The sequence below is a fragment of the Pseudorca crassidens genome, chromosome 19 (assembly GCF_039906515.1).
Source record: "Pseudorca crassidens isolate mPseCra1 chromosome 19, mPseCra1.hap1, whole genome shotgun sequence".
Taxonomy (NCBI): domain Eukaryota; kingdom Metazoa; phylum Chordata; class Mammalia; order Artiodactyla; family Delphinidae; genus Pseudorca; species Pseudorca crassidens.
Window position 1 is genome coordinate 25855748 of NC_090314.1, and position 70722 is coordinate 25926469.

Here is a 70722-nt window from a genome sequence, read left to right on the forward strand (position 1 = left end):
CTCCTCTGGGCCTGTGGCTATTCAAAAGCCTGCAGTGCCACGGGAAGAACAGGACTCAAACTGCCGTCAGAACGCAAGCCGACTTCCTCTAGGAGGCACGTTGATTTCAGGCAGGAGGTCCTGGATGGAATGCGAAGCCGAGGGTTACTCTGAGTGCTGCTCAGACTAGGGCAACGCCTAAGACTTCTACGCCATGTGGGACGTGCCAGAACGGTGTTCGTGAACGTGCGCGAGTGCTGAAGAAACTAAGACGCTTCAAAGGAGAGTGCAGTGCGTTTCCCTACGCTCGGCATGCACAGAGGGGGCTCTAAAGGGCTACGGGACTGGATGTTGCTTAGCAGACCCAGGTGCGCCTGGGGGTACTCAGTGTTCCTGCCGGCAACAGGGTGCCCACGCTAGCCTCCTAGGTGTCCAGAAAACTGTGCTGCCGTTAAAGGTACGCAGAGCACAGGCCACCGGCTCATGGAAACTGCTGCACGCCTCCGCTTCTGCACGGCAAATCAGGGCCTTACTTCCAGGCATGTGTTTCTGCTGGGTGTGCCGTCAGCGACACCGCATGGCAAGATGCTGACTTTCTCCTCGAGCAGAGTGACTCCAGGTACGAGGGCCTCGGAGCATTCAAAACAGAGTGTTATCACATGGCAGCTCACACAAGGGCCATGACAAAGTCTTCCTGGGCACTTGGGACTCAGCAGCAATGTTGTCCTGAGGCCGTTCGAGGTCTCTGGAAATGGAGCTCTCCTCAAGGAACGTACAGTGTGTTGCCCGTCTCTAGGCACGCACAGAGGGCCTCCGAGGGAATCGACAAATGGGACTCGAAGTTTCTCGCAGCCGGCCCACAGGGCTCTGGAGGGACTCAGTGAACTTGGAGGGGAAATGATGCATAGCCGAGAGGCCTAGGAGTCCTCAGAAGTGTACTTCCTTTATAGTAAAGCATAGAAGCGACTAAGAACTCATGGAAAGAGCTGCATGCCTCCGTATCTACATGGGTACTAAGGGCCTAAACTGGAGGCAAGTTCACACGTTGAGTTTCCTTTTAGCGCTAGAGCTTGTCAGGGTGACCACACCGCAGGCGCAGAAGCACCTAGTGTAGATAGCAAATTCATTTGCTCCCCAGAAGCATTCTTACAGGGTTTACAGGCCTGTCAAGAGCAGGGAATGTCAGGCAGCTTCAAGGCAGCATGAATGCAGCCTTCAAAATGGCAAAGCAAGGCTAGTTCCAGCAGGCCCCCGTTTCCATGGGCACACTCAGCATACCCCACTGTGGTTTCTAACAAGTCCAAAGAGACACAGGTTACCCTGTGTTTCCTTCCCTGAATCAGCTTCTCGAATTCGAGTGTTCTGCATCAAGCGAACTGCCTCAACCAAGGAACGCCGTAGCTGCTCCTCTGGGCCTGTGGCTATTCAAAAGCCTGCAGTGCCACGGGAAGAACAGGACTCAAACTGCCGTCAGAACGCAAGCCGACTTCCTCTAGGAGGCACGTTGATTTCAGGCAGGAGGTCCTGGATGGAATGCGAAGCCGAGGGTTACTCTGAGTGCTGCTCAGACTAGGGCAACGCCTAAGACTTCTACGCCATGTGGGACGTGCCAGAACGGTGTTCGTGAACGTGCGCGAGTGCTGAAGAAACTAAGACGCTTCAAAGGAGAGTGCAGTGCGTTTCCCTACGCTCGGCATGCACAGAGGGGGCTCTAAAGGGCTACGGGACTGGATGTTGCTTAGCAGACCCAGGTGCGCCTGGGGGTACTCAGTGTTCCTGCCGGCAACAGGGTGCCCACGCTAGCCTCCTAGGTGTCCAGAAAACTGTGCTGCCGTTAAAGGTACGCAGAGCACAGGCCACCGGCTCATGGAAACTGCTGCACGCCTCCGCTTCTGCACGGCAAATCAGGGCCTTACTTCCAGGCATGTGTTTCTGCTGGGTGTGCCGTCAGCGACACCGCATGGCAAGATGCTGACTTTCTCCTCGAGCAGAGTGACTCCAGGTACGAGGGCCTCGGAGCATTCAAAACAGAGTGTTATCACATGGCAGCTCACACAAGGGCCATGACAAAGTCTTCCTGGGCACTTGGGACTCAGCAGCAATGTTGTCCTGAGGCCGTTCGAGGTCTCTGGAAATGGAGCTCTCCTCAAGGAACGTACAGTGTGTTGCCCGTCTCTAGGCACGCACAGAGGGCCTCCGAGGGAATCGACAAATGGGACTCGAAGTTTCTCGCAGCCGGCCCACAGGGCTCTGGAGGGACTCAGTGAACTTGGAGGGGAAATGATGCATACCCGAGAGGCCTAGGAGTCCTCAGAAGTGTACTTCCTTTATAGTAAAGCATAGAAGCGACTAAGAACTCATGGAAAGAGCTGCATGCCTCCGTATCTACATGGGTACTAAGGGCCTAAACTGGAGGCAAGTTCACACGTTGAGTTTCCTTTTAGCGCTAGAGCTTGTCAGGGTGACCACACCGCAGGCGCAGAAGCACCTAGTGTAGATAGCAAATTCATTTGCTCCCCAGAAGCATTCTTACAGGGTTTACAGGCCTGTCAAGAGCAGGGAATGTCAGGCAGCTTCAAGGCAGCATGAATGCAGCCTTCAAAATGGGAAAGCAAGGCTAGTTCCAGCAGGCCCCCGTTTCCATGGGCACACTCAGCATACCCCACTGTGGTTTCTAACAAGTCCAAGGAGACACAGGTTACCCTGTGTTTCCTTCCCTGAATCAGCTTCTCGAATTCGAGTGTTCTGCATCAAGCGAACTGCCTCAACCAAGGAACGCCGTAGCTGCTCCTCTGGGCCTGTGGCTATTCAAAAGCCTGCAGTGCCACGGGAAGAACAGGACTCAAACTGCCGTCAGAACGCAAGCCGACTTCCTCTAGGAGGCACGTTGATTTCAGGCAGGAGGTCCTGGATGGAATGCGAAGCCGAGGGTTACTCTGAGTGCTGCTCAGACTAGGGCAACGCCTAAGACTTCTACGCCATGTGGGACGTGCCAGAACGGTGTTCGTGAACGTGCGCGAGTGCTGAAGAAACTAAGACGCTTCAAAGGAGAGTGCAGTGCGTTTCCCTACGCTCGGCATGCACAGAGGGGGCTCTAAAGGGCTACGGGACTGGATGTTGCTTAGCAGACCCAGGTGCGCCTGGGGGTACTCAGTGTTCCTGCCGGCAACAGGGTGCCCACGCTAGCCTCCTAGGTGTCCAGAAAACTGTGCTGCCGTTAAAGGTACGCAGAGCACAGGCCACCGGCTCATGGAAACTGCTGCACGCCTCCGCTTCTGCACGGCAAATCAGGGCCTTACTTCCAGGCATGTGTTTCTGCTGGGTGTGCCGTCAGCGACACCGCATGGCAAGATGCTGACTTTCTCCTCGAGCAGAGTGACTCCAGGTACGAGGGCCTCGGAGCATTCAAAACAGAGTGTTATCACATGGCAGCTCACACAAGGGCCATGACAAAGTCTTCCTGGGCACTTGGGACTCAGCAGCAATGTTGTCCTGAGGCCGTTCGAGGTCTCTGGAAATGGAGCTCTCCTCAAGGAACGTACAGTGTGTTGCCCGTCTCTAGGCACGCACAGAGGGCCTCCGAGGGAATCGACAAATGGGACTCGAAGTTTCTCGCAGCCGGCCCACAGGGCTCTGGAGGGACTCAGTGAACTTGGAGGGGAAATGATGCATAGCCGAGAGGCCTAGGAGTCCTCAGAAGTGTACTTCCTTTATAGTAAAGCATAGAAGCGACTAAGAACTCATGGAAAGAGCTGCATGCCTCCGTATCTACATGGGTACTAAGGGCCTAAACTGGAGGCAAGTTCACACGTTGAGTTTCCTTTTAGCGCTAGAGCTTGTCAGGGTGACCACACCGCAGGCGCAGAAGCACCTAGTGTAGATAGCAAATTCATTTGCTCCCCAGAAGCATTCTTACAGGGTTTACAGGCCTGTCAAGAGCAGGGAATGTCAGGCAGCTTCAAGGCAGCATGAATGCAGCCTTCAAAATGGCAAAGCAAGGCTAGTTCCAGCAGGCCCCCGTTTCCATGGGCACACTCAGCATACCCCACTGTGGTTTCTAACAAGTCCAAAGAGACACAGGTTACCCTGTGTTTCCTTCCCTGAATCAGCTTCTCGAATTCGAGTGTTCTGCATCAAGCGAACTGCCTCAACCAAGGAACGCCGTAGCTGCTCCTCTGGGCCTGTGGCTATTCAAAAGCCTGCAGTGCCACGGGAAGAACAGGACTCAAACTGCCGTCAGAACGCAAGCCGACTTCCTCTAGGAGGCACGTTGATTTCAGGCAGGAGGTCCTGGATGGAATGCGAAGCCGAGGGTTACTCTGAGTGCTGCTCAGACTAGGGCAACGCCTAAGACTTCTACGCCATGTGGGACGTGCCAGAACGGTGTTCGTGAACGTGCGCGAGTGCTGAAGAAACTAAGACGCTTCAAAGGAGAGTGCAGTGCGTTTCCCTACGCTCGGCATGCACAGAGGGGGCTCTAAAGGGCTACGGGACTGGATGTTGCTTAGCAGACCCAGGTGCGCCTGGGGGTACTCAGTGTTCCTGCCGGCAACAGGGTGCCCACGCTAGCCTCCTAGGTGTCCAGAAAACTGTGCTGCCGTTAAAGGTACGCAGAGCACAGGCCACCGGCTCATGGAAACTGCTGCACGCCTCCGCTTCTGCACGGCAAATCAGGGCCTTACTTCCAGGCATGTGTTTCTGCTGGGTGTGCCGTCAGCGACACCGCATGGCAAGATGCTGACTTTCTCCTCGAGCAGAGTGACTCCAGGTACGAGGGCCTCGGAGCATTCAAAACAGAGTGTTATCACATGGCAGCTCACACAAGGGCCATGACAAAGTCTTCCTGGGCACTTGGGACTCAGCAGCAATGTTGTCCTGAGGCCGTTCGAGGTCTCTGGAAATGGAGCTCTCCTCAAGGAACGTACAGTGTGTTGCCCGTCTCTAGGCACGCACAGAGGGCCTCCGAGGGAATCGACAAATGGGACTCGAAGTTTCTCGCAGCCGGCCCACAGGGCTCTGGAGGGACTCAGTGAACTTGGAGGGGAAATGATGCATACCCGAGAGGCCTAGGAGTCCTCAGAAGTGTACTTCCTTTATAGTAAAGCATAGAAGCGACTAAGAACTCATGGAAAGAGCTGCATGCCTCCGTATCTACATGGGTACTAAGGGCCTAAACTGGAGGCAAGTTCACACGTTGAGTTTCCTTTTAGCGCTAGAGCTTGTCAGGGTGACCACACCGCAGGCGCAGAAGCACCTAGTGTAGATAGCAAATTCATTTGCTCCCCAGAAGCATTCTTACAGGGTTTACAGGCCTGTCAAGAGCAGGGAATGTCAGGCAGCTTCAAGGCAGCATGAATGCAGCCTTCAAAATGGCAAAGCAAGGCTAGTTCCAGCAGGCCCCCGTTTCCATGGGCACACTCAGCATACCCCACTGTGGTTTCTAACAAGTCCAAAGAGACACAGGTTACCCTGTGTTTCCTTCCCTGAATCAGCTTCTCGAATTCGAGTGTTCTGCATCAAGCGAACTGCCTCAACCAAGGAACGCCGTAGCTGCTCCTCTGGGCCTGTGGCTATTCAAAAGCCTGCAGTGCCACGGGAAGAACAGGACTCAAACTGCCGTCAGAACGCAAGCCGACTTCCTCTAGGAGGCACGTTGATTTCAGGCAGGAGGTCCTGGATGGAATGCGAAGCCGAGGGTTACTCTGAGTGCTGCTCAGACTAGGGCAACGCCTAAGACTTCTACGCCATGTGGGACGTGCCAGAACGGTGTTCGTGAACGTGCGCGAGTGCTGAAGAAACTAAGACGCTTCAAAGGAGAGTGCAGTGCGTTTCCCTACGCTCGGCATGCACAGAGGGGGCTCTAAAGGGCTACGGGACTGGATGTTGCTTAGCAGACCCAGGTGCGCCTGGGGGTACTCAGTGTTCCTGCCGGCAACAGGGTGCCCACGCTAGCCTCCTAGGTGTCCAGAAAACTGTGCTGCCGTTAAAGGTACGCAGAGCACAGGCCACCGGCTCATGGAAACTGCTGCACGCCTCCGCTTCTGCACGGCAAATCAGGGCCTTACTTCCAGGCATGTGTTTCTGCTGGGTGTGCCGTCAGCGACACCGCATGGCAAGATGCTGACTTTCTCCTCGAGCAGAGTGACTCCAGGTACGAGGGCCTCGGAGCATTCAAAACAGAGTGTTATCACATGGCAGCTCACACAAGGGCCATGACAAAGTCTTCCTGGGCACTTGGGACTCAGCAGCAATGTTGTCCTGAGGCCGTTCGAGGTCTCTGGAAATGGAGCTCTCCTCAAGGAACGTACAGTGTGTTGCCCGTCTCTAGGCACGCACAGAGGGCCTCCGAGGGAATCGACAAATGGGACTCGAAGTTTCTCGCAGCCGGCCCACAGGGCTCTGGAGGGACTCAGTGAACTTGGAGGGGAAATGATGCATAGCCGAGAGGCCTAGGAGTCCTCAGAAGTGTACTTCCTTTATAGTAAAGCATAGAAGCGACTAAGAACTCATGGAAAGAGCTGCATGCCTCCGTATCTACATGGGTACTAAGGGCCTAAACTGGAGGCAAGTTCACACGTTGAGTTTCCTTTTAGCGCTAGAGCTTGTCAGGGTGACCACACCGCAGGCGCAGAAGCACCTAGTGTAGATAGCAAATTCATTTGCTCCCCAGAAGCATTCTTACAGGGTTTACAGGCCTGTCAAGAGCAGGGAATGTCAGGCAGCTTCAAGGCAGCATGAATGCAGCCTTCAAAATGGCAAAGCAAGGCTAGTTCCAGCAGGCCCCCGTTTCCATGGGCACACTCAGCATACCCCACTGTGGTTTCTAACAAGTCCAAAGAGACACAGGTTACCCTGTGTTTCCTTCCCTGAATCAGCTTCTCGAATTCGAGTGTTCTGCATCAAGCGAACTGCCTCAACCAAGGAACGCCGTAGCTGCTCCTCTGGGCCTGTGGCTATTCAAAAGCCTGCAGTGCCACGGGAAGAACAGGACTCAAACTGCCGTCAGAACGCAAGCCGACTTCCTCTAGGAGGCACGTTGATTTCAGGCAGGAGGTCCTGGATGGAATGCGAAGCCGAGGGTTACTCTGAGTGCTGCTCAGACTAGGGCAACGCCTAAGACTTCTACGCCATGTGGGACGTGCCAGAACGGTGTTCGTGAACGTGCGCGAGTGCTGAAGAAACTAAGACGCTTCAAAGGAGAGTGCAGTGCGTTTCCCTACGCTCGGCATGCACAGAGGGGGCTCTAAAGGGCTACGGGACTGGATGTTGCTTAGCAGACCCAGGTGCGCCTGGGGGTACTCAGTGTTCCTGCCGGCAACAGGGTGCCCACGCTAGCCTCCTAGGTGTCCAGAAAACTGTGCTGCCGTTAAAGGTACGCAGAGCACAGGCCACCGGCTCATGGAAACTGCTGCACGCCTCCGCTTCTGCACGGCAAATCAGGGCCTTACTTCCAGGCATGTGTTTCTGCTGGGTGTGCCGTCAGCGACACCGCATGGCAAGATGCTGACTTTCTCCTCGAGCAGAGTGACTCCAGGTACGAGGGCCTCGGAGCATTCAAAACAGAGTGTTATCACATGGCAGCTCACACAAGGGCCATGACAAAGTCTTCCTGGGCACTTGGGACTCAGCAGCAATGTTGTCCTGAGGCCGTTCGAGGTCTCTGGAAATGGAGCTCTCCTCAAGGAACGTACAGTGTGTTGCCCGTCTCTAGGCACGCACAGAGGGCCTCCGAGGGAATCGACAAATGGGACTCGAAGTTTCTCGCAGCCGGCCCACAGGGCTCTGGAGGGACTCAGTGAACTTGGAGGGGAAATGATGCATACCCGAGAGGCCTAGGAGTCCTCAGAAGTGTACTTCCTTTATAGTAAAGCATAGAAGCGACTAAGAACTCATGGAAAGAGCTGCATGCCTCCGTATCTACATGGGTACTAAGGGCCTAAACTGGAGGCAAGTTCACACGTTGAGTTTCCTTTTAGCGCTAGAGCTTGTCAGGGTGACCACACCGCAGGCGCAGAAGCACCTAGTGTAGATAGCAAATTCATTTGCTCCCCAGAAGCATTCTTACAGGGTTTACAGGCCTGTCAAGAGCAGGGAATGTCAGGCAGCTTCAAGGCAGCATGAATGCAGCCTTCAAAATGGGAAAGCAAGGCTAGTTCCAGCAGGCCCCCGTTTCCATGGGCACACTCAGCATACCCCACTGTGGTTTCTAACAAGTCCAAAGAGACACAGGTTACCCTGTGTTTCCTTCCCTGAATCAGCTTCTCGAATTCGAGTGTTCTGCATCAAGCGAACTGCCTCAACCAAGGAACGCCGTAGCTGCTCCTCTGGGCCTGTGGCTATTCAAAAGCCTGCAGTGCCACGGGAAGAACAGGACTCAAACTGCCGTCAGAACGCAAGCCGACTTCCTCTAGGAGGCACGTTGATTTCAGGCAGGAGGTCCTGGATGGAATGCGAAGCCGAGGGTTACTCTGAGTGCTGCTCAGACTAGGGCAACGCCTAAGACTTCTACGCCATGTGGGACGTGCCAGAACGGTGTTCGTGAACGTGCGCGAGTGCTGAAGAAACTAAGACGCTTCAAAGGAGAGTGCAGTGCGTTTCCCTACGCTCGGCATGCACAGAGGGGGCTCTAAAGGGCTACGGGACTGGATGTTGCTTAGCAGACCCAGGTGCGCCTGGGGGTACTCAGTGTTCCTGCCGGCAACAGGGTGCCCACGCTAGCCTCCTAGGTGTCCAGAAAACTGTGCTGCCGTTAAAGGTACGCAGAGCACAGGCCACCGGCTCATGGAAACTGCTGCACGCCTCCGCTTCTGCACGGCAAATCAGGGCCTTACTTCCAGGCATGTGTTTCTGCTGGGTGTGCCGTCAGCGACACCGCATGGCAAGATGCTGACTTTCTCCTCGAGCAGAGTGACTCCAGGTACGAGGGCCTCGGAGCATTCAAAACAGAGTGTTATCACATGGCAGCTCACACAAGGGCCATGACAAAGTCTTCCTGGGCACTTGGGACTCAGCAGCAATGTTGTCCTGAGGCCGTTCGAGGTCTCTGGAAATGGAGCTCTCCTCAAGGAACGTACAGTGTGTTGCCCGTCTCTAGGCACGCACAGAGGGCCTCCGAGGGAATCGACAAATGGGACTCGAAGTTTCTCGCAGCCGGCCCACAGGGCTCTGGAGGGACTCAGTGAACTTGGAGGGGAAATGATGCATAGCCGAGAGGCCTAGGAGTCCTCAGAAGTGTACTTCCTTTATAGTAAAGCATAGAAGCGACTAAGAACTCATGGAAAGAGCTGCATGCCTCCGTATCTACATGGGTACTAAGGGCCTAAACTGGAGGCAAGTTCACACGTTGAGTTTCCTTTTAGCGCTAGAGCTTGTCAGGGTGACCACACCGCAGGCGCAGAAGCACCTAGTGTAGATAGCAAATTCATTTGCTCCCCAGAAGCATTCTTACAGGGTTTACAGGCCTGTCAAGAGCAGGGAATGTCAGGCAGCTTCAAGGCAGCATGAATGCAGCCTTCAAAATGGCAAAGCAAGGCTAGTTCCAGCAGGCCCCCGTTTCCATGGGCACACTCAGCATACCCCACTGTGGTTTCTAACAAGTCCAAAGAGACACAGGTTACCCTGTGTTTCCTTCCCTGAATCAGCTTCTCGAATTCGAGTGTTCTGCATCAAGCGAACTGCCTCAACCAAGGAACGCCGTAGCTGCTCCTCTGGGCCTGTGGCTATTCAAAAGCCTGCAGTGCCACGGGAAGAACAGGACTCAAACTGCCGTCAGAACGCAAGCCGACTTCCTCTAGGAGGCACGTTGATTTCAGGCAGGAGGTCCTGGATGGAATGCGAAGCCGAGGGTTACTCTGAGTGCTGCTCAGACTAGGGCAACGCCTAAGACTTCTACGCCATGTGGGACGTGCCAGAACGGTGTTCGTGAACGTGCGCGAGTGCTGAAGAAACTAAGACGCTTCAAAGGAGAGTGCAGTGCGTTTCCCTACGCTCGGCATGCACAGAGGGGGCTCTAAAGGGCTACGGGACTGGATGTTGCTTAGCAGACCCAGGTGCGCCTGGGGGTACTCAGTGTTCCTGCCGGCAACAGGGTGCCCACGCTAGCCTCCTAGGTGTCCAGAAAACTGTGCTGCCGTTAAAGGTACGCAGAGCACAGGCCACCGGCTCATGGAAACTGCTGCACGCCTCCGCTTCTGCACGGCAAATCAGGGCCTTACTTCCAGGCATGTGTTTCTGCTGGGTGTGCCGTCAGCGACACCGCATGGCAAGATGCTGACTTTCTCCTCGAGCAGAGTGACTCCAGGTACGAGGGCCTCGGAGCATTCAAAACAGAGTGTTATCACATGGCAGCTCACACAAGGGCCATGACAAAGTCTTCCTGGGCACTTGGGACTCAGCAGCAATGTTGTCCTGAGGCCGTTCGAGGTCTCTGGAAATGGAGCTCTCCTCAAGGAACGTACAGTGTGTTGCCCGTCTCTAGGCACGCACAGAGGGCCTCCGAGGGAATCGACAAATGGGACTCGAAGTTTCTCGCAGCCGGCCCACAGGGCTCTGGAGGGACTCAGTGAACTTGGAGGGGAAATGATGCATACCCGAGAGGCCTAGGAGTCCTCAGAAGTGTACTTCCTTTATAGTAAAGCATAGAAGCGACTAAGAACTCATGGAAAGAGCTGCATGCCTCCGTATCTACATGGGTACTAAGGGCCTAAACTGGAGGCAAGTTCACACGTTGAGTTTCCTTTTAGCGCTAGAGCTTGTCAGGGTGACCACACCGCAGGCGCAGAAGCACCTAGTGTAGATAGCAAATTCATTTGCTCCCCAGAAGCATTCTTACAGGGTTTACAGGCCTGTCAAGAGCAGGGAATGTCAGGCAGCTTCAAGGCAGCATGAATGCAGCCTTCAAAATGGGAAAGCAAGGCTAGTTCCAGCAGGCCCCCGTTTCCATGGGCACACTCAGCATACCCCACTGTGGTTTCTAACAAGTCCAAGGAGACACAGGTTACCCTGTGTTTCCTTCCCTGAATCAGCTTCTCGAATTCGAGTGTTCTGCATCAAGCGAACTGCCTCAACCAAGGAACGCCGTAGCTGCTCCTCTGGGCCTGTGGCTATTCAAAAGCCTGCAGTGCCACGGGAAGAACAGGACTCAAACTGCCGTCAGAACGCAAGCCGACTTCCTCTAGGAGGCACGTTGATTTCAGGCAGGAGGTCCTGGATGGAATGCGAAGCCGAGGGTTACTCTGAGTGCTGCTCAGACTAGGGCAACGCCTAAGACTTCTACGCCATGTGGGACGTGCCAGAACGGTGTTCGTGAACGTGCGCGAGTGCTGAAGAAACTAAGACGCTTCAAAGGAGAGTGCAGTGCGTTTCCCTACGCTCGGCATGCACAGAGGGGGCTCTAAAGGGCTACGGGACTGGATGTTGCTTAGCAGACCCAGGTGCGCCTGGGGGTACTCAGTGTTCCTGCCGGCAACAGGGTGCCCACGCTAGCCTCCTAGGTGTCCAGAAAACTGTGCTGCCGTTAAAGGTACGCAGAGCACAGGCCACCGGCTCATGGAAACTGCTGCACGCCTCCGCTTCTGCACGGCAAATCAGGGCCTTACTTCCAGGCATGTGTTTCTGCTGGGTGTGCCGTCAGCGACACCGCATGGCAAGATGCTGACTTTCTCCTCGAGCAGAGTGACTCCAGGTACGAGGGCCTCGGAGCATTCAAAACAGAGTGTTATCACATGGCAGCTCACACAAGGGCCATGACAAAGTCTTCCTGGGCACTTGGGACTCAGCAGCAATGTTGTCCTGAGGCCGTTCGAGGTCTCTGGAAATGGAGCTCTCCTCAAGGAACGTACAGTGTGTTGCCCGTCTCTAGGCACGCACAGAGGGCCTCCGAGGGAATCGACAAATGGGACTCGAAGTTTCTCGCAGCCGGCCCACAGGGCTCTGGAGGGACTCAGTGAACTTGGAGGGGAAATGATGCATACCCGAGAGGCCTAGGAGTCCTCAGAAGTGTACTTCCTTTATAGTAAAGCATAGAAGCGACTAAGAACTCATGGAAAGAGCTGCATGCCTCCGTATCTACATGGGTACTAAGGGCCTAAACTGGAGGCAAGTTCACACGTTGAGTTTCCTTTTAGCGCTAGAGCTTGTCAGGGTGACCACACCGCAGGCGCAGAAGCACCTAGTGTAGATAGCAAATTCATTTGCTCCCCAGAAGCATTCTTACAGGGTTTACAGGCCTGTCAAGAGCAGGGAATGTCAGGCAGCTTCAAGGCAGCATGAATGCAGCCTTCAAAATGGGAAAGCAAGGCTAGTTCCAGCAGGCCCCCGTTTCCATGGGCACACTCAGCATACCCCACTGTGGTTTCTAACAAGTCCAAGGAGACACAGGTTACCCTGTGTTTCCTTCCCTGAATCAGCTTCTCGAATTCGAGTGTTCTGCATCAAGCGAACTGCCTCAACCAAGGAACGCCGTAGCTGCTCCTCTGGGCCTGTGGCTATTCAAAAGCCTGCAGTGCCACGGGAAGAACAGGACTCAAACTGCCGTCAGAACGCAAGCCGACTTCCTCTAGGAGGCACGTTGATTTCAGGCAGGAGGTCCTGGATGGAATGCGAAGCCGAGGGTTACTCTGAGTGCTGCTCAGACTAGGGCAACGCCTAAGACTTCTACGCCATGTGGGACGTGCCAGAACGGTGTTCGTGAACGTGCGCGAGTGCTGAAGAAACTAAGACGCTTCAAAGGAGAGTGCAGTGCGTTTCCCTACGCTCGGCATGCACAGAGGGGGCTCTAAAGGGCTACGGGACTGGATGTTGCTTAGCAGACCCAGGTGCGCCTGGGGGTACTCAGTGTTCCTGCCGGCAACAGGGTGCCCACGCTAGCCTCCTAGGTGTCCAGAAAACTGTGCTGCCGTTAAAGGTACGCAGAGCACAGGCCACCGGCTCATGGAAACTGCTGCACGCCTCCGCTTCTGCACGGCAAATCAGGGCCTTACTTCCAGGCATGTGTTTCTGCTGGGTGTGCCGTCAGCGACACCGCATGGCAAGATGCTGACTTTCTCCTCGAGCAGAGTGACTCCAGGTACGAGGGCCTCGGAGCATTCAAAACAGAGTGTTATCACATGGCAGCTCACACAAGGGCCATGACAAAGTCTTCCTGGGCACTTGGGACTCAGCAGCAATGTTGTCCTGAGGCCGTTCGAGGTCTCTGGAAATGGAGCTCTCCTCAAGGAACGTACAGTGTGTTGCCCGTCTCTAGGCACGCACAGAGGGCCTCCGAGGGAATCGACAAATGGGACTCGAAGTTTCTCGCAGCCGGCCCACAGGGCTCTGGAGGGACTCAGTGAACTTGGAGGGGAAATGATGCATAGCCGAGAGGCCTAGGAGTCCTCAGAAGTGTACTTCCTTTATAGTAAAGCATAGAAGCGACTAAGAACTCATGGAAAGAGCTGCATGCCTCCGTATCTACATGGGTACTAAGGGCCTAAACTGGAGGCAAGTTCACACGTTGAGTTTCCTTTTAGCGCTAGAGCTTGTCAGGGTGACCACACCGCAGGCGCAGAAGCACCTAGTGTAGATAGCAAATTCATTTGCTCCCCAGAAGCATTCTTACAGGGTTTACAGGCCTGTCAAGAGCAGGGAATGTCAGGCAGCTTCAAGGCAGCATGAATGCAGCCTTCAAAATGGCAAAGCAAGGCTAGTTCCAGCAGGCCCCCGTTTCCATGGGCACACTCAGCATACCCCACTGTGGTTTCTAACAAGTCCAAAGAGACACAGGTTACCCTGTGTTTCCTTCCCTGAATCAGCTTCTCGAATTCGAGTGTTCTGCATCAAGCGAACTGCCTCAACCAAGGAACGCCGTAGCTGCTCCTCTGGGCCTGTGGCTATTCAAAAGCCTGCAGTGCCACGGGAAGAACAGGACTCAAACTGCCGTCAGAACGCAAGCCGACTTCCTCTAGGAGGCACGTTGATTTCAGGCAGGAGGTCCTGGATGGAATGCGAAGCCGAGGGTTACTCTGAGTGCTGCTCAGACTAGGGCAACGCCTAAGACTTCTACGCCATGTGGGACGTGCCAGAACGGTGTTCGTGAACGTGCGCGAGTGCTGAAGAAACTAAGACGCTTCAAAGGAGAGTGCAGTGCGTTTCCCTACGCTCGGCATGCACAGAGGGGGCTCTAAAGGGCTACGGGACTGGATGTTGCTTAGCAGACCCAGGTGCGCCTGGGGGTACTCAGTGTTCCTGCCGGCAACAGGGTGCCCACGCTAGCCTCCTAGGTGTCCAGAAAACTGTGCTGCCGTTAAAGGTACGCAGAGCACAGGCCACCGGCTCATGGAAACTGCTGCACGCCTCCGCTTCTGCACGGCAAATCAGGGCCTTACTTCCAGGCATGTGTTTCTGCTGGGTGTGCCGTCAGCGACACCGCATGGCAAGATGCTGACTTTCTCCTCGAGCAGAGTGACTCCAGGTACGAGGGCCTCGGAGCATTCAAAACAGAGTGTTATCACATGGCAGCTCACACAAGGGCCATGACAAAGTCTTCCTGGGCACTTGGGACTCAGCAGCAATGTTGTCCTGAGGCCGTTCGAGGTCTCTGGAAATGGAGCTCTCCTCAAGGAACGTACAGTGTGTTGCCCGTCTCTAGGCACGCACAGAGGGCCTCCGAGGGAATCGACAAATGGGACTCGAAGTTTCTCGCAGCCGGCCCACAGGGCTCTGGAGGGACTCAGTGAACTTGGAGGGGAAATGATGCATAGCCGAGAGGCCTAGGAGTCCTCAGAAGTGTACTTCCTTTATAGTAAAGCATAGAAGCGACTAAGAACTCATGGAAAGAGCTGCATGCCTCCGTATCTACATGGGTACTAAGGGCCTAAACTGGAGGCAAGTTCACACGTTGAGTTTCCTTTTAGCGCTAGAGCTTGTCAGGGTGACCACACCGCAGGCGCAGAAGCACCTAGTGTAGATAGCAAATTCATTTGCTCCCCAGAAGCATTCTTACAGGGTTTACAGGCCTGTCAAGAGCAGGGAATGTCAGGCAGCTTCAAGGCAGCATGAATGCAGCCTTCAAAATGGCAAAGCAAGGCTAGTTCCAGCAGGCCCCCGTTTCCATGGGCACACTCAGCATACCCCACTGTGGTTTCTAACAAGTCCAAAGAGACACAGGTTACCCTGTGTTTCCTTCCCTGAATCAGCTTCTCGAATTCGAGTGTTCTGCATCAAGCGAACTGCCTCAACCAAGGAACGCCGTAGCTGCTCCTCTGGGCCTGTGGCTATTCAAAAGCCTGCAGTGCCACGGGAAGAACAGGACTCAAACTGCCGTCAGAACGCAAGCCGACTTCCTCTAGGAGGCACGTTGATTTCAGGCAGGAGGTCCTGGATGGAATGCGAAGCCGAGGGTTACTCTGAGTGCTGCTCAGACTAGGGCAACGCCTAAGACTTCTACGCCATGTGGGACGTGCCAGAACGGTGTTCGTGAACGTGCGCGAGTGCTGAAGAAACTAAGACGCTTCAAAGGAGAGTGCAGTGCGTTTCCCTACGCTCGGCATGCACAGAGGGGGCTCTAAAGGGCTACGGGACTGGATGTTGCTTAGCAGACCCAGGTGCGCCTGGGGGTACTCAGTGTTCCTGCCGGCAACAGGGTGCCCACGCTAGCCTCCTAGGTGTCCAGAAAACTGTGCTGCCGTTAAAGGTACGCAGAGCACAGGCCACCGGCTCATGGAAACTGCTGCACGCCTCCGCTTCTGCACGGCAAATCAGGGCCTTACTTCCAGGCATGTGTTTCTGCTGGGTGTGCCGTCAGCGACACCGCATGGCAAGATGCTGACTTTCTCCTCGAGCAGAGTGACTCCAGGTACGAGGGCCTCGGAGCATTCAAAACAGAGTGTTATCACATGGCAGCTCACACAAGGGCCATGACAAAGTCTTCCTGGGCACTTGGGACTCAGCAGCAATGTTGTCCTGAGGCCGTTCGAGGTCTCTGGAAATGGAGCTCTCCTCAAGGAACGTACAGTGTGTTGCCCGTCTCTAGGCACGCACAGAGGGCCTCCGAGGGAATCGACAAATGGGACTCGAAGTTTCTCGCAGCCGGCCCACAGGGCTCTGGAGGGACTCAGTGAACTTGGAGGGGAAATGATGCATAGCCGAGAGGCCTAGGAGTCCTCAGAAGTGTACTTCCTTTATAGTAAAGCATAGAAGCGACTAAGAACTCATGGAAAGAGCTGCATGCCTCCGTATCTACATGGGTACTAAGGGCCTAAACTGGAGGCAAGTTCACACGTTGAGTTTCCTTTTAGCGCTAGAGCTTGTCAGGGTGACCACACCGCAGGCGCAGAAGCACCTAGTGTAGATAGCAAATTCATTTGCTCCCCAGAAGCATTCTTACAGGGTTTACAGGCCTGTCAAGAGCAGGGAATGTCAGGCAGCTTCAAGGCAGCATGAATGCAGCCTTCAAAATGGCAAAGCAAGGCTAGTTCCAGCAGGCCCCCGTTTCCATGGGCACACTCAGCATACCCCACTGTGGTTTCTAACAAGTCCAAAGAGACACAGGTTACCCTGTGTTTCCTTCCCTGAATCAGCTTCTCGAATTCGAGTGTTCTGCATCAAGCGAACTGCCTCAACCAAGGAACGCCGTAGCTGCTCCTCTGGGCCTGTGGCTATTCAAAAGCCTGCAGTGCCACGGGAAGAACAGGACTCAAACTGCCGTCAGAACGCAAGCCGACTTCCTCTAGGAGGCACGTTGATTTCAGGCAGGAGGTCCTGGATGGAATGCGAAGCCGAGGGTTACTCTGAGTGCTGCTCAGACTAGGGCAACGCCTAAGACTTCTACGCCATGTGGGACGTGCCAGAACGGTGTTCGTGAACGTGCGCGAGTGCTGAAGAAACTAAGACGCTTCAAAGGAGAGTGCAGTGCGTTTCCCTACGCTCGGCATGCACAGAGGGGGCTCTAAAGGGCTACGGGACTGGATGTTGCTTAGCAGACCCAGGTGCGCCTGGGGGTACTCAGTGTTCCTGCCGGCAACAGGGTGCCCACGCTAGCCTCCTAGGTGTCCAGAAAACTGTGCTGCCGTTAAAGGTACGCAGAGCACAGGCCACCGGCTCATGGAAACTGCTGCACGCCTCCGCTTCTGCACGGCAAATCAGGGCCTTACTTCCAGGCATGTGTTTCTGCTGGGTGTGCCGTCAGCGACACCGCATGGCAAGATGCTGACTTTCTCCTCGAGCAGAGTGACTCCAGGTACGAGGGCCTCGGAGCATTCAAAACAGAGTGTTATCACATGGCAGCTCACACAAGGGCCATGACAAAGTCTTCCTGGGCACTTGGGACTCAGCAGCAATGTTGTCCTGAGGCCGTTCGAGGTCTCTGGAAATGGAGCTCTCCTCAAGGAACGTACAGTGTGTTGCCCGTCTCTAGGCACGCACAGAGGGCCTCCGAGGGAATCGACAAATGGGACTCGAAGTTTCTCGCAGCCGGCCCACAGGGCTCTGGAGGGACTCAGTGAACTTGGAGGGGAAATGATGCATAGCCGAGAGGCCTAGGAGTCCTCAGAAGTGTACTTCCTTTATAGTAAAGCATAGAAGCGACTAAGAACTCATGGAAAGAGCTGCATGCCTCCGTATCTACATGGGTACTAAGGGCCTAAACTGGAGGCAAGTTCACACGTTGAGTTTCCTTTTAGCGCTAGAGCTTGTCAGGGTGACCACACCGCAGGCGCAGAAGCACCTAGTGTAGATAGCAAATTCATTTGCTCCCCAGAAGCATTCTTACAGGGTTTACAGGCCTGTCAAGAGCAGGGAATGTCAGGCAGCTTCAAGGCAGCATGAATGCAGCCTTCAAAATGGCAAAGCAAGGCTAGTTCCAGCAGGCCCCCGTTTCCATGGGCACACTCAGCATACCCCACTGTGGTTTCTAACAAGTCCAAAGAGACACAGGTTACCCTGTGTTTCCTTCCCTGAATCAGCTTCTCGAATTCGAGTGTTCTGCATCAAGCGAACTGCCTCAACCAAGGAACGCCGTAGCTGCTCCTCTGGGCCTGTGGCTATTCAAAAGCCTGCAGTGCCACGGGAAGAACAGGACTCAAACTGCCGTCAGAACGCAAGCCGACTTCCTCTAGGAGGCACGTTGATTTCAGGCAGGAGGTCCTGGATGGAATGCGAAGCCGAGGGTTACTCTGAGTGCTGCTCAGACTAGGGCAACGCCTAAGACTTCTACGCCATGTGGGACGTGCCAGAACGGTGTTCGTGAACGTGCGCGAGTGCTGAAGAAACTAAGACGCTTCAAAGGAGAGTGCAGTGCGTTTCCCTACGCTCGGCATGCACAGAGGGGGCTCTAAAGGGCTACGGGACTGGATGTTGCTTAGCAGACCCAGGTGCGCCTGGGGGTACTCAGTGTTCCTGCCGGCAACAGGGTGCCCACGCTAGCCTCCTAGGTGTCCAGAAAACTGTGCTGCCGTTAAAGGTACGCAGAGCACAGGCCACCGGCTCATGGAAACTGCTGCACGCCTCCGCTTCTGCACGGCAAATCAGGGCCTTACTTCCAGGCATGTGTTTCTGCTGGGTGTGCCGTCAGCGACACCGCATGGCAAGATGCTGACTTTCTCCTCGAGCAGAGTGACTCCAGGTACGAGGGCCTCGGAGCATTCAAAACAGAGTGTTATCACATGGCAGCTCACACAAGGGCCATGACAAAGTCTTCCTGGGCACTTGGGACTCAGCAGCAATGTTGTCCTGAGGCCGTTCGAGGTCTCTGGAAATGGAGCTCTCCTCAAGGAACGTACAGTGTGTTGCCCGTCTCTAGGCACGCACAGAGGGCCTCCGAGGGAATCGACAAATGGGACTCGAAGTTTCTCGCAGCCGGCCCACAGGGCTCTGGAGGGACTCAGTGAACTTGGAGGGGAAATGATGCATAGCCGAGAGGCCTAGGAGTCCTCAGAAGTGTACTTCCTTTATAGTAAAGCATAGAAGCGACTAAGAACTCATGGAAAGAGCTGCATGCCTCCGTATCTACATGGGTACTAAGGGCCTAAACTGGAGGCAAGTTCACACGTTGAGTTTCCTTTTAGCGCTAGAGCTTGTCAGGGTGACCACACCGCAGGCGCAGAAGCACCTAGTGTAGATAGCAAATTCATTTGCTCCCCAGAAGCATTCTTACAGGGTTTACAGGCCTGTCAAGAGCAGGGAATGTCAGGCAGCTTCAAGGCAGCATGAATGCAGCCTTCAAAATGGCAAAGCAAGGCTAGTTCCAGCAGGCCCCCGTTTCCATGGGCACACTCAGCATACCCCACTGTGGTTTCTAACAAGTCCAAAGAGACACAGGTTACCCTGTGTTTCCTTCCCTGAATCAGCTTCTCGAATTCGAGTGTTCTGCATCAAGCGAACTGCCTCAACCAAGGAACGCCGTAGCTGCTCCTCTGGGCCTGTGGCTATTCAAAAGCCTGCAGTGCCACGGGAAGAACAGGACTCAAACTGCCGTCAGAACGCAAGCCGACTTCCTCTAGGAGGCACGTTGATTTCAGGCAGGAGGTCCTGGATGGAATGCGAAGCCGAGGGTTACTCTGAGTGCTGCTCAGACTAGGGCAACGCCTAAGACTTCTACGCCATGTGGGACGTGCCAGAACGGTGTTCGTGAACGTGCGCGAGTGCTGAAGAAACTAAGACGCTTCAAAGGAGAGTGCAGTGCGTTTCCCTACGCTCGGCATGCACAGAGGGGGCTCTAAAGGGCTACGGGACTGGATGTTGCTTAGCAGACCCAGGTGCGCCTGGGGGTACTCAGTGTTCCTGCCGGCAACAGGGTGCCCACGCTAGCCTCCTAGGTGTCCAGAAAACTGTGCTGCCGTTAAAGGTACGCAGAGCACAGGCCACCGGCTCATGGAAACTGCTGCACGCCTCCGCTTCTGCACGGCAAATCAGGGCCTTACTTCCAGGCATGTGTTTCTGCTGGGTGTGCCGTCAGCGACACCGCATGGCAAGATGCTGACTTTCTCCTCGAGCAGAGTGACTCCAGGTACGAGGGCCTCGGAGCATTCAAAACAGAGTGTTATCACATGGCAGCTCACACAAGGGCCATGACAAAGTCTTCCTGGGCACTTGGGACTCAGCAGCAATGTTGTCCTGAGGCCGTTCGAGGTCTCTGGAAATGGAGCTCTCCTCAAGGAACGTACAGTGTGTTGCCCGTCTCTAGGCACGCACAGAGGGCCTCCGAGGGAATCGACAAATGGGACTCGAAGTTTCTCGCAGCCGGCCCACAGGGCTCTGGAGGGACTCAGTGAACTTGGAGGGGAAATGATGCATACCCGAGAGGCCTAGGAGTCCTCAGAAGTGTACTTCCTTTATAGTAAAGCATAGAAGCGACTAAGAACTCATGGAAAGAGCTGCATGCCTCCGTATCTACATGGGTACTAAGGGCCTAAACTGGAGGCAAGTTCACACGTTGAGTTTCCTTTTAGCGCTAGAGCTTGTCAGGGTGACCACACCGCAGGCGCAGAAGCACCTAGTGTAGATAGCAAATTCATTTGCTCCCCAGAAGCATTCTTACAGGGTTTACAGGCCTGTCAAGAGCAGGGAATGTCAGGCAGCTTCAAGGCAGCATGAATGCAGCCTTCAAAATGGCAAAGCAAGGCTAGTTCCAGCAGGCCCCCGTTTCCATGGGCACACTCAGCATACCCCACTGTGGTTTCTAACAAGTCCAAAGAGACACAGGTTACCCTGTGTTTCCTTCCCTGAATCAGCTTCTCGAATTCGAGTGTTCTGCATCAAGCGAACTGCCTCAACCAAGGAACGCCGTAGCTGCTCCTCTGGGCCTGTGGCTATTCAAAAGCCTGCAGTGCCACGGGAAGAACAGGACTCAAACTGCCGTCAGAACGCAAGCCGACTTCCTCTAGGAGGCACGTTGATTTCAGGCAGGAGGTCCTGGATGGAATGCGAAGCCGAGGGTTACTCTGAGTGCTGCTCAGACTAGGGCAACGCCTAAGACTTCTACGCCATGTGGGACGTGCCAGAACGGTGTTCGTGAACGTGCGCGAGTGCTGAAGAAACTAAGACGCTTCAAAGGAGAGTGCAGTGCGTTTCCCTACGCTCGGCATGCACAGAGGGGGCTCTAAAGGGCTACGGGACTGGATGTTGCTTAGCAGACCCAGGTGCGCCTGGGGGTACTCAGTGTTCCTGCCGGCAACAGGGTGCCCACGCTAGCCTCCTAGGTGTCCAGAAAACTGTGCTGCCGTTAAAGGTACGCAGAGCACAGGCCACCGGCTCATGGAAACTGCTGCACGCCTCCGCTTCTGCACGGCAAATCAGGGCCTTACTTCCAGGCATGTGTTTCTGCTGGGTGTGCCGTCAGCGACACCGCATGGCAAGATGCTGACTTTCTCCTCGAGCAGAGTGACTCCAGGTACGAGGGCCTCGGAGCATTCAAAACAGAGTGTTATCACATGGCAGCTCACACAAGGGCCATGACAAAGTCTTCCTGGGCACTTGGGACTCAGCAGCAATGTTGTCCTGAGGCCGTTCGAGGTCTCTGGAAATGGAGCTCTCCTCAAGGAACGTACAGTGTGTTGCCCGTCTCTAGGCACGCACAGAGGGCCTCCGAGGGAATCGACAAATGGGACTCGAAGTTTCTCGCAGCCGGCCCACAGGGCTCTGGAGGGACTCAGTGAACTTGGAGGGGAAATGATGCATACCCGAGAGGCCTAGGAGTCCTCAGAAGTGTACTTCCTTTATAGTAAAGCATAGAAGCGACTAAGAACTCATGGAAAGAGCTGCATGCCTCCGTATCTACATGGGTACTAAGGGCCTAAACTGGAGGCAAGTTCACACGTTGAGTTTCCTTTTAGCGCTAGAGCTTGTCAGGGTGACCACACCGCAGGCGCAGAAGCACCTAGTGTAGATAGCAAATTCATTTGCTCCCCAGAAGCATTCTTACAGGGTTTACAGGCCTGTCAAGAGCAGGGAATGTCAGGCAGCTTCAAGGCAGCATGAATGCAGCCTTCAAAATGGCAAAGCAAGGCTAGTTCCAGCAGGCCCCCGTTTCCATGGGCACACTCAGCATACCCCACTGTGGTTTCTAACAAGTCCAAAGAGACACAGGTTACCCTGTGTTTCCTTCCCTGAATCAGCTTCTCGAATTCGAGTGTTCTGCATCAAGCGAACTGCCTCAACCAAGGAACGCCGTAGCTGCTCCTCTGGGCCTGTGGCTATTCAAAAGCCTGCAGTGCCACGGGAAGAACAGGACTCAAACTGCCGTCAGAACGCAAGCCGACTTCCTCTAGGAGGCACGTTGATTTCAGGCAGGAGGTCCTGGATGGAATGCGAAGCCGAGGGTTACTCTGAGTGCTGCTCAGACTAGGGCAACGCCTAAGACTTCTACGCCATGTGGGACGTGCCAGAACGGTGTTCGTGAACGTGCGCGAGTGCTGAAGAAACTAAGACGCTTCAAAGGAGAGTGCAGTGCGTTTCCCTACGCTCGGCATGCACAGAGGGGGCTCTAAAGGGCTACGGGACTGGATGTTGCTTAGCAGACCCAGGTGCGCCTGGGGGTACTCAGTGTTCCTGCCGGCAACAGGGTGCCCACGCTAGCCTCCTAGGTGTCCAGAAAACTGTGCTGCCGTTAAAGGTACGCAGAGCACAGGCCACCGGCTCATGGAAACTGCTGCACGCCTCCGCTTCTGCACGGCAAATCAGGGCCTTACTTCCAGGCATGTGTTTCTGCTGGGTGTGCCGTCAGCGACACCGCATGGCAAGATGCTGACTTTCTCCTCGAGCAGAGTGACTCCAGGTACGAGGGCCTCGGAGCATTCAAAACAGAGTGTTATCACATGGCAGCTCACACAAGGGCCATGACAAAGTCTTCCTGGGCACTTGGGACTCAGCAGCAATGTTGTCCTGAGGCCGTTCGAGGTCTCTGGAAATGGAGCTCTCCTCAAGGAACGTACAGTGTGTTGCCCGTCTCTAGGCACGCACAGAGGGCCTCCGAGGGAATCGACAAATGGGACTCGAAGTTTCTCGCAGCCGGCCCACAGGGCTCTGGAGGGACTCAGTGAACTTGGAGGGGAAATGATGCATACCCGAGAGGCCTAGGAGTCCTCAGAAGTGTACTTCCTTTATAGTAAAGCATAGAAGCGACTAAGAACTCATGGAAAGAGCTGCATGCCTCCGTATCTACATGGGTACTAAGGGCCTAAACTGGAGGCAAGTTCACACGTTGAGTTTCCTTTTAGCGCTAGAGCTTGTCAGGGTGACCACACCGCAGGCGCAGAAGCACCTAGTGTAGATAGCAAATTCATTTGCTCCCCAGAAGCATTCTTACAGGGTTTACAGGCCTGTCAAGAGCAGGGAATGTCAGGCAGCTTCAAGGCAGCATGAATGCAGCCTTCAAAATGGGAAAGCAAGGCTAGTTCCAGCAGGCCCCCGTTTCCATGGGCACACTCAGCATACCCCACTGTGGTTTCTAACAAGTCCAAGGAGACACAGGTTACCCTGTGTTTCCTTCCCTGAATCAGCTTCTCGAATTCGAGTGTTCTGCATCAAGCGAACTGCCTCAACCAAGGAACGCCGTAGCTGCTCCTCTGGGCCTGTGGCTATTCAAAAGCCTGCAGTGCCACGGGAAGAACAGGACTCAAACTGCCGTCAGAACGCAAGCCGACTTCCTCTAGGAGGCACGTTGATTTCAGGCAGGAGGTCCTGGATGGAATGCGAAGCCGAGGGTTACTCTGAGTGCTGCTCAGACTAGGGCAACGCCTAAGACTTCTACGCCATGTGGGACGTGCCAGAACGGTGTTCGTGAACGTGCGCGAGTGCTGAAGAAACTAAGACGCTTCAAAGGAGAGTGCAGTGCGTTTCCCTACGCTCGGCATGCACAGAGGGGGCTCTAAAGGGCTACGGGACTGGATGTTGCTTAGCAGACCCAGGTGCGCCTGGGGGTACTCAGTGTTCCTGCCGGCAACAGGGTGCCCACGCTAGCCTCCTAGGTGTCCAGAAAACTGTGCTGCCGTTAAAGGTACGCAGAGCACAGGCCACCGGCTCATGGAAACTGCTGCACGCCTCCGCTTCTGCACGGCAAATCAGGGCCTTACTTCCAGGCATGTGTTTCTGCTGGGTGTGCCGTCAGCGACACCGCATGGCAAGATGCTGACTTTCTCCTCGAGCAGAGTGACTCCAGGTACGAGGGCCTCGGAGCATTCAAAACAGAGTGTTATCACATGGCAGCTCACACAAGGGCCATGACAAAGTCTTCCTGGGCACTTGGGACTCAGCAGCAATGTTGTCCTGAGGCCGTTCGAGGTCTCTGGAAATGGAGCTCTCCTCAAGGAACGTACAGTGTGTTGCCCGTCTCTAGGCACGCACAGAGGGCCTCCGAGGGAATCGACAAATGGGACTCGAAGTTTCTCGCAGCCGGCCCACAGGGCTCTGGAGGGACTCAGTGAACTTGGAGGGGAAATGATGCATAGCCGAGAGGCCTAGGAGTCCTCAGAAGTGTACTTCCTTTATAGTAAAGCATAGAAGCGACTAAGAACTCATGGAAAGAGCTGCATGCCTCCGTATCTACATGGGTACTAAGGGCCTAAACTGGAGGCAAGTTCACACGTTGAGTTTCCTTTTAGCGCTAGAGCTTGTCAGGGTGACCACACCGCAGGCGCAGAAGCACCTAGTGTAGATAGCAAATTCATTTGCTCCCCAGAAGCATTCTTACAGGGTTTACAGGCCTGTCAAGAGCAGGGAATGTCAGGCAGCTTCAAGGCAGCATGAATGCAGCCTTCAAAATGGCAAAGCAAGGCTAGTTCCAGCAGGCCCCCGTTTCCATGGGCACACTCAGCATACCCCACTGTGGTTTCTAACAAGTCCAAGGAGACACAGGTTACCCTGTGTTTCCTTCCCTGAATCAGCTTCTCGAATTCGAGTGTTCTGCATCAAGCGAACTGCCTCAACCAAGGAACGCCGTAGCTGCTCCTCTGGGCCTGTGGCTATTCAAAAGCCTGCAGTGCCACGGGAAGAACAGGACTCAAACTGCCGTCAGAACGCAAGCCGACTTCCTCTAGGAGGCACGTTGATTTCAGGCAGGAGGTCCTGGATGGAATGCGAAGCCGAGGGTTACTCTGAGTGCTGCTCAGACTAGGGCAACGCCTAAGACTTCTACGCCATGTGGGACGTGCCAGAACGGTGTTCGTGAACGTGCGCGAGTGCTGAAGAAACTAAGACGCTTCAAAGGAGAGTGCAGTGCGTTTCCCTACGCTCGGCATGCACAGAGGGGGCTCTAAAGGGCTACGGGACTGGATGTTGCTTAGCAGACCCAGGTGCGCCTGGGGGTACTCAGTGTTCCTGCCGGCAACAGGGTGCCCACGCTAGCCTCCTAGGTGTCCAGAAAACTGTGCTGCCGTTAAAGGTACGCAGAGCACAGGCCACCGGCTCATGGAAACTGCTGCACGCCTCCGCTTCTGCACGGCAAATCAGGGCCTTACTTCCAGGCATGTGTTTCTGCTGGGTGTGCCGTCAGCGACACCGCATGGCAAGATGCTGACTTTCTCCTCGAGCAGAGTGACTCCAGGTACGAGGGCCTCGGAGCATTCAAAACAGAGTGTTATCACATGGCAGCTCACACAAGGGCCATGACAAAGTCTTCCTGGGCACTTGGGACTCAGCAGCAATGTTGTCCTGAGGCCGTTCGAGGTCTCTGGAAATGGAGCTCTCCTCAAGGAACGTACAGTGTGTTGCCCGTCTCTAGGCACGCACAGAGGGCCTCCGAGGGAATCGACAAATGGGACTCGAAGTTTCTCGCAGCCGGCCCACAGGGCTCTGGAGGGACTCAGTGAACTTGGAGGGGAAATGATGCATAGCCGAGAGGCCTAGGAGTCCTCAGAAGTGTACTTCCTTTATAGTAAAGCATAGAAGCGACTAAGAACTCATGGAAAGAGCTGCATGCCTCCGTATCTACATGGGTACTAAGGGCCTAAACTGGAGGCAAGTTCACACGTTGAGTTTCCTTTTAGCGCTAGAGCTTGTCAGGGTGACCACACCGCAGGCGCAGAAGCACCTAGTGTAGATAGCAAATTCATTTGCTCCCCAGAAGCATTCTTACAGGGTTTACAGGCCTGTCAAGAGCAGGGAATGTCAGGCAGCTTCAAGGCAGCATGAATGCAGCCTTCAAAATGGCAAAGCAAGGCTAGTTCCAGCAGGCCCCCGTTTCCATGGGCACACTCAGCATACCCCACTGTGGTTTCTAACAAGTCCAAAGAGACACAGGTTACCCTGTGTTTCCTTCCCTGAATCAGCTTCTCGAATTCGAGTGTTCTGCATCAAGCGAACTGCCTCAACCAAGGAACGCCGTAGCTGCTCCTCTGGGCCTGTGGCTATTCAAAAGCCTGCAGTGCCACGGGAAGAACAGGACTCAAACTGCCGTCAGAACGCAAGCCGACTTCCTCTAGGAGGCACGTTGATTTCAGGCAGGAGGTCCTGGATGGAATGCGAAGCCGAGGGTTACTCTGAGTGCTGCTCAGACTAGGGCAACGCCTAAGACTTCTACGCCATGTGGGACGTGCCAGAACGGTGTTCGTGAACGTGCGCGAGTGCTGAAGAAACTAAGACGCTTCAAAGGAGAGTGCAGTGCGTTTCCCTACGCTCGGCATGCACAGAGGGGGCTCTAAAGGGCTACGGGACTGGATGTTGCTTAGCAGACCCAGGTGCGCCTGGGGGTACTCAGTGTTCCTGCCGGCAACAGGGTGCCCACGCTAGCCTCCTAGGTGTCCAGAAAACTGTGCTGCCGTTAAAGGTACGCAGAGCACAGGCCACCGGCTCATGGAAACTGCTGCACGCCTCCGCTTCTGCACGGCAAATCAGGGCCTTACTTCCAGGCATGTGTTTCTGCTGGGTGTGCCGTCAGCGACACCGCATGGCAAGATGCTGACTTTCTCCTCGAGCAGAGTGACTCCAGGTACGAGGGCCTCGGAGCATTCAAAACAGAGTGTTATCACATGGCAGCTCACACAAGGGCCATGACAAAGTCTTCCTGGGCACTTGGGACTCAGCAGCAATGTTGTCCTGAGGCCGTTCGAGGTCTCTGGAAATGGAGCTCTCCTCAAGGAACGTACAGTGTGTTGCCCGTCTCTAGGCACGCACAGAGGGCCTCCGAGGGAATCGACAAATGGGACTCGAAGTTTCTCGCAGCCGGCCCACAGGGCTCTGGAGGGACTCAGTGAACTTGGAGGGGAAATGATGCATACCCGAGAGGCCTAGGAGTCCTCAGAAGTGTACTTCCTTTATAGTAAAGCATAGAAGCGACTAAGAACTCATGGAAAGAGCTGCATGCCTCCGTATCTACATGGGTACTAAGGGCCTAAACTGGAGGCAAGTTCACACGTTGAGTTTCCTTTTAGCGCTAGAGCTTGTCAGGGTGACCACACCGCAGGCGCAGAAGCACCTAGTGTAGATAGCAAATTCATTTGCTCCCCAGAAGCATTCTTACAGGGTTTACAGGCCTGTCAAGAGCAGGGAATGTCAGGCAGCTTCAAGGCAGCATGAATGCAGCCTTCAAAATGGCAAAGCAAGGCTAGTTCCAGCAGGCCCCCGTTTCCATGGGCACACTCAGCATACCCCACTGTGGTTTCTAACAAGTCCAAGGAGACACAGGTTACCCTGTGTTTCCTTCCCTGAATCAGCTTCTCGAATTCGAGTGTTCTGCATCAAGCGAACTGCCTCAACCAAGGAACGCCGTAGCTGCTCCTCTGGGCCTGTGGCTATTCAAAAGCCTGCAGTGCCACGGGAAGAACAGGACTCAAACTGCCGTCAGAACGCAAGCCGACTTCCTCTAGGAGGCACGTTGATTTCAGGCAGGAGGTCCTGGATGGAATGCGAAGCCGAGGGTTACTCTGAGTGCTGCTCAGACTAGGGCAACGCCTAAGACTTCTACGCCATGTGGGACGTGCCAGAACGGTGTTCGTGAACGTGCGCGAGTGCTGAAGAAACTAAGACGCTTCAAAGGAGAGTGCAGTGCGTTTCCCTACGCTCGGCATGCACAGAGGGGGCTCTAAAGGGCTACGGGACTGGATGTTGCTTAGCAGACCCAGGTGCGCCTGGGGGTACTCAGTGTTCCTGCCGGCAACAGGGTGCCCACGCTAGCCTCCTAGGTGTCCAGAAAACTGTGCTGCCGTTAAAGGTACGCAGAGCACAGGCCACCGGCTCATGGAAACTGCTGCACGCCTCCGCTTCTGCACGGCAAATCAGGGCCTTACTTCCAGGCATGTGTTTCTGCTGGGTGTGCCGTCAGCGACACCGCATGGCAAGATGCTGACTTTCTCCTCGAGCAGAGTGACTCCAGGTACGAGGGCCTCGGAGCATTCAAAACAGAGTGTTATCACATGGCAGCTCACACAAGGGCCATGACAAAGTCTTCCTGGGCACTTGGGACTCAGCAGCAATGTTGTCCTGAGGCCGTTCGAGGTCTCTGGAAATGGAGCTCTCCTCAAGGAACGTACAGTGTGTTGCCCGTCTCTAGGCACGCACAGAGGGCCTCCGAGGGAATCGACAAATGGGACTCGAAGTTTCTCGCAGCCGGCCCACAGGGCTCTGGAGGGACTCAGTGAACTTGGAGGGGAAATGATGCATAGCCGAGAGGCCTAGGAGTCCTCAGAAGTGTACTTCCTTTATAGTAAAGCATAGAAGCGACTAAGAACTCATGGAAAGAGCTGCATGCCTCCGTATCTACATGGGTACTAAGGGCCTAAACTGGAGGCAAGTTCACACGTTGAGTTTCCTTTTAGCGCTAGAGCTTGTCAGGGTGACCACACCGCAGGCGCAGAAGCACCTAGTGTAGATAGCAAATTCATTTGCTCCCCAGAAGCATTCTTACAGGGTTTACAGGCCTGTCAAGAGCAGGGAATGTCAGGCAGCTTCAAGGCAGCATGAATGCAGCCTTCAAAATGGCAAAGCAAGGCTAGTTCCAGCAGGCCCCCGTTTCCATGGGCACACTCAGCATACCCCACTGTGGTTTCTAACAAGTCCAAAGAGACACAGGTTACCCTGTGTTTCCTTCCCTGAATCAGCTTCTCGAATTCGAGTGTTCTGCATCAAGCGAACTGCCTCAACCAAGGAACGCCGTAGCTGCTCCTCTGGGCCTGTGGCTATTCAAAAGCCTGCAGTGCCACGGGAAGAACAGGACTCAAACTGCCGTCAGAACGCAAGCCGACTTCCTCTAGGAGGCACGTTGATTTCAGGCAGGAGGTCCTGGATGGAATGCGAAGCCGAGGGTTACTCTGAGTGCTGCTCAGACTAGGGCAACGCCTAAGACTTCTACGCCATGTGGGACGTGCCAGAACGGTGTTCGTGAACGTGCGCGAGTGCTGAAGAAACTAAGACGCTTCAAAGGAGAGTGCAGTGCGTTTCCCTACGCTCGGCATGCACAGAGGGGGCTCTAAAGGGCTACGGGACTGGATGTTGCTTAGCAGACCCAGGTGCGCCTGGGGGTACTCAGTGTTCCTGCCGGCAACAGGGTGCCCACGCTAGCCTCCTAGGTGTCCAGAAAACTGTGCTGCCGTTAAAGGTACGCAGAGCACAGGCCACCGGCTCATGGAAACTGCTGCACGCCTCCGCTTCTGCACGGCAAATCAGGGCCTTACTTCCAGGCATGTGTTTCTGCTGGGTGTGCCGTCAGCGACACCGCATGGCAAGATGCTGACTTTCTCCTCGAGCAGAGTGACTCCAGGTACGAGGGCCTCGGAGCATTCAAAACAGAGTGTTATCACATGGCAGCTCACACAAGGGCCATGACAAAGTCTTCCTGGGCACTTGGGACTCAGCAGCAATGTTGTCCTGAGGCCGTTCGAGGTCTCTGGAAATGGAGCTCTCCTCAAGGAACGTACAGTGTGTTGCCCGTCTCTAGGCACGCACAGAGGGCCTCCGAGGGAATCGACAAATGGGACTCGAAGTTTCTCGCAGCCGGCCCACAGGGCTCTGGAGGGACTCAGTGAACTTGGAGGGGAAATGATGCATAGCCGAGAGGCCTAGGAGTCCTCAGAAGTGTACTTCCTTTATAGTAAAGCATAGAAGCGACTAAGAACTCATGGAAAGAGCTGCATGCCTCCGTATCTACATGGGTACTAAGGGCCTAAACTGGAGGCAAGTTCACACGTTGAGTTTCCTTTTAGCGCTAGAGCTTGTCAGGGTGACCACACCGCAGGCGCAGAAGCACCTAGTGTAGATAGCAAATTCATTTGCTCCCCAGAAGCATTCTTACAGGGTTTACAGGCCTGTCAAGAGCAGGGAATGTCAGGCAGCTTCAAGGCAGCATGAATGCAGCCTTCAAAATGGGAAAGCAAGGCTAGTTCCAGCAGGCCCCCGTTTCCATGGGCACACTCAGCATACCCCACTGTGGTTTCTAACAAGTCCAAAGAGACACAGGTTACCCTGTGTTTCCTTCCCTGAATCAGCTTCTCGAATTCGAGTGTTCTGCATCAAGCGAACTGCCTCAACCAAGGAACGCCGTAGCTGCTCCTCTGGGCCTGTGGCTATTCAAAAGCCTGCAGTGCCACGGGAAGAACAGGACTCAAACTGCCGTCAGAACGCAAGCCGACTTCCTCTAGGAGGCACGTTGATTTCAGGCAGGAGGTCCTGGATGGAATGCGAAGCCGAGGGTTACTCTGAGTGCTGCTCAGACTAGGGCAACGCCTAAGACTTCTACGCCATGTGGGACGTGCCAGAACGGTGTTCGTGAACGTGCGCGAGTGCTGAAGAAACTAAGACGCTTCAAAGGAGAGTGCAGTGCGTTTCCCTACGCTCGGCATGCACAGAGGGGGCTCTAAAGGGCTACGGGACTGGATGTTGCTTAGCAGACCCAGGTGCGCCTGGGGGTACTCAGTGTTCCTGCCGGCAACAGGGTGCCCACGCTAGCCTCCTAGGTGTCCAGAAAACTGTGCTGCCGTTAAAGGTACGCAGAGCACAGGCCACCGGCTCATGGAAACTGCTGCACGCCTCCGCTTCTGCACGGCAAATCAGGGCCTTACTTCCAGGCATGTGTTTCTGCTGGGTGTGCCGTCAGCGACACCGCATGGCAAGATGCTGACTTTCTCCTCGAGCAGAGTGACTCCAGGTACGAGGGCCTCGGAGCATTCAAAACAGAGTGTTATCACATGGCAGCTCACACAAGGGCCATGACAAAGTCTTCCTGGGCACTTGGGACTCAGCAGCAATGTTGTCCTGAGGCCGTTCGAGGTCTCTGGAAATGGAGCTCTCCTCAAGGAACGTACAGTGTGTTGCCCGTCTCTAGGCACGCACAGAGGGCCTCCGAGGGAATCGACAAATGGGACTCGAAGTTTCTCGCAGCCGGCCCACAGGGCTCTGGAGGGACTCAGTGAACTTGGAGGGGAAATGATGCATACCCGAGAGGCCTAGGAGTCCTCAGAAGTGTACTTCCTTTATAGTAAAGCATAGAAGCGACTAAGAACTCATGGAAAGAGCTGCATGCCTCCGTATCTACATGGGTACTAAGGGCCTAAACTGGAGGCAAGTTCACACGTTGAGTTTCCTTTTAGCGCTAGAGCTTGTCAGGGTGACCACACCGCAGGCGCAGAAGCACCTAGTGTAGATAGCAAATTCATTTGCTCCCCAGAAGCATTCTTACAGGGTTTACAGGCCTGTCAAGAGCAGGGAATGTCAGGCAGCTTCAAGGCAGCATGAATGCAGCCTTCAAAATGGGAAAGCAAGGCTAGTTCCAGCAGGCCCCCGTTTCCATGGGCACACTCAGCATACCCCACTGTGGTTTCTAACAAGTCCAAAGAGACACAGGTTACCCTGTGTTTCCTTCCCTGAATCAGCTTCTCGAATTCGAGTGTTCTGCATCAAGCGAACTGCCTCAACCAAGGAACGCCGTAGCTGCTCCTCTGGGCCTGTGGCTATTCAAAAGCCTGCAGTGCCACGGGAAGAACAGGACTCAAACTGCCGTCAGAACGCAAGCCGACTTCCTCTAGGAGGCACGTTGATTTCAGGCAGGAGGTCCTGGATGGAATGCGAAGCCGAGGGTTACTCTGAGTGCTGCTCAGACTAGGGCAACGCCTAAGACTTCTACGCCATGTGGGACGTGCCAGAACGGTGTTCGTGAACGTGCGCGAGTGCTGAAGAAACTAAGACGCTTCAAAGGAGAGTGCAGTGCGTTTCCCTACGCTCGGCATGCACAGAGGGGGCTCTAAAGGGCTACGGGACTGGATGTTGCTTAGCAGACCCAGGTGCGCCTGGGGGTACTCAGTGTTCCTGCCGGCAACAGGGTGCCCACGCTAGCCTCCTAGGTGTCCAGAAAACTGTGCTGCCGTTAAAGGTACGCAGAGCACAGGCCACCGGCTCATGGAAACTGCTGCACGCCTCCGCTTCTGCACGGCAAATCAGGGCCTTACTTCCAGGCATGTGTTTCTGCTGGGTGTGCCGTCAGCGACACCGCATGGCAAGATGCTGACTTTCTCCTCGAGCAGAGTGACTCCAGGTACGAGGGCCTCGGAGCATTCAAAACAGAGTGTTATCACATGGCAGCTCACACAAGGGCCATGACAAAGTCTTCCTGGGCACTTGGGACTCAGCAGCAATGTTGTCCTGAGGCCGTTCGAGGTCTCTGGAAATGGAGCTCTCCTCAAGGAACGTACAGTGTGTTGCCCGTCTCTAGGCACGCACAGAGGGCCTCCGAGGGAATCGACAAATGGGACTCGAAGTTTCTCGCAGCCGGCCCACAGGGCTCTGGAGGGACTCAGTGAACTTGGAGGGGAAATGATGCATAGCCGAGAGGCCTAGGAGTCCTCAGAAGTGTACTTCCTTTATAGTAAAGCATAGAAGCGACTAAGAACTCATGGAAAGAGCTGCATGCCTCCGTATCTACATGGGTACTAAGGGCCTAAACTGGAGGCAAGTTCACACGTTGAGTTTCCTTTTAGCGCTAGAGCTTGTCAGGGTGACCACACCGCAGGCGCAGAAGCACCTAGTGTAGATAGCAAATTCATTTGCTCCCCAGAAGCATTCTTACAGGGTTTACAGGCCTGTCAAGAGCAGGGAATGTCAGGCAGCTTCAAGGCAGCATGAATGCAGCCTTCAAAATGGGAAAGCAAGGCTAGTTCCAGCAGGCCCCCGTTTCCATGGGCACACTCAGCATACCCCACTGTGGTTTCTAACAAGTCCAAAGAGACACAGGTTACCCTGTGTTTCCTTCCCTGAATCAGCTTCTCGAATTCGAGTGTTCTGCATCAAGCGAACTGCCTCAACCAAGGAACGCCGTAGCTGCTCCTCTGGGCCTGTGGCTATTCAAAAGCCTGCAGTGCCACGGGAAGAACAGGACTCAAACTGCCGTCAGAACGCAAGCCGACTTCCTCTAGGAGGCACGTTGATTTCAGGCAGGAGGTCCTGGATGGAATGCGAAGCCGAGGGTTACTCTGAGTGCTGCTCAGACTAGGGCAACGCCTAAGACTTCTACGCCATGTGGGACGTGCCAGAACGGTGTTCGTGAACGTGCGCGAGTGCTGAAGAAACTAAGACGCTTCAAAGGAGAGTGCAGTGCGTTTCCCTACGCTCGGCATGCACAGAGGGGGCTCTAAAGGGCTACGGGACTGGATGTTGCTTAGCAGACCCAGGTGCGCCTGGGGGTACTCAGTGTTCCTGCCGGCAACAGGGTGCCCACGCTAGCCTCCTAGGTGTCCAGAAAACTGTGCTGCCGTTAAAGGTACGCAGAGCACAGGCCACCGGCTCATGGAAACTGCTGCACGCCTCCGCTTCTGCACGGCAAATCAGGGCCTTACTTCCAGGCATGTGTTTCTGCTGGGTGTGCCGTCAGCGACACCGCATGGCAAGATGCTGACTTTCTCCTCGAGCAGAGTGACTCCAGGTACGAGGGCCTCGGAGCATTCAAAACAGAGTGTTATCACATGGCAGCTCACACAAGGGCCATGACAAAGTCTTCCTGGGCACTTGGGACTCAGCAGCAATGTTGTCCTGAGGCCGTTCGAGGTCTCTGGAAATGGAGCTCTCCTCAAGGAACGTACAGTGTGTTGCCCGTCTCTAGGCACGCACAGAGGGCCTCCGAGGGAATCGACAAATGGGACTCGAAGTTTCTCGCAGCCGGCCCACAGGGCTCTGGAGGGACTCAGTGAACTTGGAGGGGAAATGATGCATAGCCGAGAGGCCTAGGAGTCCTCAGAAGTGTACTTCCTTTATAGTAAAGCATAGAAGCGACTAAGAACTCATGGAAAGAGCTGCATGCCTCCGTATCTACATGGGTACTAAGGGCCTAAACTGGAGGCAAGTTCACACGTTGAGTTTCCTTTTAGCGCTAGAGCTTGTCAGGGTGACCACACCGCAGGCGCAGAAGCACCTAGTGTAGATAGCAAATTCATTTGCTCCCCAGAAGCATTCTTACAGGGTTTACAGGCCTGTCAAGAGCAGGGAATGTCAGGCAGCTTCAAGGCAGCATGAATGCAGCCTTCAAAATGGGAAAGCAAGGCTAGTTCCAGCAGGCCCCCGTTTCCATGGGCACACTCAGCATACCCCACTGTGGTTTCTAACAAGTCCAAAGAGACACAGGTTACCCTGTGTTTCCTTCCCTGAATCAGCTTCTCGAATTCGAGTGTTCTGCATCAAGCGAACTGCCTCAACCAAGGAACGCCGTAGCTGCTCCTCTGGGCCTGTGGCTATTCAAAAGCCTGCAGTGCCACGGGAAGAACAGGACTCAAACTGCCGTCAGAACGCAAGCCGACTTCCTCTAGGAGGCACGTTGATTTCAGGCAGGAGGTCCTGGATGGAATGCGAAGCCGAGGGTTACTCTGAGTGCTGCTCAGACTAGGGCAACGCCTAAGACTTCTACGCCATGTGGGACGTGCCAGAACGGTGTTCGTGAACGTGCGCGAGTGCTGAAGAAACTAAGACGCTTCAAAGGAGAGTGCAGTGCGTTTCCCTACGCTCGGCATGCACAGAGGGGGCTCTAAAGGGCTACGGGACTGGATGTTGCTTAGCAGACCCAGGTGCGCCTGGGGGTACTCAGTGTTCCTGCCGGCAACAGGGTGCCCACGCTAGCCTCCTAGGTGTCCAGAAAACTGTGCTGCCGTTAAAGGTACGCAGAGCACAGGCCACCGGCTCATGGAAACTGCTGCACGCCTCCGCTTCTGCACGGCAAATCAGGGCCTTACTTCCAGGCATGTGTTTCTGCTGGGTGTGCCGTCAGCGACACCGCATGGCAAGATGCTGACTTTCTCCTCGAGCAGAGTGACTCCAGGTACGAGGGCCTCGGAGCATTCAAAACAGAGTGTTATCACATGGCAGCTCACACAAGGGCCATGACAAAGTCTTCCTGGGCACTTGGGACTCAGCAGCAATGTTGTCCTGAGGCCGTTCGAGGTCTCTGGAAATGGAGCTCTCCTCAAGGAACGTACAGTGTGTTGCCCGTCTCTAGGCACGCACAGAGGGCCTCCGAGGGAATCGACAAATGGGACTCGAAGTTTCTCGCAGCCGGCCCACAGGGCTCTGGAGGGACTCAGTGAACTTGGAGGGGAAATGATGCATAGCCGAGAGGCCTAGGAGTCCTCAGAAGTGTACTTCCTTTATAGTAAAGCATAGAAGCGACTAAGAACTCATGGAAAGAGCTGCATGCCTCCGTATCTACATGGGTACTAAGGGCCTAAACTGGAGGCAAGTTCACACGTTGAGTTTCCTTTTAGCGCTAGAGCTTGTCAGGGTGACCACACCGCAGGCGCAGAAGCACCTAGTGTAGATAGCAAATTCATTTGCTCCCCAGAAGCATTCTTACAGGGTTTACAGGCCTGTCAAGAGCAGGGAATGTCAGGCAGCTTCAAGGCAGCATGAATGCAGCCTTCAAAATGGGAAAGCAAGGCTAGTTCCAGCAGGCCCCCGTTTCCATGGGCACACTCAGCATACCCCACTGTGGTTTCTAACAAGTCCAAGGAGACACAGGTTACCCTGTGTTTCCTTCCCTGAATCAGCTTCTCGAATTCGAGTGTTCTGCATCAAGCGAACTGCCTCAACCAAGGAACGCCGTAGCTGCTCCTCTGGGCCTGTGGCTATTCAAAAGCCTGCAGTGCCACGGGAAGAACAGGACTCAAACTGCCGTCAGAACGCAAGCCGACTTCCTCTAGGAGGCACGTTGATTTCAGGCAGGAGGTCCTGGATGGAATGCGAAGCCGAGGGTTACTCTGAGTGCTGCTCAGACTAGGGCAACGCCTAAGACTTCTACGCCATGTGGGACGTGCCAGAACGGTGTTCGTGAACGTGCGCGAGTGCTGAAGAAACTAAGACGCTTCAAAGGAGAGTGCAGTGCGTTTCCCTACGCTCGGCATGCACAGAGGGGGCTCTAAAGGGCTGCGGGACTGGATGTTGCTCAGCAGACCCAGGTGCGCCTGGGGGTACTCAGTGTTCCTGCCGGCAACAGGGTGCCCACGCTAGCCTCCTAGGTGTCCAGAAAACTGTGCTGCCGTTAAAGGTACGCAGAGCACAGGCCACCGGCTCATGGAAACTGCTGCACGCCTCCGCTTCTGCACGGCAAATCAGGGCCTTACTTCCAGGCATGTGTTTCTGCTGGGTGTGCCGTCAGCGACACCGCATGGCAAGATGCTGACTTTCTCCTCGAGCAGAGTGACTCCAGGTACGAGGGCCTCGGAGCATTCAAAACAGAGTGTTATCACATGGCAGCTCACACAAGGGCCATGACAAAGTCTTCCTGGGCACTTGGGACTCAGCAGCAATGTTGTCCTGAGGCCGTTCGAGGTCTCTGGAAATGGAGCTCTCCTCAAGGAACGTACAGTGTGTTGCCCGTCTCTAGGCACGCACAGAGGGCCTCCGAGGGAATCGACAAATGGGACTCGAAGTTTCTCGCAGCCGGCCCACAGGGCTCTGGAGGGACTCAGTGAACTTGGAGGGGAAATGATGCATACCCGAGAGGCCTAGGAGTCCTCAGAAGTGTACTTCCTTTATAGTAAAGCATAGAAGCGACTAAGAACTCATGGAAAGAGCTGCATGCCTCCGTATCTACATGGGTACTAAGGGCCTAAACTGGAGGCAAGTTCACACGTTGAGTTTCCTTTTAGCGCTAGAGCTTGTCAGGGTGACCACACCGCAGGCGCAGAAGCACCTAGTGTAGATAGCAAATTCATTTGCTCCCCAGAAGCATTCTTACAGGGTTTACAGGCCTGTCAAGAGCAGGGAATGTCAGGCAGCTTCAAGGCAGCATGAATGCAGCCTTCAAAATGGCAAAGCAAGGCTAGTTCCAGCAGGCCCCCGTTTCCATGGGCACACTCAGCATACCCCACTGTGGTTTCTAACAAGTCCAAGGAGACACAGGTTACCCTGTGTTTCCTTCCCTGAATCAGCTTCTCGAATTCGAGTGTTCTGCATCAAGCGAACTGCCTCAACCAAGGAACGCCGTAGCTGCTCCTCTGGGCCTGTGGCTATTCAAAAGCCTGCAGTGCCACGGGAAGAACAGGACTCAAACTGCCGTCAGAACGCAAGCCGACTTCCTCTAGGAGGCACGTTGATTTCAGGCAGGAGGTCCTGGATGGAATGCGAAGCCGAGGGTTACTCTGAGTGCTGCTCAGACTAGGGCAACGCCTAAGACTTCTACGCCATGTGGGACGTGCCAGAACGGTGTTCGTGAACGTGCGCGAGTGCTGAAGAAACTAAGACGCTTCAAAGGAGAGTGCAGTGCGTTTCCCTACGCTAGGCATGCACAGAGGGGGCTCTAAAGGGCTACGGGACTGGATGTTGCTTAGCAGACCCAGGTGCGCCTGGGGGTACTCAGTGTTCCTGCCGGCAACAGGGTGCCCACGCTAGCCTCCTAGGTGTCCAGAAAACTGTGCTGCCGTTAAAGGTACGCAGAGCACAGGCCACCGGCTCATGGAAACTGCTGCACGCCTCCGCTTCTGCACGGCAAATCAGGGCCTTACTTCCAGGCATGTGTTTCTGCTGGGTGTGCCGTCAGCGACACCGCATGGCAAGATGCTGACTTTCTCCTCGAGCAGAGTGACTCCAGGTACGAGGGCCTCGGAGCATTCAAAACAGAGTGTTATCACATGGCAGCTCACACAAGGGCCATGACAAAGTCTTCCTGGGCACTTGGGACTCAGCAGCAATGTTGTCCTGAGGCCGTTCGAGGTCTCTGGAAATGGAGCTCTCCTCAAGGAACGTACAGTGTGTTGCCCGTCTCTAGGCACGCACAGAGGGCCTCCGAGGGAATCGACAAATGGGACTCGAAGTTTCTCGCAGCCGGCCCACAGGGCTCTGGAGGGACTCAGTGAACTTGGAGGGGAAATGATGCATACCCGAGAGGCCTAGGAGTCCTCAGAAGTGTACTTCCTTTATAGTAAAGCATAGAAGCGACTAAGAACTCATGGAAAGAGCTGCATGCCTCCGTATCTACATGGGTACTAAGGGCCTAAACTGGAGGCAAGTTCACACGTTGAGTTTCCTTTTAGCGCTAGAGCTTGTCAGGGTGACCACACCGCAGGCGCAGAAGCACCTAGTGTAGATAGCAAATTCATTTGCTCCCCAGAAGCATTCTTACAGGGTTTACAGGCCTGTCAAGAGCAGGGAATGTCAGGCAGCTTCAAGGCAGCATGAATGCAGCCTTCAAAATGGGAAAGCAAGGCTAGTTCCAGCAGGCCCCCGTTTCCATGGGCACACTCAGCATACCCCACTGTGGTTTCTAACAAGTCCAAGGAGACACAGGTTACCCTGTGTTTCCTTCCCTGAATCAGCTTCTCGAATTCGAGTGTTCTGCATCAAGCGAACTGCCTCAACCAAGGAACGCCGTAGCTGCTCCTCTGGGCCTGTGGCTATTCAAAAGCCTGCAGTGCCACGGGAAGAACAGGACTCAAACTGCCGTCAGAACGCAAGCCGACTTCCTCTAGGAGGCACGTTGATTTCAGGCAGGAGGTCCTGGATGGAATGCGAAGCCGAGGGTTACTCTGAGTGCTGCTCAGACTAGGGCAACGCCTAAGACTTCTACGCCATGTGGGACGTGCCAGAACGGTGTTCGTGAACGTGCGCGAGTGCTGAAGAAACTAAGACGCTTCAAAGGAGAGTGCAGTGCGTTTCCCTACGCTCGGCATGCACAGAGGGGGCTCTAAAGGGCTGCGGGACTGGATGTTGCTCAGCAGACCCAGGTGCGCCTGGGGGTACTCAGTGTTCCTGCCGGCAACAGGGTGCCCACGCTAGCCTCCTAGGTGTCCAGAAAACTGTGCTGCCGTTAAAGGTACGCAGAGCACAGGCCACCGGCTCATGGAAACTGCTGCACGCCTCCGCTTCTGCACGGCAAATCAGGGCCTTACTTCCAGGCATGTGTTTCTGCTGGGTGTGCCGTCAGCGACACCGCATGGCAAGATGCTGACTTTCTCCTCGAGCAGAGTGACTCCAGGTACGAGGGCCTCGGAGCATTCAAAACAGAGTGTTATCACATGGCAGCTCACACAAGGGCCATGACAAAGTCTTCCTGGGCACTTGGGACTCAGCAGCAATGTTGTCCTGAGGCCGTTCGAGGTCTCTGGAAATGGAGCTCTCCTCAAGGAACGTACAGTGTGTTGCCCGTCTCTAGGCACGCACAGAGGGCCTCCGAGGGAATCGACAAATGGGACTCGAAGTTTCTCGCAGCCGGCCCACAGGGCTCTGGAGGGACTCAGTGAACTTGGAGGGGAAATGATGCATACCCGAGAGGCCTAGGAGTCCTCAGAAGTGTACTTCCTTTATAGTAAAGCATAGAAGCGACTAAGAACTCATGGAAAGAGCTGCATGCCTCCGTATCTACATGGGTACTAAGGGCCTAAACTGGAGGCAAGTTCACACGTTGAGTTTCCTTTTAGCGCTAGAGCTTGTCAGGGTGACCACACCGCAGGCGCAGAAGCACCTAGTGTAGATAGCAAATTCATTTGCTCCCCAGAAGCATTCTTACAGGGTTTACAGGCCTGTCAAGAGCAGGGAATGTCAGGCAGCTTCAAGGCAGCATGAATGCAGCCTTCAAAATGGCAAAGCAAGGCTAGTTCCAGCAGGCCCCCGTTTCCATGGGCACACTCAGCATACCCCACTGTGGTTTCTAACAAGTCCAAGGAGACACAGGTTACCCTGTGTTTCCTTCCCTGAATCAGCTTCTCGAATTCGAGTGTTCTGCATCAAGCGAACTGCCTCAACCAAGGAACGCCGTAGCTGCTCCTCTGGGCCTGTGGCTATTCAAAAGCCTGCAGTGCCACGGGAAGAACAGGACTCAAACTGCCGTCAGAACGCAAGCCGACTTCCTCTAGGAGGCACGTTGATTTCAGGCAGGAGGTCCTGGATGGAATGCGAAGCCGAGGGTTACTCTGAGTGCTGCTCAGACTAGGGCAACGCCTAAGACTTCTACGCCATGTGGGACGTGCCAGAACGGTGTTCGTGAACGTGCGCGAGTGCTGAAGAAACTAAGACGCTTCAAAGGAGAGTGCAGTGCGTTTCCCTACGCTCGGCATGCACAGAGGGGGCTCTAAAGGGCTACGGGACTGGATGTTGCTCAGCAGACCCAGGTGCGCCTGGGGGTACTCAGTGTTCCTGCCGGCAACAGGGTGCCCACGCTAGCCTCCTAGGTGTCCAGAAAACTGTGCTGCCGTTAAAGGTACGCAGAGCACAGGCCACCGGCTCATGGAAACTGCTGCACGCCTCCGCTTCTGCACGGCAAATCAGGGCCTTACTTCCAGGCATGTGTTTCTGCTGGGTGTGCCGTCAGCGACACCGCATGGCAAGATGCTGACTTTCTCCTCGAGCAGAGTGACTCCAGGTACGAGGGCCTCGGAGCATTCAAAACAGAGTGTTATCACATGGCAGCTCACACAAGGGCCATGACAAAGTCTTCCTGGGCACTTGGGACTCAGCAGCAATGTTGTCCTGAGGCCGTTCGAGGTCTCTGGAAATGGAGCTCTCCTCAAGGAACGTACAGTGTGTTGCCCGTCTCTAGGCACGCACAGAGGGCCTCCGAGGGAATCGACAAATGGGACTCGAAGTTTCTCGCAGCCGGCCCACAGGGCTCTGGAGGGACTCAGTGAACTTGGAGGGGAAATGATGCATACCCGAGAGGCCTAGGAGTCCTCAGAAGTGTACTTCCTTTATAGTAAAGCATAGAAGCGACTAAGAACTCATGGAAAGAGCTGCATGCCTCCGTATCTACATGGGTACTAAGGGCCTAAACTGGAGGCAAGTTCACACGTTGAGTTTCCTTTTAGCGCTAGAGCTTGTCAGGGTGACCACACCGCAGGCGCAGAAGCACCTAGTGTAGATAGCAAATTCATTTGCTCCCCAGAAGCATTCTTACAGGGTTTACAGGCCTGTCAAGAGCAGGGAATGTCAGGCAGCTTCAAGGCAGCATGAATGCAGCCTTCAAAATGGGAAAGCAAGGCTAGTTCCAGCAGGCCCCCGTTTCCATGGGCACACTCAGCATACCCCACTGTGGTTTCTAACAAGTCCAAGGAGACACAGGTTACCCTGTGTTTCCTTCCCTGAATCAGCTTCTCGAATTCGAGTGTTCTGCATCAAGCGAACTGCCTCAACCAAGGAACGCCGTAGCTGCTCCTCTGGGCCTGTGGCTATTCAAAAGCCTGCAGTGCCACGGGAAGAACAGGACTCAAACTGCCGTCAGAACGCAAGCCGACTTCCTCTAGGAGGCACGTTGATTTCAGGCAGGAGGTCCTGGATGGAATGCGAAGCCGAGGGTTACTCTGAGTGCTGCTCAGACTAGGGCAACGCCTAAGACTTCTACGCCATGTGGGACGTGCCAGAACGGTGTTCGTGAACGTGCGCGAGTGCTGAAGAAACTAAGACGCTTCAAAGGAGAGTGCAGTGCGTTTCCCTACGCTCGGCATGCACAGAGGGGGCTCTAAAGGGCTGCGGGACTGGATGTTGCTCAGCAGACCCAGGTGCGCCTGGGGGTACTCAGTGTTCCTGCCGGCAACAGGGTGCCCACGCTAGCCTCCTAGGTGTCCAGAAAACTGTGCTGCCGTTAAAGGTACGCAGAGCACAGGCCACCGGCTCATGGAAACTGCTGCACGCCTCCGCTTCTGCACGGCAAATCAGGGCCTTACTTCCAGGCATGTGTTTCTGCTGGGTGTGCCGTCAGCGACACCGCATGGCAAGATGCTGACTTTCTCCTCGAGCAGAGTGACTCCAGGTACGAGGGCCTCGGAGCATTCAAAACAGAGTGTTATCACATGGCAGCTCACACAAGGGCCATGACAAAGTCTTCCTGGGCACTTGGGACTCAGCAGCAATGTTGTCCTGAGGCCGTTCGAGGTCTCTGGAAATGGAGCTCTCCTCAAGGAACGTACAGTGTGTTGCCCGTCTCTAGGCACGCACAGAGGGCCTCCGAGGGAATCGACAAATGGGACTCGAAGTTTCTCGCAGCCGGCCCACAGGGCTCTGGAGGGACTCAGTGAACTTGGAGGGGAAATGATGCATACCCGAGAGGCCTAGGAGTCCTCAGAAGTGTACTTCCTTTATAGTAAAGCATAGAAGCGACTAAGAACTCATGGAAAGAGCTGCATGCCTCCGTATCTACATGGGTACTAAGGGCCTAAACTGGAGGCAAGTTCACACGTTGAGTTTCCTTTTAGCGCTAGAGCTTGTCAGGGTGACCACACCGCAGGCGCAGAAGCACCTAGTGTAGATAGCAAATTCATTTGCTCCCCAGAAGCATTCTTACAGGGTTTACAGGCCTGTCAAGAGCAGGGAATGTCAGGCAGCTTCAAGGCAGCATGAATGCAGCCTTCAAAATGGGAAAGCAAGGCTAGTTCCAGCAGGCCCCCGTTTCCATGGGCACACTCAGCATACCCCACTGTGGTTTCTAACAAGTCCAAGGAGACACAGGTTACCCTGTGTTTCCTTCCCTGAATCAGCTTCTCGAATTCGAGTGTTCTGCATCAAGCGAACTGCCTCAACCAAGGAACGCCGTAGCTGCTCCTCTGGGCCTGTGGCTATTCAAAAGCCTGCAGTGCCACGGGAAGAACAGGACTCAAACTGCCGTCAGAACGCAAGCCGACTTCCTCTAGGAGGCACGTTGATTTCAGGCAGGAGGTCCTGGATGGAATGCGAAGCCGAGGGTTACTCTGAGTGCTGCTCAGACTAGGGCAACGCCTAAGACTTCTACGCCATGTGGGACGTGCCAGAACGGTGTTCGTGAACGTGCGCGAGTGCTGAAGAAACTAAGACGCTTCAAAGGAGAGTGCAGTGCGTTTCCCTACGCTCGGCATGCACAGAGGGGGCTCTAAAGGGCTACGGGACTGGATGTTGCTCAGCAGACCCAGGTGCGCCTGGGGGTACTCAGTGTTCCTGCCGGCAACAGGGTGCCCACGCTAGCCTCCTAGGTGTCCAGAAAACTGTGCTGCCGTTAAAGGTACGCAGAGCACAGGCCACCGGCTCATGGAAACTGCTGCACGCCTCCGCTTCTGCACGGCAAATCAGGGCCTTACTTCCAGGCATGTGTTTCTGCTGGGTGTGCCGTCAGCGACACCGCATGGCAAGATGCTGACTTTCTCCTCGAGCAGAGTGACTCCAGGTACGAGGGCCTCGGAGCATTCAAAACAGAGTGTTATCACATGGCAGCTCACACAAGGGCCATGACAAAGTCTTCCTGGGCACTTGGGACTCAGCAGCAATGTTGTCCTGAGGCCGTTCGAGGTCTCTGGAAATGGAGCTCTCCTCAAGGAACGTACAGTGTGTTGCCCGTCTCTAGGCACGCACAGAGGGCCTCCGAGGGAATCGACAAATGGGACTCGAAGTTTCTCGCAGCCGGCCCACAGGGCTCTGGAGGGACTCAGTGAACTTGGAGGGGAAATGATGCATAGCCGAGAGGCCTAGGAGTCCTCAGAAGTGTACTTCCTTTATAGTAAAGCATAGAAGCGACTAAGAACTCATGGAAAGAGCTGCATGCCTCCGTATCTACATGGGTACTAAGGGCCTAAACTGGAGGCAAGTTCACACGTTGAGTTTCCTTTTAGCGCTAGAGCTTGTCAGGGTGACCACACCGCAGGCGCAGAAGCACCTAGTGTAGATAGCAAATTCATTTGCTCCCCAGAAGCATTCTTACAGGGTTTACAGGCCTGTCAAGAGCAGGGAATGTCAGGCAGCTTCAAGGCAGCATGAATGCAGCCTTCAAAATGGGAAAGCAAGGCTAGTTCCAGCAGGCCCCCGTTTCCATGGGCACACTCAGCATACCCCACTGTGGTTTCTAACAAGTCCAAAGAGACACAGGTTACCCTGTGTTTCCTTCCCTGAATCAGCTTCTCGAATTCGAGTGTTCTGCATCAAGCGAACTGCCTCAACCAAGGAACGCCGTAGCTGCTCCTCTGGGCCTGTGGCTATTCAAAAGCCTGCAGTGCCACGGGAAGAACAGGACTCAAACTGCCGTCAGAACGCAAGCCGACTTCCTCTAGGAGGCACGTTGATTTCAGGCAGGAGGTCCTGGATGGAATGCGAAGCCGAGGGTTACTCTGAGTGCTGCTCAGACTAGGGCAACGCCTAAGACTTCTACGCCATGTGGGACGTGCCAGAACGGTGTTCGTGAACGTGCGCGAGTGCTGAAGAAACTAAGACGCTTCAAAGGAGAGTGCAGTGCGTTTCCCTACGCTCGGCATGCACAGAGGGGGCTCTAAAGGGCTACGGGACTGGATGTTGCTTAGCAGACCCAGGTGCGCCTGGGGGTACTCAGTGTTCCTGCCGGCAACAGGGTGCCCACGCTAGCCTCCTAGGTGTCCAGAAAACTGTGCTGCCGTTAAAGGTACGCAGAGCACAGGCCACCGGCTCATGGAAACTGCTGCACGCCTCCGCTTCTGCACGGCAAATCAGGGCCTTACTTCCAGGCATGTGTTTCTGCTGGGTGTGCCGTCAGCGACACCGCATGGCAAGATGCTGACTTTCTCCTCGAGCAGAGTGACTCCAGGTACGAGGGCCTCGGAGCATTCAAAACAGAGTGTTATCACATGGCAGCTCACACAAGGGCCATGACAAAGTCTTCCTGGGCACTTGGGACTCAGCAGCAATGTTGTCCTGAGGCCGTTCGAGGTCTCTGGAAATGGAGCTCTCCTCAAGGAACGTACAGTGTGTTGCCCGTCTCTAGGCACGCACAGAGGGCCTCCGAGGGAATCGACAAATGGGACTCGAAGTTTCTCGCAGCCGGCCCACAGGGCTCTGGAGGGACTCAGTGAACTTGGAGGGGAAATGATGCATAGCCGAGAGGCCTAGGAGTCCTCAGAAGTGTACTTCCTTTATAGTAAAGCATAGAAGCGACTAAGAACTCATGGAAAGAGCTGCATGCCTCCGTATCTACATGGGTACTAAGGGCCTAAACTGGAGGCAAGTTCACACGTTGAGTTTCCTTTTAGCGCTAGAGCTTGTCAGGGTGACCACACCGCAGGCGCAGAAGCACCTAGTGTAGATAGCAAATTCATTTGCTCCCCAGAAGCATTCTTACAGGGTTTACAGGCCTGTCAAGAGCAGGGAATGTCAGGCAGCTTCAAGGCAGCATGAATGCAGCCTTCAAAATGGGAAAGCAAGGCTAGTTCCAGCAGGCCCCCGTTTCCATGGGCACACTCAGCATACCCCACTGTGGTTTCTAACAAGTCCAAAGAGACACAGGTTACCCTGTGTTTCCTTCCCTGAATCAGCTTCTCGAATTCGAGTGTTCTGCATCAAGCGAACTGCCTCAACCAAGGAACGCCGTAGCTGCTCCTCTGGGCCTGTGGCTATTCAAAAGCCTGCAGTGCCACGGGAAGAACAGGACTCAAACTGCCGTCAGAACGCAAGCCGACTTCCTCTAGGAGGCACGTTGATTTCAGGCAGGAGGTCCTGGATGGAATGCGAAGCCGAGGGTTACTCTGAGTGCTGCTCAGACTAGGGCAACGCCTAAGACTTCTACGCCATGTGGGACGTGCCAGAACGGTGTTCGTGAACGTGCGCGAGTGCTGAAGAAACTAAGACGCTTCAAAGGAGAGTGCAGTGCGTTTCCCTACGCTCGGCATGCACAGAGGGGGCTCTAAAGGGCTACGGGACTGGATGTTGCTTAGCAGACCCAGGTGCGCCTGGGGGTACTCAGTGTTCCTGCCGGCAACAGGGTGCCCACGCTAGCCTCCTAGGTGTCCAGAAAACTGTGCTGCCGTTAAAGGTACGCAGAGCACAGGCCACCGGCTCATGGAAACTGCTGCACGCCTCCGCTTCTGCACGGCAAATCAGGGCCTTACTTCCAGGCATGTGTTTCTGCTGGGTGTGCCGTCAGCGACACCGCATGGCAAGATGCTGACTTTCTCCTCGAGCAGAGTGACTCCAGGTACGAGGGCCTCGGAGCATTCAAAACAGAGTGTTATCACATGGCAGCTCACACAAGGGCCATGACAAAGTCTTCCTGGGCACTTGGGACTCAGCAGCAATGTTGTCCTGAGGCCGTTCGAGGTCTCTGGAAATGGAGCTCTCCTCAAGGAACGTACAGTGTGTTGCCCGTCTCTAGGCACGCACAGAGGGCCTCCGAGGGAATCGACAAATGGGACTCGAAGTTTCTCGCAGCCGGCCCACAGGGCTCTGGAGGGACTCAGTGAACTTGGAGGGGAAATGATGCATAGCCGAGAGGCCTAGGAGTCCTCAGAAGTGTACTTCCTTTATAGTAAAGCATAGAAGCGACTAAGAACTCATGGAAAGAGCTGCATGCCTCCGTATCTACATGGGTACTAAGGGCCTAAACTGGAGGCAAGTTCACACGTTGAGTTTCCTTTTAGCGCTAGAGCTTGTCAGGGTGACCACACCGCAGGCGCAGAAGCACCTAGTGTAGATAGCAAATTCATTTGCTCCCCAGAAGCATTCTTACAGGGTTTACAGGCCTGTCAAGAGCAGGGAATGTCAGGCAGCTTCAAGGCAGCATGAATGCAGCCTTCAAAATGGCAAAGCAAGGCTAGTTCCAGCAGGCCCCCGTTTCCATGGGCACACTCAGCATACCCCACTGTGGTTTCTAACAAGTCCAAAGAGACACAGGTTACCCTGTGTTTCCTTCCCTGAATCAGCTTCTCGAATTCGAGTGTTCTGCATCAAGCGAACTGCCTCAACCAAGGAACGCCGTAGCTGCTCCTCTGGGCCTGTGGCTATTCAAAAGCCTGCAGTGCCACGGGAAGAACAGGACTCAAACTGCCGTCAGAACGCAAGCCGACTTCCTCTAGGAGGCACGTTGATTTCAGGCAGGAGGTCCTGGATGGAATGCGAAGCCGAGGGTTACTCTGAGTGCTGCTCAGACTAGGGCAACGCCTAAGACTTCTACGCCATGTGGGACGTGCCAGAACGGTGTTCGTGAACGTGCGCGAGTGCTGAAGAAACTAAGACGCTTCAAAGGAGAGTGCAGTGCGTTTCCCTACGCTCGGCATGCACAGAGGGGGCTCTAAAGGGCTACGGGACTGGATGTTGCTTAGCAGACCCAGGTGCGCCTGGGGGTACTCAGTGTTCCTGCCGGCAACAGGGTGCCCACGCTAGCCTCCTAGGTGTCCAGAAAACTGTGCTGCCGTTAAAGGTACGCAGAGCACAGGCCACCGGCTCATGGAAACTGCTGCACGCCTCCGCTTCTGCACGGCAAATCAGGGCCTTACTTCCAGGCATGTGTTTCTGCTGGGTGTGCCGTCAGCGACACCGCATGGCAAGATGCTGACTTTCTCCTCGAGCAGAGTGACTCCAGGTACGAGGGCCTCGGAGCATTCAAAACAGAGTGTTATCACATGGCAGCTCACACAAGGGCCATGACAAAGTCTTCCTGGGCACTTGGGACTCAGCAGCAATGTTGTCCTGAGGCCGTTCGAGGTCTCTGGAAATGGAGCTCTCCTCAAGGAACGTACAGTGTGTTGCCCGTCTCTAGGCACGCACAGAGGGCCTCCGAGGGAATCGACAAATGGGACTCGAAGTTTCTCGCAGCCGGCCCACAGGGCTCTGGAGGGACTCAGTGAACTTGGAGGGGAAATGATGCATAGCCGAGAGGCCTAGGAGTCCTCAGAAGTGTACTTCCTTTATAGTAAAGCATAGAAGCGACTAAGAACTCATGGAAAGAGCTGCATGCCTCCGTATCTACATGGGTACTAAGGGCCTAAACTGGAGGCAAGTTCACACGTTGAGTTTCCTTTTAGCGCTAGAGCTTGTCAGGGTGACCACACCGCAGGCGCAGAAGCACCTAGTGTAGATAGCAAATTCATTTGCTCCCCAGAAGCATTCTTACAGGGTTTACAGGCCTGTCAAGAGCAGGGAATGTCAGGCAGCTTCAAGGCAGCATGAATGCAGCCTTCAAAATGGGAAAGCAAGGCTAGTTCCAGCAGGCCCCCGTTTCCATGGGCACACTCAGCATACCCCACTGTGGTTTCTAACAAGTCCAAAGAGACACAGGTTACCCTGTGTTTCCTTCCCTGAATCAGCTTCTCGAATTCGAGTGTTCTGCATCAAGCGAACTGCCTCAACCAAGGAACGCCGTAGCTGCTCCTCTGGGCCTGTGGCTATTCAAAAGCCTGCAGTGCCACGGGAAGAACAGGACTCAAACTGCCGTCAGAACGCAAGCCGACTTCCTCTAGGAGGCACGTTGATTTCAGGCAGGAGGTCCTGGATGGAATGCGAAGCCGAGGGTTACTCTGAGTGCTGCTCAGACTAGGGCAACGCCTAAGACTTCTACGCCATGTGGGACGTGCCAGAACGGTGTTCGTGAACGTGCGCGAGTGCTGAAGAAACTAAGACGCTTCAAAGGAGAGTGCAGTGCGTTTCCCTACGCTCGGCATGCACAGAGGGGGCTCTAAAGGGCTACGGGACTGGATGTTGCTTAGCAGACCCAGGTGCGCCTGGGGGTACTCAGTGTTCCTGCCGGCAACAGGGTGCCCACGCTAGCCTCCTAGGTGTCCAGAAAACTGTGCTGCCGTTAAAGGTACGCAGAGCACAGGCCACCGGCTCATGGAAACTGCTGCACGCCTCCGCTTCTGCACGGCAAATCAGGGCCTTACTTCCAGGCATGTGTTTCTGCTGGGTGTGCCGTCAGCGACACCGCATGGCAAGATGCTGACTTTCTCCTCGAGCAGAGTGACTCCAGGTACGAGGGCCTCGGAGCATTCAAAACAGAGTGTTATCACATGGCAGCTCACACAAGGGCCATGACAAAGTCTTCCTGGGCACTTGGGACTCAGCAGCAATGTTGTCCTGAGGCCGTTCGAGGTCTCTGGAAATGGAGCTCTCCTCAAGGAACGTACAGTGTGTTGCCCGTCTCTAGGCACGCACAGAGGGCCTCCGAGGGAATCGACAAATGGGACTCGAAGTTTCTCGCAGCCGGCCCACAGGGCTCTGGAGGGACTCAGTGAACTTGGAGGGGAAATGATGCATAGCCGAGAGGCCTAGGAGTCCTCAGAAGTGTACTTCCTTTATAGTAAAGCATAGAAGCGACTAAGAACTCATGGAAAGAGCTGCATGCCTCCGTATCTACATGGGTACTAAGGGCCTAAACTGGAGGCAAGTTCACACGTTGAGTTTCCTTTTAGCGCTAGAGCTTGTCAGGGTGACCACACCGCAGGCGCAGAAGCACCTAGTGTAGATAGCAAATTCATTTGCTCCCCAGAAGCATTCTTACAGGGTTTACAGGCCTGTCAAGAGCAGGGAATGTCAGGCAGCTTCAAGGCAGCATGAATGCAGCCTTCAAAATGGGAAAGCAAGGCTAGTTCCAGCAGGCCCCCGTTTCCATGGGCACACTCAGCATACCCCACTGTGGTTTCTAACAAGTCCAAAGAGACACAGGTTACCCTGTGTTTCCTTCCCTGAATCAGCTTCTCGAATTCGAGTGTTCTGCATCAAGCGAACTGCCTCAACCAAGGAACGCCGTAGCTGCTCCTCTGGGCCTGTGGCTATTCAAAAGCCTGCAGTGCCACGGGAAGAACAGGACTCAAACTGCCGTCAGAACGCAAGCCGACTTCCTCTAGGAGGCACGTTGATTTCAGGCAGGAGGTCCTGGATGGAATGCGAAGCCGAGGGTTACTCTGAGTGCTGCTCAGACTAGGGCAACGCCTAAGACTTCTACGCCATGTGGGACGTGCCAGAACGGTGTTCGTGAACGTGCGCGAGTGCTGAAGAAACTAAGACGCTTCAAAGGAGAGTGCAGTGCGTTTCCCTACGCTCGGCATGCACAGAGGGGGCTCTAAAGGGCTACGGGACTGGATGTTGCTTAGCAGACCCAGGTGCGCCTGGGGGTACTCAGTGTTCCTGCCGGCAACAGGGTGCCCACGCTAGCCTCCTAGGTGTCCAGAAAACTGTGCTGCCGTTAAAGGTACGCAGAGCACAGGCCACCGGCTCATGGAAACTGCTGCACGCCTCCGCTTCTGCACGGCAAATCAGGGCCTTACTTCCAGGCATGTGTTTCTGCTGGGTGTGCCGTCAGCGACACCGCATGGCAAGATGCTGACTTTCTCCTCGAGCAGAGTGACTCCAGGTACGAGGGCCTCGGAGCATTCAAAACAGAGTGTTATCACATGGCAGCTCACACAAGGGCCATGACAAAGTCTTCCTGGGCACTTGGGACTCAGCAGCAATGTTGTCCTGAGGCCGTTCGAGGTCTCTGGAAATGGAGCTCTCCTCAAGGAACGTACAGTGTGTTGCCCGTCTCTAGGCACGCACAGAGGGCCTCCGAGGGAATCGACAAATGGGACTCGAAGTTTCTCGCAGCCGGCCCACAGGGCTCTGGAGGGACTCAGTGAACTTGGAGGGGAAATGATGCATAGCCGAGAGGCCTAGGAGTCCTCAGAAGTGTACTTCCTTTATAGTAAAGCATAGAAGCGACTAAGAACTCATGGAAAGAGCTGCATGCCTCCGTATCTACATGGGTACTAAGGGCCTAAACTGGAGGCAAGTTCACACGTTGAGTTTCCTTTTAGCGCTAGAGCTTGTCAGGGTGACCACACCGCAGGCGCAGAAGCACCTAGTGTAGATAGCAAATTCATTTGCTCCCCAGAAGCATTCTTACAGGGTTTACAGGCCTGTCAAGAGCAGGGAATGTCAGGCAGCTTCAAGGCAGCATGAATGCAGCCTTCAAAATGGGAAAGCAAGGCTAGTTCCAGCAGGCCCCCGTTTCCATGGGCACACTCAGCATACCCCACTGTGGTTTCTAACAAGTCCAAAGAGACACAGGTTACCCTGTGTTTCCTTCCCTGAATCAGCTTCTCGAATTCGAGTGTTCTGCATCAAGCGAACTGCCTCAACCAAGGAACGCCGTAGCTGCTCCTCTGGGCCTGTGGCTATTCAAAAGCCTGCAGTGCCACGGGAAGAACAGGACTCAAACTGCCGTCAGAACGCAAGCCGACTTCCTCTAGGAGGCACGTTGATTTCAGGCAGGAGGTCCTGGATGGAATGCGAAGCCGAGGGTTACTCTGAGTGCTGCTCAGACTAGGGCAACGCCTAAGACTTCTACGCCATGTGGGACGTGCCAGAACGGTGTTCGTGAACGTGCGCGAGTGCTGAAGAAACTAAGACGCTTCAAAGGAGAGTGCAGTGCGTTTCCCTACGCTCGGCATGCACAGAGGGGGCTCTAAAGGGCTACGGGACTGGATGTTGCTTAGCAGACCCAGGTGCGCCTGGGGGTACTCAGTGTTCCTGCCGGCAACAGGGTGCCCACGCTAGCCTCCTAGGTGTCCAGAAAACTGTGCTGCCGTTAAAGGTACGCAGAGCACAGGCCACCGGCTCATGGAAACTGCTGCACGCCTCCGCTTCTGCACGGCAAATCAGGGCCTTACTTCCAGGCATGTGTTTCTGCTGGGTGTGCCGTCAGCGACACCGCATGGCAAGATGCTGACTTTCTCCTCGAGCAGAGTGACTCCAGGTACGAGGGCCTCGGAGCATTCAAAACAGAGTGTTATCACATGGCAGCTCACACAAGGGCCATGACAAAGTCTTCCTGGGCACTTGGGACTCAGCAGCAATGTTGTCCTGAGGCCGTTCGAGGTCTCTGGAAATGGAGCTCTCCTCAAGGAACGTACAGTGTGTTGCCCGTCTCTAGGCACGCACAGAGGGCCTCCGAGGGAATCGACAAATGGGACTCGAAGTTTCTCGCAGCCGGCCCACAGGGCTCTGGAGGGACTCAGTGAACTTGGAGGGGAAATGATGCATAGCCGAGAGGCCTAGGAGTCCTCAGAAGTGTACTTCCTTTATAGTAAAGCATAGAAGCGACTAAGAACTCATGGAAAGAGCTGCATGCCTCCGTATCTACATGGGTACTAAGGGCCTAAACTGGAGGCAAGTTCACACGTTGAGTTTCCTTTTAGCGCTAGAGCTTGTCAGGGTGACCACACCGCAGGCGCAGAAGCACCTAGTGTAGATAGCAAATTCATTTGCTCCCCAGAAGCATTCTTACAGGGTTTACAGGCCTGTCAAGAGCAGGGAATGTCAGGCAGCTTCAAGGCAGCATGAATGCAGCCTTCAAAATGGGAAAGCAAGGCTAGTTCCAGCAGGCCCCCGTTTCCATGGGCACACTCAGCATACCCCACTGTGGTTTCTAACAAGTCCAAAGAGACACAGGTTACCCTGTGTTTCCTTCCCTGAATCAGCTTCTCGAATTCGAGTGTTCTGCATCAAGCGAACTGCCTCAACCAAGGAACGCCGTAGCTGCTCCTCTGGGCCTGTGGCTATTCAAAAGCCTGCAGTGCCACGGGAAGAACAGGACTCAAACTGCCGTCAGAACGCAAGCCGACTTCCTCTAGGAGGCACGTTGATTTCAGGCAGGAGGTCCTGGATGGAATGCGAAGCCGAGGGTTACTCTGAGTGCTGCTCAGACTAGGGCAACGCCTAAGACTTCTACGCCATGTGGGACGTGCCAGAACGGTGTTCGTGAACGTGCGCGAGTGCTGAAGAAACTAAGACGCTTCAAAGGAGAGTGCAGTGCGTTTCCCTACGCTCGGCATGCACAGAGGGGGCTCTAAAGGGCTACGGGACTGGATGTTGCTTAGCAGACCCAGGTGCGCCTGGGGGTACTCAGTGTTCCTGCCGGCAACAGGGTGCCCACGCTAGCCTCCTAGGTGTCCAGAAAACTGTGCTGCCGTTAAAGGTACGCAGAGCACAGGCCACCGGCTCATGGAAACTGCTGCACGCCTCCGCTTCTGCACGGCAAATCAGGGCCTTACTTCCAGGCATGTGTTTCTGCTGGGTGTGCCGTCAGCGACACCGCATGGCAAGATGCTGACTTTCTCCTCGAGCAGAGTGACTCCAGGTACGAGGGCCTCGGAGCATTCAAAACAGAGTGTTATCACATGGCAGCTCACACAAGGGCCATGACAAAGTCTTCCTGGGCACTTGGGACTCAGCAGCAATGTTGTCCTGAGGCCGTTCGAGGTCTCTGGAAATGGAGCTCTCCTCAAGGAACGTACAGTGTGTTGCCCGTCTCTAGGCACGCACAGAGGGCCTCCGAGGGAATCGACAAATGGGACTCGAAGTTTCTCGCAGCCGGCCCACAGGGCTCTGGAGGGACTCAGTGAACTTGGAGGGGAAATGATGCATAGCCGAGAGGCCTAGGAGTCCTCAGAAGTGTACTTCCTTTATAGTAAAGCATAGAAGCGACTAAGAACTCATGGAAAGAGCTGCATGCCTCCGTATCTACATGGGTACTAAGGGCCTAAACTGGAGGCAAGTTCACACGTTGAGTTTCCTTTTAGCGCTAGAGCTTGTCAGGGTGACCACACCGCAGGCGCAGAAGCACCTAGTGTAGATAGCAAATTCATTTGCTCCCCAGAAGCATTCTTACAGGGTTTACAGGCCTGTCAAGAGCAGGGAATGTCAGGCAGCTTCAAGGCAGCATGAATGCAGCCTTCAAAATGGGAAAGCAAGGCTAGTTCCAGCAGGCCCCCGTTTCCATGGGCACACTCAGCATACCCCACTGTGGTTTCTAACAAGTCCAAAGAGACACAGGTTACCCTGTGTTTCCTTCCCTGAATCAGCTTCTCGAATTCGAGTGTTCTGCATCAAGCGAACTGCCTCAACCAAGGAACGCCGTAGCTGCTCCTCTGGGCCTGTGGCTATTCAAAAGCCTGCAGTGCCACGGGAAGAACAGGACTCAAACTGCCGTCAGAACGCAAGCCGACTTCCTCTAGGAGGCACGTTGATTTCAGGCAGGAGGTCCTGGATGGAATGCGAAGCCGAGGGTTACTCTGAGTGCTGCTCAGACTAGGGCAACGCCTAAGACTTCTACGCCATGTGGGACGTGCCAGAACGGTGTTCGTGAACGTGCGCGAGTGCTGAAGAAACTAAGACGCTTCAAAGGAGAGTGCAGTGCGTTTCCCTACGCTCGGCATGCACAGAGGGGGCTCTAAAGGGCTACGGGACTGGATGTTGCTTAGCAGACCCAGGTGCGCCTGGGGGTACTCAGTGTTCCTGCCGGCAACAGGGTGCCCACGCTAGCCTCCTAGGTGTCCAGAAAACTGTGCTGCCGTTAAAGGTACGCAGAGCACAGGCCACCGGCTCATGGAAACTGCTGCACGCCTCCGCTTCTGCACGGCAAATCAGGGCCTTACTTCCAGGCATGTGTTTCTGCTGGGTGTGCCGTCAGCGACACCGCATGGCAAGATGCTGACTTTCTCCTCGAGCAGAGTGACTCCAGGTACGAGGGCCTCGGAGCATTCAAAACAGAGTGTTATCACATGGCAGCTCACACAAGGGCCATGACAAAGTCTTCCTGGGCACTTGGGACTCAGCAGCAATGTTGTCCTGAGGCCGTTCGAGGTCTCTGGAAATGGAGCTCTCCTCAAGGAACGTACAGTGTGTTGCCCGTCTCTAGGCACGCACAGAGGGCCTCCGAGGGAATCGACAAATGGGACTCGAAGTTTCTCGCAGCCGGCCCACAGGGCTCTGGAGGGACTCAGTGAACTTGGAGGGGAAATGATGCATAGCCGAGAGGCCTAGGAGTCCTCAGAAGTATACTTCCTTTATAGTAAAGCATAGAAGCGACTAAGAACTCATGGAAAGAGCTGCATGCCTCCGTATCTACATGGGTACTAAGGGCCTAAACTGGAGGCAAGTTCACACGTTGAGTTTCCTTTTAGCGCTAGAGCTTGTCAGGGTGACCACACCGCAGGCGCAGAAGCACCTAGTGTAGATAGCAAATTCATTTGCTCCCCAGAAGCATTCTTACAGGGTTTACAGGCCTGTCAAGAGCAGGGAATGTCAGGCAGCTTCAAGGCAGCATGAATGCAGCCTTCAAAATGGGAAAGCAAGGCTAGTTCCAGCAGGCCCCCGTTTCCATGGGCACACTCAGCATACCCCACTGTGGTTTCTAACAAGTCCAAAGAGACACAGGTTACCCTGTGTTTCCTTCCCTGAATCAGCTTCTCGAATTCGAGTGTTCTGCATCAAGCGAACTGCCTCAACCAAGGAACGCCGTAGCTGCTCCTCTGGGCCTGTGGCTATTCAAAAGCCTGCAGTGCCACGGGAAGAACAGGACTCAAACTGCCGTCAGAACGCAAGCCGACTTCCTCTAGGAGGCACGTTGATTTCAGGCAGGAGGTCCTGGATGGAATGCGAAGCCGAGGGTTACTCTGAGTGCTGCTCAGACTAGGGCAACGCCTAAGACTTCTACGCCATGTGGGACGTGCCAGAACGGTGTTCGTGAACGTGCGCGAGTGCTGAAGAAACTAAGACGCTTCAAAGGAGAGTGCAGTGCGTTTCCCTACGCTCGGCATGCACAGAGGGGGCTCTAAAGGGCTACGGGACTGGATGTTGCTTAGCAGACCCAGGTGCGCCTGGGGGTACTCAGTGTTCCTGCCGGCAACAGGGTGCCCACGCTAGCCTCCTAGGTGTCCAGAAAACTGTGCTGCCGTTAAAGGTACGCAGAGCACAGGCCACCGGCTCATGGAAACTGCTGCACGCCTCCGCTTCTGCACGGCAAATCAGGGCCTTACTTCCAGGCATGTGTTTCTGCTGGGTGTGCCGTCAGCGACACCGCATGGCAAGATGCTGACTTTCTCCTCGAGCAGAGTGACTCCAGGTACGAGGGCCTCGGAGCATTCAAAACAGAGTGTTATCACATGGCAGCTCACACAAGGGCCATGACAAAGTCTTCCTGGGCACTTGGGACTCAGCAGCAATGTTGTCCTGAGGCCGTTCGAGGTCTCTGGAAATGGAGCTCTCCTCAAGGAACGTACAGTGTGTTGCCCGTCTCTAGGCACGCACAGAGGGCCTCCGAGGGAATCGACAAATGGGACTCGAAGTTTCTCGCAGCCGGCCCACAGGGCTCTGGAGGGACTCAGTGAACTTGGAGGGGAAATGATGCATAGCCGAGAGGCCTAGGAGTCCTCAGAAGTGTACTTCCTTTATAGTAAAGCATAGAAGCGACTAAGAACTCATGGAAAGAGCTGCATGCCTCCGTATCTACATGGGTACTAAGGGCCTAAACTGGAGGCAAGTTCACACGTTGAGTTTCCTTTTAGCGCTAGAGCTTGTCAGGGTGACCACACCGCAGGCGCAGAAGCACCTAGTGTAGATAGCAAATTCATTTGCTCCCCAGAAGCATTCTTACAGGGTTTACAGGCCTGTCAAGAGCAGGGAATGTCAGGCAGCTTCAAGGCAGCATGAATGCAGCCTTCAAAATGGGAAAGCAAGGCTAGTTCCAGCAGGCCCCCGTTTCCATGGGCACACTCAGCATACCCCACTGTGGTTTCTAACAAGTCCAAAGAGACACAGGTTACCCTGTGTTTCCTTCCCTGAATCAGCTTCTCGAATTCGAGTGTTCTGCATCAAGCGAACTGCCTCAACCAAGGAACGCCGTAGCTGCTCCTCTGGGCCTGTGGCTATTCAAAAGCCTGCAGTGCCACGGGAAGAACAGGACTCAAACTGCCGTCAGAACGCAAGCCGACTTCCTCTAGGAGGCACGTTGATTTCAGGCAGGAGGTCCTGGATGGAATGCGAAGCCGAGGGTTACTCTGAGTGCTGCTCAGACTAGGGCAACGCCTAAGACTTCTACGCCATGTGGGACGTGCCAGAACGGTGTTCGTGAACGTGCGCGAGTGCTGAAGAAACTAAGACGCTTCAAAGGAGAGTGCAGTGCGTTTCCCTACGCTCGGCATGCACAGAGGGGGCTCTAAAGGGCTACGGGACTGGATGTTGCTTAGCAGACCCAGGTGCGCCTGGGGGTACTCAGTGTTCCTGCCGGCAACAGGGTGCCCACGCTAGCCTCCTAGGTGTCCAGAAAACTGTGCTGCCGTTAAAGGTACGCAGAGCACAGGCCACCGGCTCATGGAAACTGCTGCACGCCTCCGCTTCTGCACGGCAAATCAGGGCCTTACTTCCAGGCATGTGTTTCTGCTGGGTGTGCCGTCAGCGACACCGCATGGCAAGATGCTGACTTTCTCCTCGAGCAGAGTGACTCCAGGTACGAGGGCCTCGGAGCATTCAAAACAGAGTGTTATCACATGGCAGCTCACACAAGGGCCATGACAAAGTCTTCCTGGGCACTTGGGACTCAGCAGCAATGTTGTCCTGAGGCCGTTCGAGGTCTCTGGAAATGGAGCTCTCCTCAAGGAACGTACAGTGTGTTGCCCGTCTCTAGGCACGCACAGAGGGCCTCCGAGGGAATCGACAAATGGGACTCGAAGTTTCTCGCAGCCGGCCCACAGGGCTCTGGAGGGACTCAGTGAACTTGGAGGGGAAATGATGCATAGCCGAGAGGCCTAGGAGTCCTCAGAAGTGTACTTCCTTTATAGTAAAGCATAGAAGCGACTAAGAACTCATGGAAAGAGCTGCATGCCTCCGTATCTACATGGGTACTAAGGGCCTAAACTGGAGGCAAGTTCACACGTTGAGTTTCCTTTTAGCGCTAGAGCTTGTCAGGGTGACCACACCGCAGGCGCAGAAGCACCTAGTGTAGATAGCAAATTCATTTGCTCCCCAGAAGCATTCTTACAGGGTTTACAGGCCTGTCAAGAGCAGGGAATGTCAGGCAGCTTCAAGGCAGCATGAATGCAGCCTTCAAAATGGGAAAGCAAGGCTAGTTCCAGCAGGCCCCCGTTTCCATGGGCACACTCAGCATACCCCACTGTGGTTTCTAACAAGTCCAAAGAGACACAGGTTACCCTGTGTTTCCTTCCCTGAATCAGCTTCTCGAATTCGAGTGTTCTGCATCAAGGGAACTGCCTCAACCAAGGAACGCCGTAGCTGCTCCTCTGGGCCTGTGGCTATTCAAAAGCCTGCAGTGCCACGGGAAGAACAGGACTCAAACTGCCGTCAGAACGCAAGCCGACTTCCTCTAGGAGGCACGTTGATTTCAGGCAGGAGGTCCTGGATGGAATGCGAAGCCGAGGGTTACTCTGAGTGCTGCTCAGACTAGGGCAACGCCTAAGACTTCTACGCCATGTGGGACGTGCCAGAACGGTGTTCGTGAACGTGCGCGAGTGCTGAAGAAACTAAGACGCTTCAAAGGAGAGTGCAGTGCGTTTCCCTACGCTCGGCATGCACAGAGGGGGCTCTAAAGGGCTACGGGACTGGATGTTGCTTAGCAGACCCAGGTGCGCCTGGGGGTACTCAGTGTTCCTGCCGGCAACAGGGTGCCCACGCTAGCCTCCTAGGTGTCCAGAAAACTGTGCTGCCGTTAAAGGTACGCAGAGCACAGGCCACCGGCTCATGGAAACTGCTGCACGCCTCCGCTTCTGCACGGCAAATCAGGGCCTTACTTCCAGGCATGTGTTTCTGCTGGGTGTGCCGTCAGCGACACCGCATGGCAAGATGCTGACTTTCTCCTCGAGCAGAGTGACTCCAGGTACGAGGGCCTCGGAGCATTCAAAACAGAGTGTTATCACATGGCAGCTCACACAAGGGCCATGACAAAGTCTTCCTGGGCACTTGGGACTCAGCAGCAATGTTGTCCTGAGGCCGTTCGAGGTCTCTGGAAATGGAGCTCTCCTCAAGGAACGTACAGTGTGTTGCCCGTCTCTAGGCACGCACAGAGGGCCTCCGAGGGAATCGACAAATGGGACTCGAAGTTTCTCGCAGCCGGCCCACAGGGCTCTGGAGGGACTCAGTGAACTTGGAGGGGAAATGATGCATAGCCGAGAGGCCTAGGAGTCCTCAGAAGTGTACTTCCTTTATAGTAAAGCATAGAAGCGACTAAGAACTCATGGAAAGAGCTGCATGCCTCCGTATCTACATGGGTACTAAGGGCCTAAACTGGAGGCAAGTTCACACGTTGAGTTTCCTTTTAGCGCTAGAGCTTGTCAGGGTGACCACACCGCAGGCGCAGAAGCACCTAGTGTAGATAGCAAATTCATTTGCTCCCCAGAAGCATTCTTACAGGGTTTACAGGCCTGTCAAGAGCAGGGAATGTCAGGCAGCTTCAAGGCAGCATGAATGCAGCCTTCAAAATGGCAAAGCAAGGCTAGTTCCAGCAGGCCCCCGTTTCCATGGGCACACTCAGCATACCCCACTGTGGTTTCTAACAAGTCCAAAGAGACACAGGTTACCCTGTGTTTCCTTCCCTGAATCAGCTTCTCGAATTCGAGTGTTCTGCATCAAGCGAACTGCCTCAACCAAGGAACGCCGTAGCTGCTCCTCTGGGCCTGTGGCTATTCAAAAGCCTGCAGTGCCACGGGAAGAACAGGACTCAAACTGCCGTCAGAACGCAAGCCGACTTCCTCTAGGAGGCACGTTGATTTCAGGCAGGAGGTCCTGGATGGAATGCGAAGCCGAGGGTTACTCTGAGTGCTGCTCAGACTAGGGCAACGCCTAAGACTTCTACGCCATGTGGGACGTGCCAGAACGGTGTTCGTGAACGTGCGCGAGTGCTGAAGAAACTAAGACGCTTCAAAGGAGAGTGCAGTGCGTTTCCCTACGCTCGGCATGCACAGAGGGGGCTCTAAAGGGCTACGGGACTGGATGTTGCTTAGCAGACCCAGGTGCGCCTGGGGGTACTCAGTGTTCCTGCCGGCAACAGGGTGCCCACGCTAGCCTCCTAGGTGTCCAGAAAACTGTGCTGCCGTTAAAGGTACGCAGAGCACAGGCCACCGGCTCATGGAAACTGCTGCACGCCTCCGCTTCTGCACGGCAAATCAGGGCCTTACTTCCAGGCATGTGTTTCTGCTGGGTGTGCCGTCAGCGACACCGCATGGCAAGATGCTGACTTTCTCCTCGAGCAGAGTGACTCCAGGTACGAGGGCCTCGGAGCATTCAAAACAGAGTGTTATCACATGGCAGCTCACACAAGGGCCATGACAAAGTCTTCCTGGGCACTTGGGACTCAGCAGCAATGTTGTCCTGAGGCCGTTCGAGGTCTCTGGAAATGGAGCTCTCCTCAAGGAACGTACAGTGTGTTGCCCGTCTCTAGGCACGCACAGAGGGCCTCCGAGGGAATCGACAAATGGGACTCGAAGTTTCTCGCAGCCGGCCCACAGGGCTCTGGAGGGACTCAGTGAACTTGGAGGGGAAATGATGCATAGCCGAGAGGCCTAGGAGTCCTCAGAAGTGTACTTCCTTTATAGTAAAGCATAGAAGCGACTAAGAACTCATGGAAAGAGCTGCATGCCTCCGTATCTACATGGGTACTAAGGGCCTAAACTGGAGGCAAGTTCACACGTTGAGTTTCCTTTTAGCGCTAGAGCTTGTCAGGGTGACCACACCGCAGGCGCAGAAGCACCTAGTGTAGATAGCAAATTCATTTGCTCCCCAGAAGCATTCTTACAGGGTTTACAGGCCTGTCAAGAGCAGGGAATGTCAGGCAGCTTCAAGGCAGCATGAATGCAGCCTTCAAAATGGGAAAGCAAGGCTAGTTCCAGCAGGCCCCCGTTTCCATGGGCACACTCAGCATACCCCACTGTGGTTTCTAACAAGTCCAAAGAGACACAGGTTACCCTGTGTTTCCTTCCCTGAATCAGCTTCTCGAATTCGAGTGTTCTGCATCAAGCGAACTGCCTCAACCAAGGAACGCCGTAGCTGCTCCTCTGGGCCTGTGGCTATTCAAAAGCCTGCAGTGCCACGGGAAGAACAGGACTCAAACTGCCGTCAGAACGCAAGCCGACTTCCTCTAGGAGGCACGTTGATTTCAGGCAGGAGGTCCTGGATGGAATGCGAAGCCGAGGGTTACTCTGAGTGCTGCTCAGACTAGGGCAACGCCTAAGACTTCTACGCCATGTGGGACGTGCCAGAACGGTGTTCGTGAACGTGCGCGAGTGCTGAAGAAACTAAGACGCTTCAAAGGAGAGTGCAGTGCGTTTCCCTACGCTCGGCATGCACAGAGGGGGCTCTAAAGGGCTACGGGACTGGATGTTGCTTAGCAGACCCAGGTGCGCCTGGGGGTACTCAGTGTTCCTGCCGGCAACAGGGTGCCCACGCTAGCCTCCTAGGTGTCCAGAAAACTGTGCTGCCGTTAAAGGTACGCAGAGCACAGGCCACCGGCTCATGGAAACTGCTGCACGCCTCCGCTTCTGCACGGCAAATCAGGGCCTTACTTCCAGGCATGTGTTTCTGCTGGGTGTGCCGTCAGCGACACCGCATGGCAAGATGCTGACTTTCTCCTCGAGCAGAGTGACTCCAGGTACGAGGGCCTCGGAGCATTCAAAACAGAGTGTTATCACATGGCAGCTCACACAAGGGCCATGACAAAGTCTTCCTGGGCACTTGGGACTCAGCAGCAATGTTGTCCTGAGGCCGTTCGAGGTCTCTGGAAATGGAGCTCTCCTCAAGGAACGTACAGTGTGTTGCCCGTCTCTAGGCACGCACAGAGGGCCTCCGAGGGAATCGACAAATGGGACTCGAAGTTTCTCGCAGCCGGCCCACAGGGCTCTGGAGGGACTCAGTGAACTTGGAGGGGAAATGATGCATAGCCGAGAGGCCTAGGAGTCCTCAGAAGTGTACTTCCTTTATAGTAAAGCATAGAAGCGACTAAGAACTCATGGAAAGAGCTGCATGCCTCCGTATCTACATGGGTACTAAGGGCCTAAACTGGAGGCAAGTTCACACGTTGAGTTTCCTTTTAGCGCTAGAGCTTGTCAGGGTGACCACACCGCAGGCGCAGAAGCACCTAGTGTAGATAGCAAATTCATTTGCTCCCCAGAAGCATTCTTACAGGGTTTACAGGCCTGTCAAGAGCAGGGAATGTCAGGCAGCTTCAAGGCAGCATGAATGCAGCCTTCAAAATGGCAAAGCAAGGCTAGTTCCAGCAGGCCCCCGTTTCCATGGGCACACTCAGCATACCCCACTGTGGTTTCTAACAAGTCCAAAGAGACACAGGTTACCCTGTGTTTCCTTCCCTGAATCAGCTTCTCGAATTCGAGTGTTCTGCATCAAGCGAACTGCCTCAACCAAGGAACGCCGTAGCTGCTCCTCTGGGCCTGTGGCTATTCAAAAGCCTGCAGTGCCACGGGAAGAACAGGACTCAAACTGCCGTCAGAACGCAAGCCGACTTCCTCTAGGAGGCACGTTGATTTCAGGCAGGAGGTCCTGGATGGAATGCGAAGCCGAGGGTTACTCTGAGTGCTGCTCAGACTAGGGCAACGCCTAAGACTTCTACGCCATGTGGGACGTGCCAGAACGGTGTTCGTGAACGTGCGCGAGTGCTGAAGAAACTAAGACGCTTCAAAGGAGAGTGCAGTGCGTTTCCCTACGCTCGGCATGCACAGAGGGGGCTCTAAAGGGCTACGGGACTGGATGTTGCTTAGCAGACCCAGGTGCGCCTGGGGGTACTCAGTGTTCCTGCCGGCAACAGGGTGCCCACGCTAGCCTCCTAGGTGTCCAGAAAACTGTGCTGCCGTTAAAGGTACGCAGAGCACAGGCCACCGGCTCATGGAAACTGCTGCACGCCTCCGCTTCTGCACGGCAAATCAGGGCCTTACTTCCAGGCATGTGTTTCTGCTGGGTGTGCCGTCAGCGACACCGCATGGCAAGATGCTGACTTTCTCCTCGAGCAGAGTGACTCCAGGTACGAGGGCCTCGGAGCATTCAAAACAGAGTGTTATCACATGGCAGCTCACACAAGGGCCATGACAAAGTCTTCCTGGGCACTTGGGACTCAGCAGCAATGTTGTCCTGAGGCCGTTCGAGGTCTCTGGAAATGGAGCTCTCCTCAAGGAACGTACAGTGTGTTGCCCGTCTCTAGGCACGCACAGAGGGCCTCCGAGGGAATCGACAAATGGGACTCGAAGTTTCTCGCAGCCGGCCCACAGGGCTCTGGAGGGACTCAGTGAACTTGGAGGGGAAATGATGCATAGCCGAGAGGCCTAGGAGTCCTCAGAAGTGTACTTCCTTTATAGTAAAGCATAGAAGCGACTAAGAACTCATGGAAAGAGCTGCATGCCTCCGTATCTACATGGGTACTAAGGGCCTAAACTGGAGGCAAGTTCACACGTTGAGTTTCCTTTTAGCGCTAGAGCTTGTCAGGGTGACCACACCGCAGGCGCAGAAGCACCTAGTGTAGATAGCAAATTCATTTGCTCCCCAGAAGCATTCTTACAGGGTTTACAGGCCTGTCAAGAGCAGGGAATGTCAGGCAGCTTCAAGGCAGCATGAATGCAGCCTTCAAAATGGGAAAGCAAGGCTAGTTCCAGCAGGCCCCCGTTTCCATGGGCACACTCAGCATACCCCACTGTGGTTTCTAACAAGTCCAAAGAGACACAGGTTACCCTGTGTTTCCTTCCCTGAATCAGCTTCTCGAATTCGAGTGTTCTGCATCAAGCGAACTGCCTCAACCAAGGAACGCCGTAGCTGCTCCTCTGGGCCTGTGGCTATTCAAAAGCCTGCAGTGCCACGGGAAGAACAGGACTCAAACTGCCGTCAGAACGCAAGCCGACTTCCTCTAGGAGGCACGTTGATTTCAGGCAGGAGGTCCTGGATGGAATGCGAAGCCGAGGGTTACTCTGAGTGCTGCTCAGACTAGGGCAACGCCTAAGACTTCTACGCCATGTGGGACGTGCCAGAACGGTGTTCGTGAACGTGCGCGAGTGCTGAAGAAACTAAGACGCTTCAAAGGAGAGTGCAGTGCGTTTCCCTACGCTCGGCATGCACAGAGGGGGCTCTAAAGGGCTACGGGACTGGATGTTGCTTAGCAGACCCAGGTGCGCCTGGGGGTACTCAGTGTTCCTGCCGGCAACAGGGTGCCCACGCTAGCCTCCTAGGTGTCCAGAAAACTGTGCTGCCGTTAAAGGTACGCAGAGCACAGGCCACCGGCTCATGGAAACTGCTGCACGCCTCCGCTTCTGCACGGCAAATCAGGGCCTTACTTCCAGGCATGTGTTTCTGCTGGGTGTGCCGTCAGCGACACCGCATGGCAAGATGCTGACTTTCTCCTCGAGCAGAGTGACTCCAGGTACGAGGGCCTCGGAGCATTCAAAACAGAGTGTTATCACATGGCAGCTCACACAAGGGCCATGACAAAGTCTTCCTGGGCACTTGGGACTCAGCAGCAATGTTGTCCTGAGGCCGTTCGAGGTCTCTGGAAATGGAGCTCTCCTCAAGGAACGTACAGTGTGTTGCCCGTCTCTAGGCACGCACAGAGGGCCTCCGAGGGAATCGACAAATGGGACTCGAAGTTTCTCGCAGCCGGCCCACAGGGCTCTGGAGGGACTCAGTGAACTTGGAGGGGAAATGATGCATAGCCGAGAGGCCTAGGAGTCCTCAGAAGTGTACTTCCTTTATAGTAAAGCATAGAAGCGACTAAGAACTCATGGAAAGAGCTGCATGCCTCCGTATCTACATGGGTACTAAGGGCCTAAACTGGAGGCAAGTTCACACGTTGAGTTTCCTTTTAGCGCTAGAGCTTGTCAGGGTGACCACACCGCAGGCGCAGAAGCACCTAGTGTAGATAGCAAATTCATTTGCTCCCCAGAAGCATTCTTACAGGGTTTACAGGCCTGTCAAGAGCAGGGAATGTCAGGCAGCTTCAAGGCAGCATGAATGCAGCCTTCAAAATGGGAAAGCAAGGCTAGTTCCAGCAGGCCCCCGTTTCCATGGGCACACTCAGCATACCCCACTGTGGTTTCTAACAAGTCCAAAGAGACACAGGTTACCCTGTGTTTCCTTCCCTGAATCAGCTTCTCGAATTCGAGTGTTCTGCATCAAGCGAACTGCCTCAACCAAGGAACGCCGTAGCTGCTCCTCTGGGCCTGTGGCTATTCAAAAGCCTGCAGTGCCACGGGAAGAACAGGACTCAAACTGCCGTCAGAACGCAAGCCGACTTCCTCTAGGAGGCACGTTGATTTCAGGCAGGAGGTCCTGGATGGAATGCGAAGCCGAGGGTTACTCTGAGTGCTGCTCAGACTAGGGCAACGCCTAAGACTTCTACGCCATGTGGGACGTGCCAGAACGGTGTTCGTGAACGTGCGCGAGTGCTGAAGAAACTAAGACGCTTCAAAGGAGAGTGCAGTGCGTTTCCCTACGCTCGGCATGCACAGAGGGGGCTCTAAAGGGCTACGGGACTGGATGTTGCTTAGCAGACCCAGGTGCGCCTGGGGGTACTCAGTGTTCCTGCCGGCAACAGGGTGCCCACGCTAGCCTCCTAGGTGTCCAGAAAACTGTGCTGCCGTTAAAGGTACGCAGAGCACAGGCCACCGGCTCATGGAAACTGCTGCACGCCTCCGCTTCTGCACGGCAAATCAGGGCCTTACTTCCAGGCATGTGTTTCTGCTGGGTGTGCCGTCAGCGACACCGCATGGCAAGATGCTGACTTTCTCCTCGAGCAGAGTGACTCCAGGTACGAGGGCCTCGGAGCATTCAAAACAGAGTGTTATCACATGGCAGCTCACACAAGGGCCATGACAAAGTCTTCCTGGGCACTTGGGACTCAGCAGCAATGTTGTCCTGAGGCCGTTCGAGGTCTCTGGAAATGGAGCTCTCCTCAAGGAACGTACAGTGTGTTGCCCGTCTCTAGGCACGCACAGAGGGCCTCCGAGGGAATCGACAAATGGGACTCGAAGTTTCTCGCAGCCGGCCCACAGGGCTCTGGAGGGACTCAGTGAACTTGGAGGGGAAATGATGCATAGCCGAGAGGCCTAGGAGTCCTCAGAAGTGTACTTCCTTTATAGTAAAGCATAGAAGCGACTAAGAACTCATGGAAAGAGCTGCATGCCTCCGTATCTACATGGGTACTAAGGGCCTAAACTGGAGGCAAGTTCACACGTTGAGTTTCCTTTTAGCGCTAGAGCTTGTCAGGGTGACCACACCGCAGGCGCAGAAGCACCTAGTGTAGATAGCAAATTCATTTGCTCCCCAGAAGCATTCTTACAGGGTTTACAGGCCTGTCAAGAGCAGGGAATGTCAGGCAGCTTCAAGGCAGCATGAATGCAGCCTTCAAAATGGGAAAGCAAGGCTAGTTCCAGCAGGCCCCCGTTTCCATGGGCACACTCAGCATACCCCACTGTGGTTTCTAACAAGTCCAAAGAGACACAGGTTACCCTGTGTTTCCTTCCCTGAATCAGCTTCTCGAATTCGAGTGTTCTGCATCAAGCGAACTGCCTCAACCAAGGAACGCCGTAGCTGCTCCTCTGGGCCTGTGGCTATTCAAAAGCCTGCAGTGCCACGGGAAGAACAGGACTCAAACTGCCGTCAGAACGCAAGCCGACTTCCTCTAGGAGGCACGTTGATTTCAGGCAGGAGGTCCTGGATGGAATGCGAAGCCGAGGGTTACTCTGAGTGCTGCTCAGACTAGGGCAACGCCTAAGACTTCTACGCCATGTGGGACGTGCCAGAACGGTGTTCGTGAACGTGCGCGAGTGCTGAAGAAACTAAGACGCTTCAAAGGAGAGTGCAGTGCGTTTCCCTACGCTCGGCATGCACAGAGGGGGCTCTAAAGGGCTACGGGACTGGATGTTGCTTAGCAGACCCAGGTGCGCCTGGGGGTACTCAGTGTTCCTGCCGGCAACAGGGTGCCCACGCTAGCCTCCTAGGTGTCCAGAAAACTGTGCTGCCGTTAAAGGTACGCAGAGCACAGGCCACCGGCTCATGGAAACTGCTGCACGCCTCCGCTTCTGCACGGCAAATCAGGGCCTTACTTCCAGGCATGTGTTTCTGCTGGGTGTGCCGTCAGCGACACCGCATGGCAAGATGCTGACTTTCTCCTCGAGCAGAGTGACTCCAGGTACGAGGGCCTCGGAGCATTCAAAACAGAGTGTTATCACATGGCAGCTCACACAAGGGCCATGACAAAGTCTTCCTGGGCACTTGGGACTCAGCAGCAATGTTGTCCTGAGGCCGTTCGAGGTCTCTGGAAATGGAGCTCTCCTCAAGGAACGTACAGTGTGTTGCCCGTCTCTAGGCACGCACAGAGGGCCTCCGAGGGAATCGACAAATGGGACTCGAAGTTTCTCGCAGCCGGCCCACAGGGCTCTGGAGGGACTCAGTGAACTTGGAGGGGAAATGATGCATAGCCGAGAGGCCTAGGAGTCCTCAGAAGTGTACTTCCTTTATAGTAAAGCATAGAAGCGACTAAGAACTCATGGAAAGAGCTGCATGCCTCCGTATCTACATGGGTACTAAGGGCCTAAACTGGAGGCAAGTTCACACGTTGAGTTTCCTTTTAGCGCTAGAGCTTGTCAGGGTGACCACACCGCAGGCGCAGAAGCACCTAGTGTAGATAGCAAATTCATTTGCTCCCCAGAAGCATTCTTACAGGGTTTACAGGCCTGTCAAGAGCAGGGAATGTCAGGCAGCTTCAAGGCAGCATGAATGCAGCCTTCAAAATGGGAAAGCAAGGCTAGTTCCAGCAGGCCCCCGTTTCCATGGGCACACTCAGCATACCCCACTGTGGTTTCTAACAAGTCCAAAGAGACACAGGTTACCCTGTGTTTCCTTCCCTGAATCAGCTTCTCGAATTCGAGTGTTCTGCATCAAGGGAACTGCCTCAACCAAGGAACGCCGTAGCTGCTCCTCTGGGCCTGTGGCTATTCAAAAGCCTGCAGTGCCACGGGAAGAACAGGACTCAAACTGCCGTCAGAACGCAAGCCGACTTCCTCTAGGAGGCACGTTGATTTCAGGCAGGAGGTCCTGGATGGAATGCGAAGCCGAGGGTTACTCTGAGTGCTGCTCAGACTAGGGCAACGCCTAAGACTTCTACGCCATGTGGGACGTGCCAGAACGGTGTTCGTGAACGTGCGCGAGTGCTGAAGAAACTAAGACGCTTCAAAGGAGAGTGCAGTGCGTTTCCCTACGCTCGGCATGCACAGAGGGGGCTCTAAAGGGCTACGGGACTGGATGTTGCTTAGCAGACCCAGGTGCGCCTGGGGGTACTCAGTGTTCCTGCCGGCAACAGGGTGCCCACGCTAGCCTCCTAGGTGTCCAGAAAACTGTGCTGCCGTTAAAGGTACGCAGAGCACAGGCCACCGGCTCATGGAAACTGCTGCACGCCTCCGCTTCTGCACGGCAAATCAGGGCCTTACTTCCAGGCATGTGTTTCTGCTGGGTGTGCCGTCAGCGACACCGCATGGCAAGATGCTGACTTTCTCCTCGAGCAGAGTGACTCCAGGTACGAGGGCCTCGGAGCATTCAAAACAGAGTGTTATCACATGGCAGCTCACACAAGGGCCATGACAAAGTCTTCCTGGGCACTTGGGACTCAGCAGCAATGTTGTCCTGAGGCCGTTCGAGGTCTCTGGAAATGGAGCTCTCCTCAAGGAACGTACAGTGTGTTGCCCGTCTCTAGGCACGCACAGAGGGCCTCCGAGGGAATCGACAAATGGGACTCGAAGTTTCTCGCAGCCGGCCCACAGGGCTCTGGAGGGACTCAGTGAACTTGGAGGGGAAATGATGCATAGCCGAGAGGCCTAGGAGTCCTCAGAAGTGTACTTCCTTTATAGTAAAGCATAGAAGCGACTAAGAACTCATGGAAAGAGCTGCATGCCTCCGTATCTACATGGGTACTAAGGGCCTAAACTGGAGGCAAGTTCACACGTTGAGTTTCCTTTTAGCGCTAGAGCTTGTCAGGGTGACCACACCGCAGGCGCAGAAGCACCTAGTGTAGATAGCAAATTCATTTGCTCCCCAGAAGCATTCTTACAGGGTTTACAGGCCTGTCAAGAGCAGGGAATGTCAGGCAGCTTCAAGGCAGCATGAATGCAGCCTTCAAAATGGGAAAGCAAGGCTAGTTCCAGCAGGCCCCCGTTTCCATGGGCACACTCAGCATACCCCACTGTGGTTTCTAACAAGTCCAAAGAGACACAGGTTACCCTGTGTTTCCTTCCCTGAATCAGCTTCTCGAATTCGAGTGTTCTGCATCAAGCGAACTGCCTCAACCAAGGAACGCCGTAGCTGCTCCTCTGGGCCTGTGGCTATTCAAAAGCCTGCAGTGCCACGGGAAGAACAGGACTCAAACTGCCGTCAGAACGCAAGCCGACTTCCTCTAGGAGGCACGTTGATTTCAGGCAGGAGGTCCTGGATGGAATGCGAAGCCGAGGGTTACTCTGAGTGCTGCTCAGACTAGGGCAACGCCTAAGACTTCTACGCCATGTGGGACGTGCCAGAACGGTGTTCGTGAACGTGCGCGAGTGCTGAAGAAACTAAGACGCTTCAAAGGAGAGTGCAGTGCGTTTCCCTACGCTCGGCATGCACAGAGGGGGCTCTAAAGGGCTACGGGACTGGATGTTGCTTAGCAGACCCAGGTGCGCCTGGGGGTACTCAGTGTTCCTGCCGGCAACAGGGTGCCCACGCTAGCCTCCTAGGTGTCCAGAAAACTGTGCTGCCGTTAAAGGTACGCAGAGCACAGGCCACCGGCTCATGGAAACTGCTGCACGCCTCCGCTTCTGCACGGCAAATCAGGGCCTTACTTCCAGGCATGTGTTTCTGCTGGGTGTGCCGTCAGCGACACCGCATGGCAAGATGCTGACTTTCTCCTCGAGCAGAGTGACTCCAGGTACGAGGGCCTCGGAGCATTCAAAACAGAGTGTTATCACATGGCAGCTCACACAAGGGCCATGACAAAGTCTTCCTGGGCACTTGGGACTCAGCAGCAATGTTGTCCTGAGGCCGTTCGAGGTCTCTGGAAATGGAGCTCTCCTCAAGGAACGTACAGTGTGTTGCCCGTCTCTAGGCACGCACAGAGGGCCTCCGAGGGAATCGACAAATGGGACTCGAAGTTTCTCGCAGCCGGCCCACAGGGCTCTGGAGGGACTCAGTGAACTTGGAGGGGAAATGATGCATAGCCGAGAGGCCTAGGAGTCCTCAGAAGTGTACTTCCTTTATAGTAAAGCATAGAAGCGACTAAGAACTCATGGAAAGAGCTGCATGCCTCCGTATCTACATGGGTACTAAGGGCCTAAACTGGAGGCAAGTTCACACGTTGAGTTTCCTTTTAGCGCTAGAGCTTGTCAGGGTGACCACACCGCAGGCGCAGAAGCACCTAGTGTAGATAGCAAATTCATTTGCTCCCCAGAAGCATTCTTACAGGGTTTACAGGCCTGTCAAGAGCAGGGAATGTCAGGCAGCTTCAAGGCAGCATGAATGCAGCCTTCAAAATGGGAAAGCAAGGCTAGTTCCAGCAGGCCCCCGTTTCCATGGGCACACTCAGCATACCCCACTGTGGTTTCTAACAAGTCCAAAGAGACACAGGTTACCCTGTGTTTCCTTCCCTGAATCAGCTTCTCGAATTCGAGTGTTCTGCATCAAGGGAACTGCCTCAACCAAGGAACGCCATAGCTGCTCCTCTGGGCCTGTGGCTATTCAAAAGCCTGCAGTGCCACGGGAAGAACAGGACTCAAACTGCCGTCAGAACGCAAGCCGACTTCCTCTAGGAGGCACGTTGATTTCAGGCAGGAGGTCCTGGATGGAATGCGAAGCCGAGGGTTACTCTGAGTGCTGCTCAGACTAGGGCAACGCCTAAGACTTCTA